Genomic DNA, 72089 nt, shown 5'->3' on the forward strand with positions numbered 1-72089 from the left:
ATTCGTATGAAACATTTTTTTTTTTTTTATCTTTAAAATTAATATTTTGATTGGACCGTGATGGTCGACATCACAGTTTTCTTGGGATGACATAGAGCATAGCTGAATTTTTTTTTAAATTTTGTCTTTCATACAAAATCAAATCAGAGAAATCTGTGTATTGTGAATTCGTGATACCACGATGCCGGCCGTGGCGGTTTTTTTCGTAAATTCAGTAGAAAATCCTCACTTCATCCGTGCGTACTCAAATGCCGAGTTTTTTAAATGTTTTGAATTAAACTTACATGGGCAATATTTTTTTTTCTTAATATTGGTTTTTTAATCAATTTAAAATCATAGATAATAAACTATTCAAAAGCACTATGAGTGAGTGTGGAGTTTCCCAATTGTTAAGAGGACCCCACACCCGCATGTGTTGTCTCCGCCTTACAAATGTACAACATAGCAAAAACTGTTTTGCGCGGGACAACATTTCTTGAGCCATATTTGCTGTAGAATTACCAAATTTTCACAACACGCAAAGAAGAACTTTATTTGTGCAACAACATGCTTTTTTTTTAATTACACTATTCAATCATTTTTTTTAAGCAAATGAATAAAACAAAAAAACAAAATTTTTAGAAGCAAATAACTTTTATTGTCTTTATGTTATCTAAAATATAGGCACGCTGTAGCATAGCTAATTTTCTACTCTTTAAGTTCAGAAATTTTGGAGCCACTACTACAAACACAGAAAGATAAAAATTGTCCCACGCAAAACAGTTTTTGCTATGTTGTACATTAATTGTAAGACGGAGATAACACATGCGGATTGCGGGCGTGGTGTCCTCTTAAGGGGATTCAATATCGTCATTTTCTGTTTTTGTCTAACACACGCGTGACATAGTAATTTAGACGTGTTTTTTGCCAAACATTAGTATAGATAGTAGTATAGTAGTAGATCTAAAGAAGTGATAATAAATCTGAAAACAGATTTGAATTTGTAATTAAGTCTACTTAAAAACGACTTTCCCACATTTTTGATATTATCCCCCAAATTCCTAAAAATGTCATATTAAAAAAGAGCATTTAAAAATTTTTGTATTTCAATTTTCGGAGAAGTTAAAATCATAAATGTGGGAAAGTCGATTTCAAGTAGACTTGACGACAAATTAAAATCTGTTTTTAGAATTCTTATCGCTTCATTAGATCAATTGGTATATTTGGCAAAAACACGTCTAAATTACTATAATATGTCACGCGTGTGTTAGACAAAAACAGAAAATGACGGTATCGAATCCCCTTAAGTAATAAGGTCAGCTACATTATGTGTAACTGTAGTTATAATTATATTTTCCTGACATTTTTATTCTTTGCCATTTCGGTAATCTAATCGGTATATATGATTGATGAGTGCAAACATTTAAATATGATATTTTTAGCACATTTGATCATAGTGAATGGTTATAAAAAATATTACAAATTTTTATATATATTTTGAAGTGATCCAAATTATATGTTACAAATATTTATTTAATATTAAAAAAATAGTGTTTTATCGAAAAGAATTGTTAACTTTTCAAATAAATCAATTTGTTTTCCTCTCATATTATTTTCTTGTTATGTTATAAATGAAAATACTTGTGTATTTTTACCTGGTAATTCATAACTATTTATTTTATTTTATTACAGCTGACAGAGGTACGTAATCAATTTTTTTTAAAAAATATATTTCCTCTATGGTCTTTATTCTTACAAAGTTGTCCATTATGATAAGTACAGGCTTAGATGTATTAAAATTTCATTGATGGAGTAACAGTTTTAACATTACTGAGTTAGTCGCCCTCCGATATTCAGCTATATAAATATGATAAAGAATATCAATAACAATAAACTAAAGAAAGGCCCATTTGGAATCCCGAAATATTATGTAGGGGTTTCTTTATGTCACACACTACGCACAAGTATTCAAGCAAAAACGCATGGCATAATTTCATGGCAAATAAAGATTTCTTATAGTTCATTATAGGTGTAGCACACAAGATAAAACTGTGGCATGAACTAGTAAAAACGTAGTATACACGAAAACATTTAGAGAAAATTGTGGGGAAAGGGTGCCATTGAACTTCTCATTTTTTAAATAATTTTTTGTAATTTATACGCAACCGAAAAACCACCTCCACAGAAAAGGTTAGAATTTAATGAAAAAACCACCACCTCTGAATGCAGCAGTTTCAGCTACGGTTTCGGTTAGATATACTATTGCTGACAATTGTAGAATAGAAACTATATCTTTATGATTTTTAATGCGACCATCGTCGTTTATCTTCTAATTTGTTATCAGTAATAATGGCAACATGGTATTATATGTACTGGTTATTGCAATTTTTTTTTTTTAATCACTAATAAACTAATATAAATCACCGTATATTAAATTGTTTATGTCCATGATATTATTACATCATCAACATAAATTTAAATAAAGTCATTGGTAGATTGTTGAAAAATGCTAGGCAATTAAATGTTTTGTAGAAGTTCATACTAGGTCACCCATATAATTTATTTCTTACATTTGGAATTATAAATTACTAATTTTATAATTTCTTACCCCATTTCTAGGGCTACATATCGGTACGTGAGTATAGTATATTTTTTTAGTTTGTTTAATTTTGAAATTAAATTTATATGATTTGTTTCTCATAACTTTTGTGATGATCACCATCCTCAAATCTTTACTAACTCTCATTGAGCACTATTGTAAGTATGAATCCATGCAGTTAAAGATTGTCACTTCAATATTGACTAAAACTATAACAATGTAACAATATAACCTTCTATAACAATATTTTAACTCTGGGTTCATAAATTATATTAAATTAATTTATGAGGAGATTTTAACATAGATTAGGCAAAATATACAAGATAGTTCAATTTTGGGCTCACACATAACGTCTTTAGCACATGGTTTACATCCTGTTTGCCGCTCTGGAATCTCGTACTCCTCAGCACTAACAATGCCGTGATCGTGACCACTCCAATGGTGTCATAGTTGGATACACAATCTAGTGCGGTAGACTTTTGCCTTTAATAAAAGGAGTAGTTAGGTTAGGTTTGGTTGTCAGGCATGTCGTCCGTTATCGGGATGCAAAGAATCTCTTCAACATCACAAGCGTACGGAATTCTTCTGAGAGCTTGAGTCATATCAATTCGCTCTTCTTCCCCCCTGGGACATTGTGAAATAATTTTTTTCTATGGTGTCTTCGGGATCGAAACAGTATCCACGAGTACCTTCGTCCGCCTGGATTATGTCGTGTTTATAGCTGCAGTTTGTTTCATATTTTTAATGTTTTTTACACATTTTGATTTTTTTATTACAAAAAAGTCCGTTCCCCATCTGTCATATTCCAATCGATTTACAATGAGACTATATCTATAATTTAACGGTAGGTCCATTAATAATTTCTCATTAAAAAAAATAATATTATTTTTTATTTTGCAGCTTCCATATTAACCAGTAAGTGTAATATATTAAAGTACAATTAATCATAAAACAAAGTAAAAACTTAAAATGAATCGTAATTTTCAACACTTCTTTAAAAGTTAGTATGTTAAATTATTCATTTTGCGATATTACGCTTAAGACTTCAATAACGCAATCCAAAACCCATTCATAAAAGATACTGTGCTTGACCGTTCTTAGCTGTTACGTTCGACGTTGCAGCGCCAGAGACCGTATACCCCCTCCATGCCGCATGCTTATTCGTATACGTCGTACACAGGGGCACTGGGCCGCGGTTCTCACTTTTGCCTGCGACATCGCTTATCGTAATATACTAAAAAGTGAAATACTTATATCCGATTCGTTCTGGCAAATTTGATGTTGGCATGTATTTTCGCTGCCGAGTCGTCATATATAATATCCACGAATTATTTGTTGTAATTGTAACTACAAATATTAAATGGATTCTAAAGTGTATCAACAGAAAGTACCATGATCCATATATAAACGACGCCCATTATACTTGTATAATTTTTCATCAGAATAAATGTCTACGATGTAATGACACTTCAATACATTTTGAACGATGGCTTCGAGGGGGTTATTAAGTATAATGCAAAAAAAAAAAATTGAATATGATTATAAAAAAAATCGAATATATTGAATAAACAAACATAATAAATTAAAACATGATAAACTTGCAAATCATATTAGTATATTACATACCGGTACATAAAAATATGTTACAAAAAACTACAACTGATATCTCAACCAAAACGCTTCGTCCAACTCCGTGTAAAAAATTGTTAAGTCAAAAAAAAGTAGTCTTGTGATATCATTATTAAATGCTAAGTTAATTACATTTAAAATTAATTTACTCTATCTAAATAATTTATTTACTTTACTAGAATTTATTTCGATGGATAAACATGTCCGTTCATAAATGGACTTAAAACGAATTTAACAAATAACAAATTTTACTAAATTTGTTTTATGAAAAGTCTTCATTATTAATTTATAAATAAAATAAATTCTCGCAAAGTAAATAAATTATTGAGATAGAATAAATCTATTTTAAATTTAATTTCCTTAATAGTTACTGACACAAATCATAATATAAATCATATTATATGATGCAGAATGTAGGTAGGTGACCTATGTTAAAACCATTGGAAATTGTCACAATATCATTTATTTTTACAGATTTATCAATGAGATTCCTTCAACATATAAGCGGTATGTATAATTATAAGAGGGTTTTAAGACTTAAAATGTATTATGAATACTTAAATAGTAACTATGTATTGTCCATATTATATATTCAATGCAGACAGAGCATGGTTGACCGTAAAATAAGAATATGGTGTTACAATTGTTGTTGTCCGTGGGACATTATGTATTGATTAGCAAATCCAAACTGTAATGTATTGTGTATTATAAATTAAACTTTAAGGTCTGTGGTGACCTTCTGTATCGTAAAACAACAAGATAAAGTTTACAGTTTCACGACTTGTTTGTTTTTACAAAGAAATAGTTATTTACTTGCAAGGATTCGTTATGGAGAACGTCTGCTGGGCTTACACAAGCGGGCCATTGCAGCTAAATAGGGTCGTACGCAACCAACACTATGCTCTGGTCCTGTTTACAATAAAAGGAGAATATGTCTCTGTGGGCTGTTCGTGACGTATTCAAGGGGGACTGCATGATGAGTCATGCTCGAACTATGGTATTTAAGTAAGTGCACATAGCATGATAGTGGGGTATCAGTGATCAGCACGTCAATCAATATGATGGTATGGTTGAGAGACAACCTTCCAAACACGGCACTGCCTGTCGTCGACCTAGGCTAAAGGTACCTCGGCCAGCTTGGTGTCCTCGCAACCCGCCGTTGGCTGGTGTTCAAGGCGTCGTTGTTGACGGCTGTCTATGATCTGTGAACACTCAACGGAGCGTCGGAGCCCTTGGTATGTCAATGGATAACCCGGCTGACGGATCTATTGTATGACGCTCTATTCGAGGTGCTCCGACGAGGAGCCGTGCAGTCAATTGACGTAAATCGATAGTTTTCGGCACAACTTATATGAGTGGCCAGTCGTTCGATTCGCAGTGTGGCTGAATCCTCTGGTCCTCTGGTTGACCGGTACTGGAGACTACTAGTGCTTAGATCTGTTTCGTCATGCTGCCTTAAGCTGGACTCTGAGCTGATTTGATAGTTTTCGGGTCTTCGAGTTGTTGCAATATGTTTAAAGGTTGGTGGAAGAATGATTGTAAGGGCTAAAAGTCCAAACATTTATACATATTTCGTAGTTGTTACTGCGGCCTGTGATTGGCTCGTTTTGCCACGTGGACGTCTTGTGCTGGTCACGTCTGTGATAACGGTTTTTGATAACCTGGGTTTGCTATGGATTTTCGGTGGTCTGACAAGAACCATTATAAAAATTTTTTGTCTCAATAATTAGGATTGATATTATTTAACTGAATTGAGAAACTTTTAAATCTTTTATTATTAATATTTAATAACTACATTTTTTTTCAGAGGATGCGGGTAAGTAAACATTTTTCTTTGTCTTATAATCTTTTTTCTACTAAAGTTTTCCATTATAATTGGAGATCCCTTGAAGTTTCGGATGAGCGAACAGCAATATCAATGTGCATAGCGTTTATTCGATATCACTCTTTTTTATGTGAGGTAGGGGTTAAAGGAATATTTTGAGAAATTTCTGAGAAAATGCCAGAGAGTAGTCCTGAAATTCATCCGGAAATGTCAGTTATTCCGTAGTTGTAAATGATCTAAATCACTAATATACAATTTCTCAAAATATAATTGAAAAATAAGATTACTTTTGGAAACAACAAAATATATTTAATTTGTATCGTGTCCGATTGAATCTAATTCAAGTTGCAAATTTAAATGTCATCTGTCATTGTAAGTATAGGATTTCAAACATTTTATTAAGCTTAACACTCATGTAAACTGTCTAATATAAAATGTTCTTTTGATCATTACTATAGTATAGTTATCTATTTTTTGACTGAATTTTCGTGAGAGCATTATTAATATTCCTGGAATATTCATTGTTCAAGTTATCATTTCTTGAGAAAATAATTCTAGTGACCAAGCATTTAGTGACTTCATTAATGACCTCATAGTTTTTCCTGCTCAAGTAAATGACGTAACATGAACATTGTCACCATGGGACATAATATATTAGTATTTTCGAGGCTAGAGTGTCATACTTTGGGAATAGAATATTTTAATACTTAATTCGGTTTTTTTTCATTCCTTAATTTATGATAATCGTTTTCTGTGTCAGTAAAAAGTAATAGTAACATTTATTGAAATTGTGAAATTTAAAAATAATTTATAGATAATAACAATTATTAATTTTTCCAGTTGCTGGTCGTAAGTATTACATTTTATTAAAAATTGTTTGTCATACAGTATTTCTTCTTGCAAAGTCTTTCACTATGAAAAGTATAGGCTGGTATCCATAACAATTTAAGGTAGGGCTAAAATTTGAAATATCAGAGTAATGGTTGAGATGAGGGAGGGGCTATGGCCCCCCAAAAATCTGTATTTTGAAAAGCTAATTTAACGCTTATGGAATTTTCTTAGGGATTTCCCTATAATAGTACACCCAAGTTCACGAATTAATCAAAATATTATTTTTTTTTTTTAATGTTCATATTATGTTTTAATGTTCAATTTAACTTTTAGTACTAAATTATCCGAATCACAAATCTGCTATTCATATAATATTACAGAAGAATAACAATGAGTTTTCTGAAACGAATTGAATTCGTATCTTATCAGTTATCAGTTTAAAATGTGTATCAAAATATTGTGTGATTTATAATTTTTTTGTTCATTTTTCATTCATTATGATAATATTTTGATTTCTCGATAAAATATATTGGTAAAATTAGTCAAAATTAGGATATTTATTTTTAATATTATATTTTCAATAGGTCCACGGAAAAGTACGTATTCAGTTTTAAGTTGTAAAATATGTTTACATATAGTGGTGTTTAATCTTAAAAAGTTTTCCATCGTGATAAGCTTAAACGGAAAACCGCGAACAATTTTAGGAGCTATTATTTTGAAAATGAACGATTCTTATCGTTTTTTTTTTTTTTATGGTTATTTACATGCTCAACTTTAATATTATATATATTATGAATAAAATGTTGCAGAATAATAAACTTCGGCAAAATAATATACACAATAAAAAATAAACAGCAATACATCCATGTACATAAATGCCTAAATCATTGCAATCATAAATGTTAAAAATATACTTATGCCTACCTAAAGATGCGCACTTCAAAAACAAATTTTTAAGTTACTAATTTTAATGAGTGGCACACAAAAATTTCAAGTTAATCTTGTTTAGTACTGGGATTAATGAATAAAATTATGTTGATGTTGAAAAATCGAGAAAGTGGATAATGTTTTGCCGTACATTACCTAAGTGTCGTTTGAGTCACTGAAACGGATGTGTTAAATTTGAATTCTATGATACAAAAACATTATATATGAAAAAAATTTCTAAGCGAAGAAGTTCTGTCACAATATAATAGTACTAGGTAGATATATTTCAAGATATTTTTGCGACTAAGGTAATTTCTTCACTATATTATAATAGTGATCGGTCCCATACTAATATGTTCAATTTATTTTCGTCGAAAAAATTTCATTTGAAAATGTCGTTGTGTGTATAATACATATTAATATACCTACTATCTATTCTAAATGTTTCAAGTGCTTACTCAAATACTTCTGAGTAATATAAATTAAATCGTCATTCTTGGTTATTTAATATGTAGTTTTGTCAAAATGCTAACTTTATATAACAATAAAAAAAATTGTAATTATATATTTTTTATAGTTTTTAGTTGTAGAATAAAATACTTATGTGGGTTCTTTTATTAAATTTTCAACCCTTTGATATACATTTGAACGTTTTATATATTATCAACAACTAACAAATTTATAAATTTTCAATTGAATACATTTTGTTAAATTTTGAACTATAAATACTTGTAAAAAAAATCCTTTTTTTTATATTATTCAATTTCTATTGTAAAAATAAATTAAGAGCCTTGTATTCTATTTTAAAGCTTTTTGAGTATATGAAATACATTGTATTGAAATTTATAAAAAGAGCAAAAAAATAAAAAATAAAAATTGAAAATGTCGAAGAAAAGCTCAGAAGGTGTCAAAGTCATATTATGAATATTTTATCAAGTAGAGACTATCATAAAATAAATGTATAAAGGAAATCTTAAGTATCTACGGTTATTCGTTTGTGAATCACAACCAAATAAGAAAATTCTTAAATGAGAAATCAATGAATACCCGATATTGTAAAAATTTGAACTTACAGCATCATCCACACCTTTTTTTAAAAATTATAAACGATGTTATATATACATGATTACTAACCAATTATACACACAGAGATATGCTAATCTACAGAATATTTAAATTACAAAGTGTCATATTATACTATAATGATGTACAATGCATATACTTATACCTACCAAAAAAGTCGGACATTGTCTACAATGTAGTTTATATTTACAGTAATTAATGGCCTATTCAATTCAGTAGAGCATGAAAGTATGTATAATTATTAAATACTGTATATAAAAATAAAAATTGATTATAAGTAATTTAATAATATAAAAAAGGTAGTATTGTAGTGTCTATATATTATTTTCAATAACAAACAGAGCATGAATGTACGTAAAGCAAAAATATAATGTTAGGAAGTAGAATATTTGATAATTATTTGGAATATATGATAATTAAATAAGAAAAAATAATTTGGTGCTTGGAGATAGCCTAGGCTTAAGTTATCGACAGATTATAGCAAGGATCCAGAAAATGATGTGCTGGAATCGGCTGTAGGTTTAATTCAACCACAGTGGGCTATATCAAAACAAGGAGTCGTGTGAAATTACGAAAAAACCTAAGAAACAGTTTTTCCAGCTCAAGTAATTTTGTCAAGAGAACAGGATATCCCAGTTAATATATTAACTAGCAAGTCGGAAATATAATGTAAAAAAAAATATCAGTAAAATTGTTCTAAAATTAGGAACTAATAAATATTTTATAATTTATTTATTTATATTTTTATTTTTTAATTAATTAATTAATTTATTTATTTATATTTTTCCTGGTCACCTAGGTAAATCTAAATCTAAACGCTTTAAATGTTCCACCCTCTTTCACAAATTTTATTTCTCGACTCTTTTCTCGCAGAACTCTTATTTAATCTCTCCCTTTGGCTCTATCAATTTACGTCCCACAACATCCGACCTACTTCAAGGTAGTTGCCTGATCCCAATTCTCTTCAACATTTAAATTTGTTTTATAGTCAAACGTTTGAACTCTCTTAATTCTAGATACCTTATATACGCAGATGATATTGTTATGTTTTCTTAGAACAAACAAATCGACTCTGCAATAACCTCTCCAAATGATGCACTGTGCTCGTTGTATAATGTTCTATCATCTTCATATTTTTTATTATCTCCTGAAAAATGTAAGTCCCTATTATTCTCTAGACCAGCGTTTCCCAAAGTATGTTCCGTGGAACCTTAGGGTTCCGTGGGACAATGTCAAGGGTTCCGTTAGATGTATGAGATTATTGAGAAAATTATGTTTATTTAATGTTTGTTGTTTAAAAAATGTTTGATTGAAAATTTTTTTTTAAACTAAGTTTAATAATGAAAAGTCATTAACTGTATCATTAAAATATTATTTGGACTTGAGAGTTTAAGGAATTGATTCTCCTTTTTTAATTTACAAAAATTGTGGTTGGGTTGGATTAGACATTAGGGTTCCGCGAAACACAAACAATTTTTTAAGGGTGCCGTGGTCGTAAAAGTTTGGGAACCGCTGCTCTAGACGACGCTATCTTCAATTTTTTTCTACCACAATCAATGATTGTTAAATTCCTTACGTCTCGAATTACACACATTTAGGTCTAAACATGGATTCTAAACTCCGATGGTGTCCTCACCTTCATGATATAACCATTTTCACCACCCGCTGGTCTAACTTTCTAAGATCCATCTCCAATTCATGGTGGGGATCTCACCCTTCTACTCTTTTACTTATTTATAAATCAGTCATACGCGCGAAGTTTGACCATCGTTGTTTCTTGTCATTCTATTCTGCCCTCTCACAATTTAATAAAATCAATAAACTACAAACTTCTTGTTTAAGGTCCATAACTTTAGTCTTAAGATCCACCCCGTCTTCTGCCATTGAGGTCGAAACGTCTTGTCAACCACTTCACATAAGAGTTAAATGGCTCACCAGTAAATTCTTACTAAAACACTTAACAAAAAAAGACTCCTACATTTTTAACTCCTTCCTTGAGGTTTACTATTCTTGGCGTTATGTCCAAAAGTCACTCCCTGTTCTCTCTCTTACAGCATATTCTCTTACAGTCACACGTAATTACATTATTCAAACAAAGAAGCTTTCACTATACCTAACCAATTTTCAAGCTTTACTGCTTTTCTCTATCACTCACATCAATAAAAAGTCCTAAATTTTTCACGAACCTCTCTAAATTCCTTACCACCCAACTTTGTGAACAACATCTATCTTGAATTTATCCATAATACTTTCCCGCTTTTCATTCTAATCTACACTGATGGCCGTTTGTCTCCACTATTGGCTGGCTACTCTTTTTACATCCCCGAGTTTCACATTTCTTTCTCCAATAACCTCCCACCCACTCATCTTCATCCATTGCAGAATGTTTTGCTATTATTAAGGCACTCAATATAATCTCAAAATCACTAATGAATAAATATCTTATCGCCACTGACTCACTTTCTTGTCCTCAAGCTCTCTCTCTACTGCTTTCAAATCCGAAATAACTCCCCTCATAATCACTATCAGACGCACTTTACATGGCTTAACTGAATCTGGCACTGATATTCAGTTTATACTCGTATGGGTACCAGCCTACGCTAGTATCGCTGATAACGAATCCGCCGACAAATAAGCCAAGCCCTTGTCACCTCTCTGATGTCCCCCAAAGGGCACAAATTCCATGGTCAGATTTTACCCCCATTCTTAGGTCCTGTACATCCAACTTGTGGCTTAAACACTGGGGATCACTTCCACCTCACTTCGCTACATGATATAAAAATATATCCCCCTCCATTCTATCACTACACTGGTTTCACAATCTTCATCTCTCCAGGAAAAGTATAACTTCGTTCTTCCGTCTTCGTTTTGGCTACACAATACTCCCTTCCTATCCTTTCCAATTATCGTTGAATGATTCTCCCCTCTGCACACTCCACTTATAGCCTATGGTTTGTGATATTAGAAACCTAATCTTCTACTGCTCCAGCCAATCAACTCACCGGGATCAACTTTTTAACTTTTATACTCTTTCAAAATAATGTCGATATTAAAAATATCTTTTCAACCCAACAAAAAAGAATTATATTGTACGTTTTATCCCTTTTCAATGACACAGGCTTTTTAATCTAATCAGATATTTTCTTTTCTTTCTTATTTATACCTTGTACTTCGTATCACTGAATTGTTAAGACTAATGGTAGGTAACACAAAGTTTAAATTAAAAAAAAAATTTTAATTAAACTTTAAATTATAGTAAATCATTGGGCATAAAATTTGTTAGGGACATCGCCGAACAGGATTATCTACACCATTTTTATTTAAATACAAATTAAATTTGCACTTATTTATACTAAGCGAGTTTGTTATATGTAATTTACGAATGAACGTAGGTATTCAATTAAAATTGTTTGCCTAATGAAAAATTTGTAGAATCTATAGTAAGTCATCACAATGTTGTATTTTTACAGATGCGCCACAACGATTGGCAGTAGCGTTGTATAGTATGTATATTAAATTGTAATATTTATCAAAATGTAAAACTGATAAAAAATAATTTAATAGTAACTATGTAGTATCCAAATATATTCAATAGCAGACACAGCATAGTTGACCTAAAAATAATAATATAATGTTAGAATGCTGTTATAACTGCTGTTGTTTGTTTTCGATATTTGATATAAAATATTTCAAGTGTTGTATTATCGAGTAAGAATTTCCTCATATATTTTCAAGATCAATTAAATGGTTAAGCCAAAACGAGTTATCCCAGAGGGCCAGATATATAAAATGCAGATGTCAGAGTGTCTTGTGCTAGACATGATATTATATTTTAATACAGTTTTTTTATTGTTTTTGTTTTTGAATGACATTTTCTGTCAAGGTAGATAGTATCGATAAGAATTATTAGAATAAGAAAATTTAAAAATATTTTAGGATTTAAAACAATTTTCATTTTATTTCAGGATTTTTAGGTACGTATTAGTATTAATTTGTAATTTTAATACGATTTGAAAGTTTGATTGGTTTGATTTTGTCATGAAGTATTTTGTGTACACGACCTCATTCCGTCTTATCAGTTGGGTCCAAATTTCAAAAATGTCAAACCATAAAATAAATTTGAATTTTTTACTTCATTATTTTAAGAAATGTATAAGACTAACACTTTGAATGGGTGTTTTAGAGAATTAGAGTTAATTTGGCAATCATAAATAATAAGATCTTTACATAAAAATATGTAATACAGGCTTATTAAAAAGTTGTTTAATATTTGCTACACATATAGTTCTAATTATTTCTGGATGTTTCGATAGTGTTTTGATTGAGCATTTTAAGTCAAATGTGTAAACTATAAAAGACACATACATTGATGTTTTAATCAATTTATGACAGCAAAATTATTAAAATATTATACATAGATATTATGACCTCTAGGAATTAAGATTCTCTACCCAAGATCCATTCCTCATTAAATGTGATTGAGTAGGTATTGGATGGGTTCAATAATATTATATTGATTACAACAAAATAACTCAATTTATTTTTTTTTTTGTGTATTCATAAGTAATTAATATTTATGTTTAAATACAATTTTCAACTTATCTGCAAGACAGTTAATTATGATACACAATAAATAAATGTAGAAAAAGCAGTCATTATTTTAATTTATTGTTAATACTTATGTAAATGTCTGTATTCTGTTTTTAAAAATTGTATTTTGAATCATATAACTATTTCAAGGATTATTAAAACTAAAATCTTCCAAGTATTCGTTATACTAATATTTAACTTTATTTGTTTCAAGGAGACTAATAATACCAAAGAAACAAGCTAATCAAATGTGATTTATACGTCTCACTTTTTATAATATATTAATGCAATACTTGTTAAAATTAGTAATCCAGTATTAACTCTTGTAAACACAGCGTAGAAACAAACTTAAATTACCATATCATAAGTCATGCTCTCATTCTGAATTTGTATATTCTTCATTCGTATAGTATATACATATTCAAATCTAAATTAGTGCTTACTAAAATAATTTTTAAAATGAAGTAAAATGACAATTATTGAAGATAATATACCCAATAAATAAGTTAGTCATTCAATATTTTATAATTTAAAAATGAACTAATTTAATAGTCACTACATTAATAAGAAAATTATAATTGTGGTATTTGTCAAAATTTCAAATATTAGTGTATACATAAAATGAAAATATTTAGACATCGTAAGAATGGTCAAGTGTATTCATGATATTAATGCTCATTCTATTTCGACACTCGAGCCCTGCTACGACAGAATTCATTTCATTTATTGAATATTTTTGAATATGATTCTCGTTTGTTGAGTAAAATCTAACTTGTGGTTCAATGCAATTTTGAATAATAACATTTTCAACTGGTTGAAGGTCACACTTATTTTCTTCATCCATAGGAGAAATAATTTTGGCCAGATGCTTTTCATTAAATTTTTTTGTGAATCATTGCATGAACACAAATTACTTAAATCTAATTCTGCTTCTTTTGATTTGTAATATCTGCGTTGTTATCTCGTATGGCTTCAAACTGAACAGAAATCTGTGCCATTTTAATCATGTTTGCTTGTTCATGAAGATTTGTTTCCACATTGTTTTCTTTATCATCAAAATAATTGTAAATCAATATGGAACAAGCACGAATATGTTTTGAAATATTCATTTTTATCAAATTATCCATACAGGAACGTCTGTATTACAGTTTGCTATTACCTGTTATTTATATTAATAATAGGAAAAATCCTAACCCACGAAAGTCGAGATCAAGAGCGTTAAAGTTAACCAGATTTCGAGACAAAGTCAGTCTTCAAATTTAAGTTTTGTACTTTTTTTTTAGTGCATTTTGATAAAATTATTCTGTGTTAAAAAAAATGTATCAGATACATTTATCAAAGCTTTAAAATTTGTAAATATTTCATAAGCACAACTAATACCCAACTACAATTTTTATATTATTCCAGAAAAATACGGTACGTAATCAGTTTTATTTTGTAAAAGACAATTGTCTTATAGCGTCATTATTCTTACGAGGTTTTCCATCAAACTTTTTAAATATTTTAATATAACCATTCAGGTTTTTCATTAAAAAGCTGTCTGTTTTTATAGATGCATATGAAATACTTATTGACGGTTCATATAGGAAATACCTGAACATATTCAAATAAAAAATATTTAAATAAATATTTCAGTAAACATATGTTTAGTGAATCTTTTATTTGTGAAATATGTTTATAATAGAAATATTTTATTCATAAATATTAGGGGATTATAAGACTTTTGAATCGTTTTAAAAATGCATTTAATTTGTATAAAATTATATTTAAAAAATGTCAGTTTACCGTATAATGATAACAATTTAATTAGCTTATTAAATAAAAAAAACAGTTATGTTATAATTGATAATAGTTGGATTATTCAAAAATATTTTATAATTAATTGATATACAAATTTTAATTTAATTCCAGAAAAGCTAAGTAAGTAATTAGCTTTGTTATATAGTGGTGTTTTATATGATGAGAAACGTAGGTTTGAATCCTTTAAAAGGTTATTATCAAACTCTTTAAAAGTTGCTTGTTTTTGGGGAATTTAAATATTATATTCAAAAATAAAGGAATTTATAGTCATTATTCTAGTATTATTAATTGTTGAAGTATGTTTTAATTTTAAAAAATTAGTGAAAAATAATTTGATTCCAACAAAAATGTAATTATAGTATTTTGAAAAATACCTATGATAAGCAGGGGGTTTCAAAAAACTTATTTAGAGCGCACCTATAGAATAAAAATATTATGAAAATCATACTGTGTATCTATTTTCTTCTAAAATAACATGTTTTTTAAATGTTAAAGTGGCTGAAAGTTTCTTTTTATTATGTGCCCTTTCACCAAATATTTCAACCAATACTTCCGGTAATTAAATATATTTTCGAAAAAATATTTAAATTTTTTCAGTTTGTGCCTGTGTTTGGAATAAATGTTATAAATTTGTTTTATTAATACCAATTATGAGTGAATTTCAAACAAAAAAAGAGGATATTTATTGGGTAATATACCCATAAACTAATACAACAGATCAAAAATACATTTTCAACATTCATATTGAAAGTTTTTTGGTCTTAAAATACAGTGACGCGTTCGGGAAACTCATGCAGTGTTTTGATCAGTAACTACACAAATTCACGCATCACTCGCAATGGTTATATTGAGTAACACATTAATCTGATTCATTAAAAATGGTTTGTTTTCAACAGCCTTAACAAATATTTTGAACTAACAATTGTATTTTTAAATTTAATTAGTAAAATCAGAACTTCAATATCTCTTAATATAATAACCTTGAATAGTGCGTATTTTAAGCTCAGCGAAATACATAAGATAAGCTTTTTAGGTTGTGAAAAACTAAAGAGACTTTATTGAAATGATTCACGTGATGAAAAATGTATAGAATGTATTTAATATTTAACCGGTAACGTAACGGTCTGATATGCCACCTACACACTGATGCATGGTCCAATATGCGACCTACAGACTGATTTACAGTCCAACACGTGACCTACGTCATAAATGTAAAATACTAATTATTTTAACTAACCTTTTTTTTATTCCACTTCTCAGTGTCGTCAATAACTGCAAAGTTTCATTCCGTATTGTTATGAAACGTCTTTTTCATATCGGTCAAAAAGTCATCAAAAATGGTTTTGGATTTTGACACGATCTCCACCACTAGTAAAAGAGACACCCATTCTTTGTAATATTATATTTAGATTTTATAATTCTCCATAAGCCTTCAATTTGTTGATTGTGTGCTCCTGTTTCCGGGCTAATAAAAAATTCTGGATGGTTAAGTTAACTGTTTGATGAATATATCCATGATGATTTAATGTTGAGTACGCTCTCCATTATAAATTGTCGTTTCAGTTTTTATTTCATTTTTAATAATTTGTAAAAGAATTTCCATTTTTCTACGATAAAAAACCGCCGTTTCCAACAAATACCAAATACCCATGGGCTTACCATACGATTCCCGTTTTTTATTTGTATTGTTAGCGAATATTAATTAAATAGTCTAATTAATATATGCTCGGGTCAGGACATAAGTATAGGTTAGTTAAATAAAACGCAAATTAAATGCACGGCTAATTGTGTATATTAGATGTATGTGAGATACGCGCACGTGTGCTAAAACCGAGCTCGGTGGTAGTATCGAAAAACTAAAAGTATTAAAATAACAATATTATATACACGAGGAACTGGGTACGATCGCCGGGGACACGGAGCATAAACGGTTCTCCGGTCACTACGAAAAATTACAGTGGACTGCTGGAAGGGCCGCCGCCGCGGTCCGTGCCTGTACCTTAGGCGCGAGGTGCAGTGTAACCAATCCAGGGCACACTGTACCTCGGCCCTTACAAACAATATGAGTACAATTTAAGGAAAGAAAATAAATTGTTGCTAACAGTATGTACTATTTCATTTTCGTCAGAATCTTCGTTGTTGGAACTATTTATTTCTCTTAAGGGCTGATGGCCCCCACATTGTAATCGATCACAGTTATGCTTCCTTTTACCTTGAAAAAGAGATTCGTCAGTTTGAACAGTACAACCATGCCCACCCATTTTCTCTCTTTTTGAAAAACAATTTACTGGTATATCTCAACATGCCAGTAAATACAAGTATTAATGGTTGTAAGTATTGGAGAACAAGAATAAAATAGAATAAAATCCCCATAACGACAATAAGTACGATAAGGATACATGTAGATCAACACAATCTTATCGGTAAGTCGAGTAACATTTGTAGGTCGCTACTTAACCTATCAAGTGACTGAAATATATCGGGGGCGAACGTCCTAACGTACGCTATCAGCATCACTCTAAAAAGAGACATAGCATACATTTACAGGCTCCCAACTAAAACTTCTACCAAAAATGACCCCGAACTGATCCTACGAGCCTACTCCTGGACATAAGCACCATATGCAAAAAAAAGGAATACTGACCTAGAAGATGTAAAATGCAGATATATACCAAAAATAAAAATTGAAAATTGTCACAATGTAGATTATTTTTTACAGATATACTAAATAAATTCCTTGATTTTATGTCAGGTATGTATGTTTGTAATATGTGTGTACTCGAAATTAATTTTGTTACAGAACAGTTTAATCAAGTAAGAATGTGATTTGTAGAGTCGTCTATATTATAATTCAATGTCAAAAAGAGCAAGGTTCTCGTAAAATAAGATTATGTTGTTAGAATGCAGTAAAAATTTTCGTTTTTTTTACTATATCATATTTAAGAACGAAAAAATAACTAGGGTAGGACGTTTTTGCTAGGCGTAAGATTAAGCTTGAGATTAAGACGGGAGATTATGAGAAGACCTCATAGTGAATTCAGCTAAAGTAAACGGTGTTGAAAGAACTGGTTATCCTCAAGGGACATAATCTATGAATTAATAAGTTTGAAGTGTTATAAGCCGGGTATGATATATTATTGATTTTTAAATTTGTTTTTTCTGTCTCGGTAAAAAGTATTGGTAAAATTTATCGAAATAGGAATACTTAAAAATATTTTATAATGAATCACAGTTTTTATTTTATTCCAGGTCAACAATGTACGTATACGCTTTTAAAAAAGATGTTTGTTTTATTAAAGTAACACTAATTCTTAGTTTTTCATTATGAGAAGCATAAACAGAAATAAATTGAGATTTTAGATTAGCTAATATATTGAGTATACATGTAGGTTTAGAGCTTCCATCACACACAACTAAAAAGGTGTCTGTTTTGGGGGATGCCTGAGAAATATCTAGTTCCATTGAAAAATCTTAGGAATCATAAATGTTCCTATGTCAGTGAATTTATCGTGAATCAACTGTTGAACTGTTATTGCTGATAATCGTTTTACGTATACAATGCATTTTTATAGTTAAAAGTCTTACCTTTTTAAAAATTTGTTTCTTTTCTTAATGCCGCCACATGTTAAGAAATTTATTGAACGATTCTAACAAAAATAATTGTATGTAAAAATATTCTATATTGACATACCTATCCTTAAAGGTTGACTTTATAGCTGAGTGTGCAAGTAGATTTAAGTCGATTAATTGATAGATTTGTTAAATTAATATGACATATAAACGCATAAAAAAACTCCTTTAATCAATTTTGAGCAGAGACGGATTCTTAACAAATAGTGGAATTTTGTATTGGCCTTTCTTTAAATTATTGACAGCAGATTATGAGAAAACCATATTGTGAATAGAGCTAAAGTACACATCGTTCAAAGAATATTTTATCATAGGGACATATTATACAAATCAGTTACTCCAAAGTGTCATGTGTGAGACATTATGTATTTTTATATACTTTGTATATTGTTTTTTTTTAAATTTTACATAAAGAATTATCAGTGTCAATAAAATAGTATATTTATGATTTCTCAAAATCTAGATATTTAAAAATATTTTATAACACAATTTGTATTTTATTCCAGATCAACCAAGTAAGTCAGCAGTTTTATTTTGGACAGTATGATTGTTTAATGGTAGTGTTTATTCTTAGAAAAATTTGCATTTTGAGAAGCATAAATTTCATTAACATCTTCAAAAACAGACTCTAATAAAATCCATTAAAATATTGAGTCTGTTTTTGGAGATGTTTATGAAATACCTTTGGAAAAATATTATGAAATTCAAGTGATTATTCAAAAGGCCAAGAGTTTTCTTAGACCTATAGTTACTTGGACCTTCTTTGCAAAGAATTAACTTACGTATACAACAATCTAATAGCTTTGAAATTCAAATTTAACACATCTTCTATAGTGACCCACCCTACACATACAGTACATTAGAGCTTACCCAAATGCCCACATTTTTAAATTATATTATTTTTATTTTCAACTTTTATGCATGAAAATATAAAACAAAGCTGCACATTAGAAGTTTGGCGGTTGAGTAGGGTCTTAATTTTTATCTCAGTATTCATGTTTTGGTAATTTTGAATTATATAATTTTAGGTAAATTTGATCTTCTGTGTATTATACATTTCCGAATCGGTCTTTAGTCGAGTTTATTTTGACTTCTGTGGAAAGTGGAGAAAGAATGCTGACCCTAGATTTAATATTTGTTTCATATTTTGATCAGTGGGTGATAAATTGAAGATTTGGTGGAGACACATTTGTAGAGCAGTGGTTTATATCAAAGAGAACAATAATTTATCGGAGGGTAGCTCACTTGGAAGATTTTTTAAATGATAGACAAAACAACCTGCCTTTATCATAGAAATGTCAAGGACATCTTTGCTTTGAGTTAAGTGAGTTTGGTAGTGTTGAGGAGCATTAGTTTTTGAGTCTTTTCTTGTGTCAATGTATCTGAATACGGTTCTACATTCCATGTGGTCGACTTACAATTCCATATTTGATGTTTGGCATGCTATAATAATATCATCACCAGAATTTAGGATATTACACAAGTCTGCCGTAAAGAAGTTTTTTAACGGACTAGGATGAGTACTTCGTAGTTATTTTAACTTGAATTGCCGTGTTTGTGACGGATGATGTAATGTGTGTACTGTATTTCCCTTATAAATACTATAACTAAGTGACAAACCAATAGTTAATAATAATAAATAAAATAAAATCCAGATTGTTATAGTAAAAAGGTATCAGTAGATTGTATTAAATATATAACAGCACATCACACTCATGAAAATGTTAATTATGCTTACAAATATCATAATTTGGGGAGTAGGCGCCCACTACTATATAAAACAAATGTATTATTATAATAATAATAAAAAACGGAGCCTAATCCGTGATAATATAGTAACAATAAATAATAATAATATTGATTATAACAATGTTTTGATAATACAAAAAATGATATAAAATATCGCGTATCACACAAGTGATACGTGTTACCGTTGGAGTGCTGCCAACTGAACCATAACCTCCAAATGGATAAAATGCCGTTGAGCTGCCACGATCCCGCAACCCACGTGCAAATGGTTGGCTCACAATAAAATATTCGACACCAAATTTGGAAATCAAAGGCCCGATGCACCCACCTCGCACCCGCGCGCAATATAAATAATAAGACGAAAGGATCGTGAATTAACCAGTGACCGGTGCACCACGAAACCAACGTGTTACGAATCTACACACCACCCGCGCAGATATAGACCATATATTATTGCACCCGTGTGCACAAAAAAAACAAAAAACGTGAAGTCTGTTGACCAAATATATTATGTACACGACTTGCTGTTGGCACCAGATTCGTATGATGTACTCCAACGACCGATTTCACAACAGTGATGTGCCACCGATGGCAAAAAACATATGAAGACCGGTGTCAGGGGTCGTGACCGCTCAAAAATGCAGACTGGCCCATAAGACCAAACGGTGAACAGATGCGACGGCGCAGGAGCGCTCGCTACCGGGTTACTTTAATTATATGTTTAACAATTTATTAACTGGCGCGCTCTGCTGATGTCTGGTCCTAACAAATGATGTATTGTTCTTAATGTTGCAGTGAATTGATTTTTGGTAAACTAGGACTGCTCGTCTTCCCGCTAGAGAACGACCGTTTACAAGAAATTTTTTAGTAGAGTAGGTGATGAAATCTGGAAGTTTGAAATTAACGGTTAAGTTTGGACAAGTGAGTTACGTTTAACAGAATGTGTTGACCTTTTTCATTTGAAGTAGATCAAGGAGTTCAAGGAGAGATGTGAATTCCATAAATCGCCGTTTCATCTTAAAATTGTCGTATGGGGATCGTGTGTTGATCACGTGCTTTCCATGAGGATAGATGTTTCAATTAGACATTAGTGTGTGCATTTTTACAGTTAAATGCTTTTTACCTCACATCGTCATTGATGTGATGGATAATGGATTAGTTAAATCAATATAACGCATAAATGCATCAATAAAAACATTTAATATCCGTTCTGAGCAGAGATGTACTCTAAATTAATCGTGGAATGTTGTATTGGCCTTGCATAAATTATTAACCGGTGATTATGAGAAAACCTCAAGCTTAAGTATTCAAAGTTAATAATGTCCAAAGAACATGTTATCGAAGATACATTATATATTAATTAGCAAGTCCGTAGTATCATATGTTGGACATTAGATATTTGGTATTTATTTTTATTTTTTTTATTGAGAACATTTATGTGTGTCGATAAAATATATTATTATGATTTTTAAGAGTTAAGGAATTCAAAATTATTATACAATTATTGTCTACAACTTATATTTAATTCTAGCATTTTCGGGTACGTATTCAGTTTTATTTTTGAAAATATCATTGTCACATGATAATGTTTAATCAAAAAACATTTTTGATGATAAGACGCAAAAATGATAAGTTTCTTATTAAATTCCCGTGACCAAGTCCAAGAAGCTCATCGAAAATAACCAGTTTGACCATTCTTTTTTAAAATAGCTTAGAGAAGCAACAATCGCTCCCAGCTAAAACTCTGTCTATTTTCAATTTTCATGGATGCATATAAAATACTTAAGGAGATTTCATAGAAAAGTCATATTTTTATTGACTGTGCAATGTCCGTGAATTTATATCGAATAAACTGTTGGACTCTCTTTTTTTCAGAAACTTATTACGATTACAATGATCTATACATACATATATATAGTTTAAAATCTTACTTATTTAAAAATTATCATACTTTTTTTATGACCATTATATAAAAAAAACGTATTTATTAATTCCAACAAAAATAATTGTTTATAAGAGTATTTATAAATTTATAAATTTACTCTATATTGACTTAAGAACTGGCGAAATCGGACTGTTGTATCTTAGATAGTATTGACCTTACATTGGCTTTCGGTAAAATTGTGTGATGGATTTGTTAAATAAGTATGACATATTAATGCATCAATTATCACATTAAATCTATTCTGAGTAGAGTGGGCTCTTAGGTAACAGTGGAATTTTGAATTGGCCTTGCATTCAATTTTCATAAGGCGATTTTGAGGAAGAATCTTTGTTAATCCAGCTTAAGTAAACATCGGCCAAAGAAAATTTTATCCCAGTAGACATCATATATTACCTATTAGATAAAAGAAAAAGTAGATAGTTTCATTTATTGAACATTATTTATTTTTGTTAATTAATTTTTTTATTATTTTGGATAACATTTATCTGTGTCGATAAATAAAGCATAATTATGATTTTTAAAAATCTCTAAGTTTATAAATATTTTACAATACAATTTGTTTTTTATTCCAGATATTTCAAGTAAGATATCAGTTTTATTTTGGAAAATATGATTGTCTTATGGCGGTGTCTATTCTTAGAAAAATGTTCAATTTTAAGAACCATATACATAATTCCATTTAAATGTGAGAGTCTTTTTTTGGAGATCCTAATGAAACACTACTAACAAGAAAGGCACGCTTTGTGATAATCGAAAATATTTGGAAATGCAATTTGAATGTTTTACTTCTGATGAATTATTTTTAGATCCTATAGAATATTTATCCTGACTTATATGGATTAAAGTTAATAGAATGTAAATAAACATAAATAAAATAGAAATGATCACAATGTCGCTTTTTACAGCAACGTTTGGTGAAATCCACAGATTTATGAACCGTATGTATAGTAAAATATCTATGGAATAAAACCTTAATTGATTATTAATACTTTAATAGTAACCATGTAAGGAGTGTCTATAACATAAAATATTGCACTAGGAGAGTAAGACAATTGAATAATTTCAAAAATATATTAATTTTTATAACATAAGCCAATTCCGCCGATAACTCAATCACTAATTGCTTCTTCTCAGAAACTACAAAACATGTGAACTTGAAATTAGGAATAGTGGATAATCTAATGATCCAGATAAGTTATAAAAATGGAAGAATTAGGTTTTAGATTATATAGTTATAGTAAAGGAATTAAAATTTGTCTTTTTGTTCATAAATGGCTGTCATTGGATACTCAAAAAAAAGAGATAAAATCTTGTATCACATTGGCTCGTCTATGAACATGAACATTTGATCTCACAGACATAATACCTACATCATTTTTCGAGGACAATCTGTTGGTTTTATTATTTCATGATAAACAACAAAATCATGTTTAGTTATTTTTTTCCGAAAAATTGATTTCATAAAAAATAAAATAGTTTATCATAGGTATTATCAAATACCTATTCTTTATAAATATAGTAATACTAAATAATAATTTGAAAGAATGTGAAATACAATAATGATATGGTATGATCAGAGATCATATTACAATCTAAAAAGTTATAGGCTACAGCACGTCATTGTGAAACGAAAAATATAACATTTTGTTCAGTATCGTATACGGATTTCTTACTCATTAATAGTCACTAGGCATCTATTATTATATTTTTTATTTTTCGTACAATTACAACTAAATTGAATAGGTTATATTTGATATAACGATAGTTTATGTAGATAGGGTATTAATTATGTTCTAATAATTAATTCTGTTACGATAATTTAGAAGAGTATTGTGTAATATTAGTTAAACAGATACAGAATCATAAGAATTTTGTTGGGTTCCCTCATTGATTAAAGTATTAAGGTATATAAGTATTTAAGACTGCAAGACCTTTATCAAATTACTATGATATATATTAGTTTTAAAAAAGCAATTATTTTTATTTTTAATGAAAAAAGTAACTAATTTTTAACTAAGTTAAATTACTTTTATTTTCCTTGTAAGAAATACAAGTTAAGGAAAAAAGAAAAGTAACTATTAACTTAAACTTGACTCGAAGTGTTAAAATACATATTTAATTTGCCAGCCTTGATATGCAAATCATGAAGTGAAAACAACTTCATTGTTTTTCAAGCTCAAGTAATTGTAGCAATAAGAGCAGCCAGAGCAGAGTATCGTAGTGAATATAATATATTAATTTATTGTAATGGCCAGTATTCCATGAGACGTAGTTTCATCATTCGGTGTTCATGTATCCAAGTATTTTTTTAAAATTATTTTTGATGGCACTTTTATACCTCGGAAAAAAGTATCGGTAAAATGTATTGAAATCATGGAATATATGAAAATTTAAAATTAATATCAATTTATTTTTTTTTCCAGATGACTTATGTACGTAATCAGTTTTGTTATGCAAAACATGTTTGTACTTTAGTGTTTTTTTTTATTCTTACAATTTTTTTCTTCATGACAAGTATAGGCAGAAAACCATTAAATTTTCAGTTGAAGAAAATATTTTTTAAATCAGGTTTAAAATCTACAATAACACACAACTGCCTATTTTGGGAGTAAGAAATCGAATATTTAGGGATATTTCTTAGGAAATACACGACAATAGTGTAAAATCCAAGATTTTATAGTAAATATTCACTTTTTAAATAATATAATCATATGTTTAGTGACACATCAAGTTATAAATGACCAGAATTACAAATATTTTATACCCTAAAATATTACATTAGGTACAATAGGAAAACTTGTATAATTCCGAAAATGTATTTAATTTATATAATAATTAAGCCAAATAGCACTCACTCAAACACTCATCTCAACATAAACATACTACATAAAGTACGAACTTGAAATTCGGAATACCTCTAATGATCTAGATGTGCAATAAAAATGAATTTTTCGAAATACACATTTTAATGATGTCGTCTAATAGAGATCTTAAAAATTACTGTGGAATTTTAAACTATTTTTGGCTTATTCATTTTTGTTTATAAATGGTTGCCATTAGGTACTATTCCAGTTGAGGTTAAATCATGATCGTCTCATCTATAAACTTAAACAGGTGTTATCATAGACATGTAAAACGATTTATAAAAGTATGGCTGTTTAAAAATATATTAATATAAATACTAATTTTACAGCTTATCTAGGCAAGTAATTCGTTTTATTTTGTAAAATATATTTGTTATAATATTGTATTGTGTATTCATATATAGTTTTTCATTATGAAACATAATTGGCAACATAAATGTTTTTGGGGAAGCGCAAAACTAAGCATCCAACATCCTTTAAGGAGTCTGATGGACTAGTAATTTCTTAAGAACTCCCAAGGTCCTACATCGGTCCTATCTAGAAAATAATAATATATTATTATGAGTTACGACAATATTGTTCATATTATGGGAGATTCATAGCTCTCCCGATTTGAATGGCATGTAAACTCTCCCGATGGTAAACTCTTCGGGTCTACTCCGGTACCAACTGATGAGACCATGTAAACTCTCTCCGGTCTTCGATACTTCAGTACGACAGTACTACTAAGCTATGCGAGCATGGGGCATTATTCGTATTACGCAGTTAGTAAGGTTGAAAAACTTGGTTAAGCCATTATAGTCAACATCGTTTTAAATATTTAAATTAAAATAGGTTGACGATGATAAAATATTTAAGTATTTAAATTACAAATACATATTAAAAATAATACAATTGATAATAAATATTTAAAATGATAATCACAATCTCTTCAGTGAAGCCAAATCATAGTTAAGCAATAACATATAAAACAACTCAGTAGATTTTACACATTTACCTCAGGTAAAAATAAAGTTGAAAAGGGAGAGTTCACACTTTTGTACAGGTATACATAATATTGACCAGGGAGAGATTAGTAGTTTTAATAATCGGAAGAATTTGCTATAGGATCTGGAGAGTTTACCACCGCTCCACATTATATTTAAATGTTGAATGAATTTTACAGTTTTAAATGATCCTAATCACAAATATTTCATATATTCTAAATCTGTGAAACATTAAATGTTGTGCCTGGATCGGCAGATTTGTTAAATGAACCTAAGTTGGCTGTATTCCCTCAACAAAATTTTTTTATTAAAAGTAAGCACTGATTGAGTGAAACTATTCACATAATATACGAATATAAATCCTCCAAAGTCAGTCCCACAATCAGTCGTCACTTGTCATACACACTCTTTTTTATTAATATGTATACAAAAAATGTGAAATACCTGTTTTCGCCGACTGGATCGAACGTTCACGTACCGTGGGTTATATCTCATGGTATTAACCAGTAAGATATCTAATATCTATGTTTTCTTGAGGTAGTCAGTTTTTAGATTTTATTTTGATAAGCATTTAAAGTTCAAATTTTGAACAAACTCATATTATTTAAAATTTACAAATAATTTCAAAATAACAAATTTTAAAAATTTTAAACTCTTAAAGCTAAAAACTGAAAATTTAATAAAAAGTTCCTAAAAGTCGATTATTCTGTCCAATAAATTTAAAAAAATATAATCACAGTTTTTCCTTTTTAGTTTCCTCAAATGTGGACGAAATTACATATTAATCAACCAAAATTAAAAATATTATTCGAGGGTTCTTGAAACTTTTATAGTATTTTATTATATTTTATACACACTACGACTATTCAAATGTAATTTATTTTGTCAAAAATGAATTTAATGTACTACAAATAAAATAGGTAGAAAAATAATATATATCATCATATTATAATCATATATTCATATGTACTAAATTACTAAGTAACAATATAGACTGACAAATCGTTTTCGCTCAGAATTGCAAATCGTGGATAATGATTTTGTATCATTGCATCTGAACTCACTGTCCATTACAGTGACCCATTTGTATAATATTTTACAGCAGAGTGATGTAAACTTACCACCTTTTTCAAAATTACTTTTGATGACATCATTCTGTTTGATAAAAATATGGGTGATATTTATGAAAGTTGGGAAATTCAATAATATTTCATAATTCTTATTTATTTACTATTTTTTATATTTTATTACAGATCATTTCTGTACGTAACCACTTTATTTGATAAAATGTTTGTCTCATAAGAAGTACTGTTTGTTCTACTAATTTTTCCATTATGAAATTCGAGATTGTTTATTTGAACATCATTTGGAGGGGTGGGCTATTATCCCATAAAACTTAAAAGCCAGTTATGTCAAATGTTTAATTAAACTTGTTGTGGTAAATGTTCCGAATCACAAAAAAGAATAGGCACCATAAAATATAACAGAATTATTCTAAAAATGGTTTTTAATTGTTTAATATTATTTAAATCAAATACAAGATGTTTGCTATCAGTTGGGCCGCACAATGATTGCATTTTAAATATATTCTTAACTACATTAATGATTTAATTTGTTTTTATTTTGAAGTCTTCCCCGAGATATATTTCAGAATCATTTCTTATTTCCGAGTACATTCCTTGGAGAATATTCCTGATAAAACAGCATTAAGTGAGAGTAACTTTTATTCAGTAATCTCTTAGATTTTTCTTGCTCAATAAATTGTATAAAATAAACTGAATATCCCAGGGTACATAATATTTGAATTGCCGATTATAGGATATCATGACGTAATGGGAATTCTACATCATTCAACATTTTTTTTTAATGACATTTTTCTGTCTTAGTAAGGCAGTAAGCAGTATTGTTAAAATTCATCAAAATTGGAATATTCAAAAAATATTTTATTTTTTATGCATAATACAATATTTATTTTATTATAGATCGACCAGGTACGTAATCAGTTTCGTTTTTAAATAATGTTGGTCTTATAAAGGTGCACAAGTTTATTCTTCTTTCAAAATGTTCTATTATGAGAAGCATAGATGGAAAGTCAATAAATTTCAGGTCAAGCTTTCAAATACAACTAAAAATCTGTTTGTTTTTGTATAGGCTAATTAGTCAAAAGACTCTTATTCATCATTCCATATTCTGAAACATTCCTGGGAAAATATTTATAGTTTCAGATCATTAAATAAATAAATATTTATATTAATATTCATTAAATGTAATGGTTACTCATTGACCTCATAGAATGTTACAGCTCAAGTAAATAGCACGTAAACACAGCTTATCTCAGGGCACTTAATATTTAAAATTCTAAGGAAAGAGTGTCATGTGTTGAGCATTGTTTATCATAGAATATTATATTTTATGACATTTTTCTGTATCAGTAAACAGTATTTATAAAATTTATCAAAATCACATTTCAAAAATATAATATAAAAATACTTAACTACTATATTTATTTTATTCCAGGAAGTGGAAGTAATTAGATTTTTTGTAAAAATTGTCTGTCTTCTATAGGTAGAGAAACATAATTTCAATGTTCCTGGGAACATTCTTTGGAGAACATTTCAAATAGTGCATTATTAAAATAATGATAGGACAAAAGATAGTTTTATATCTCAAGTATGAAGTAAATAACGTCAAAAGAATAGGTTCTCCCAAGTCCCAGGAACATTAGGCGTGTCCGGGTTATCATAATATTATGTTGGGCCTCATATATTTTTCTATTTTTTTGTTATTTTTTTTGATTATTTTTTAATTTATTCGGATAAAAATGTTCTGTAGGACCCAGTAAGTTTTGCCAAGATATTATCTATATTTTAATTTATGAATGTCCAAAATGTCTATATTTTCATTGTAAAAATATTATTATAATGTAATCACATTTTACTGAATAACTTTTTGTCTGGTTTAAAGCTAAAGGTTACCTTTATATACGTTTATAATCAATTTCTACGAGTTTGTGGTTGGCCAATCTAATGCACACAGTCAAATAATCTAATACTTATTTTAGTATAAGAAGAAAGTCCTATGAAAAATGTCTTATTATATAACGTTGATACACCCAAAACCAAGTTTTTAACAAACTTTCATATTTAAATTTTGAATATATTAAACTAATAGTTGTAAATGATCCAAATCCCAAGAATGGTACATCATAAAATATAACAAGAGAATATATTATGCTGATTTTTGAATCGTTCCAGAGATGAATGAAATTTGATTTGTTTTAATATAAAAGAAAAAAATCGTATTTATAAGCAATTTTCTTAAATGTCAGTTGACAATGTGAAAACGGAAATTTAAATAATTTCTTTATTTCATTAATATTTAAGCTGCCGTGTGAAAACGTTCGTTCTAAAAGTATTTTAATTCTTTTTTCCAAGTGATTTCATCTGGAGGTAGAGAAATGTATCTGGAATATTAATAGCGGTACATCATTATATAGAAGTAATGGTTACTCGGTAATCTCATAGATTTTTCCAGCTTAAGGAAATATAATTACAAAAATATGTTGTCCCTTAAGACTCAATATCAATATTTTGATGGAATAGAGTGTCAAGTGTTGAGTAGTATGAATTAATGAATATTCTTTTTGATGACATTTTTCTGCTTCGGTAAATAGTAATATTAAAATTGGATTATAAAAAATAATAATATAATTAATGCCTAAATAAAGGTTTTATTTTATTCCAGGTTCGTGTAAGTAATTACCTGTATTTTGTAAAAAGTTTTAGTCTTATTATTTATATTCCAAAAATGTTTCTAAGGAGCATATTATGAGGAAATGCATAAGAATGTTATATAGCCCCTAATAACTTAAAATCTGCTTTTTATTATTGAAAATAATGAAACACCCAGTGATATTTCATAGAAAATTCCGGAACATATTCATAAGTCTAGGAATTGATGTTATATATTTAAGTTTATTTGAATTATTGTAATATGTTTCACTAAACTTGTAGAGGTAAATGCTCCTAATCAAAAAAATAATAGGTTCCATAAAATATTGCAGAATGATTTGAAAAAATGTTTTTTAATTGTAAAATATTATTCAAATCAAAAACGATGCATGCACTGTCTGTATAATGATTTAATTTTGATAATTTTATTAACTACAATAATTATTTAAACTGCTTGGATTCTGAAGTCTTGGCCGAGACATGGAGATATATTACAGAATTATTTCTTATTTCCGGATACATTCCTTGGAGAATATTCCTAGTAGTACAGCATTAAAAGAGAGTAACCTTATAGATTATTCTTCCTCTATTAAATGGTACAACAAGAAATGGTTACAACAGAAGACATAATATTTTAATTTCCAATTATAGGGTGTCACGGGTTGGGCATTCTATATTATTGAATATTCTTCTTAATGACATTTTTCGGTCTTGGTAATGCGGTAAAAAATCTTGATAAAATTCATCAAAATTGGGAAATTCAAAAATATTTTATAATTAATAAATGAATACGATTTTTCTTTTATTACAGATCGAAAACGTACGTAATCAGTTTTATCTTTTAAATTATGTTAGTCTTATAGTGGTGTATATTCTTCTTTCTAAGTTTTCCATTATGAAAATCTTAGATGGAAATCAAATAAATGTATTTTCGAGAAAATTTTAACACCAATGTGGAGTTATGGAATCTAAGATCAAGCACACAACTAACAAACTGTTTATTTATGTATAGGCTGATTAGCCAAAAGACTTTTATTGAGAATTATTTAGGAATTTTAGTGTAGCAAAATATTAGAAAATAAAACAAAACTGGTGTGATATCCTACTTGTTGGCTAGCTACTTCCAAGGACCTTATTTCAGTCCGAGAGGATGTATCTGCAACATTTGACGTATCAACGAATGTGAAGTTATCCAAAAATGCGTTCACTGTGACTTATTATTTAAAGAACTAGACTGAAAACTTCTAATGCCACGACGGGTTTCAAACGACAATTATGTTTTTATCTGAGCGTGTGATCACTTAACGCAACTCGGACATCAACAACAGCCGCGTTGAAAAATTATGGCGACAACCCCTAGAACTTGATACTACGAACAACGAACGACAAGTAAACGATACTACGTCGTTGTTTAACGCGTATGAATTAACACGTTTTATGAATACGGAATCAGTAGCATGCACAGAGAACAAAGAACGGAATTAATGCAAAGCCGCAGTGTTTGGTCACGTTAATGACAATTAAAAACAAATAAAACAGCGATAAACATGCGATACAAAGAAGCACATCTTAAGTCTTGCGATGTGACGGTGAAAGCACCTATACGCACATAAGTAAATTAGAGACTAACTTGAATTATTAACCCAACTACAATTTTTATTTTGTTCCAGCTGATGGAAGTAATTCAATTTTTTTTTTGTAAAAATAGTTTAAGTTTAGAAATATTTCTGGGATATTCCAAGTTCCTAGGAACATTTCTTGGAGAATATTCCTAGTAGTGCGTTATTAGGATAATGATTTGATATAACATAATTAAATAAGAATAACTTCATAGTTTTCGTTTCAAGTATATGACGTAAATATAAGTTTTTCCGTTGACATTCGGAGATTCTGGCTTATAAAAAATTGTGTTGGCCCTCATATATTTTTAAATTTTTTTCTGGTTTTTATATTTTTTTGTATACAAATGTTTTGTAGAATATAGTAAGTATTGCTAAGATTTATCAAAATCGTCAAATTTTTTTTTAATTTACGATGGCTGGAAATTTCTATATTTTCATTGTAAATCTAATTATAGTATAATCACCTTGTGTTGAATAACATTTTGAATGGTTTGCTTAAAAAATGTATCATTTTATAAGTTTGTAATCAAATTCAACGAGTTTTTGGTAGGCCAATCGAATGCACACCGCCAAAAAATCCAAAACTTATTTTTTTCAGAATATTTAAGGGAATATCCGGTTCAATATTACTGTAACACAGTGATTCCTTCAATGGATAACATGAAATTTTTTGAAAGTCTAATAACATAAAATACGTATCTTAATTTACTAAAAATTAAAATTAAATTGTTAAATAAATATTTTAATTAGATTCTAATTATATTGTTATGGACTTATGGTTTTGTTGACTCCCATCATGGATGTATTGTACGCTTCAGCTGATAATTGTTTACTATCTTACAATCCTAATAAAATGTTTAACTTGGATGAATAAATATCATAAATGTAATTAAGGATTTTTTCATTCAAAATTATTTTAAAAAAAAAATATTTTTATGATGGGGAAGATCAAAACTTAATTTTTTTCCTATTTTAACCAAATAATTATAATATTATAATATTTTTTATGTACTTGTCTATGCTTATATTCATATTTATAATAATTCTAAATAATATATGTTTACATTAAGCAGTATTTAAATATGAAACAACATACATTTTGAATAAATGTTATGAACTCATGTGTTGATGAAGAGTACACATATTTTATAATTTTCAAATTCCACGAGAGCCAATGACTGTATTAAGTTTTACAACGACGTACATCATTTATTTTTTTTTTTTTGAAAGTTAATTTCTACTGTAAGTTCTTTGAGACTAGTAAATTTATTTCAAAGTCGCTGATATTTTTTTTTTATACATATTTAAAAATAACATCCAATTTTTTTGCAATTATTATATAGGGTGATCCAACAAGTATGCTCACCCTCTTTTTTTCTTTAATATTGAAGTTTTTAAAAATCTGGTTTTTGGAATCTTTAAATATACTCAAAGACCAAATTTTCATAAACTTGAGATTCTTTGTACCACTAAAGGAATGTCCCGTAGGGATATAATTTTTTTTTTCAAATGGTAACCATACTTTTTTTACTGTAAATTAGCGAATATTTTTTTTTGTGAATTTTGATAATATATTGAAATCAAAATTCGAACGAGTAGTTTTCTAGTAATTACACATTTTGTGCTAAGGATAATATAATTTATAATAGGGAAGAAGGATATGCTTATACAGTATACGTTGTTATATATATAGTCTATACACATAATATAAAATATTATGATATTTTATATTTATTTAGTCAAACACTTAGGTAAATACCAAGTAAAATCCTTCTTGATGTATTTAGTTATTTTTCTTATTTCATGTGTAAAAGTGGTAAAACTGTATAATCATATCCCCATTATAGACTATTTTCTTTAGTACAAATTGTTCAATAACTAGGAAACTACTCGTTCGAATTTTGATTTCGATACATCAAAATTCTCAAAAAAATTATCTTCTAAATAATTTAAACAAAAAAAGTGGCGTTCTCATTTGAAAAACAAACTTTCGTATCGCCACAGGACACTCCTTAAGTGGTACAAAAAATCTCAAGAATATGAAAATATGGTCTGAGTATATTCAAAGATTCCAAAAATCAGATTATGAAAAACTTCATTATTAAAGAAAAAAATTGGGGTGAGCATACTTGTTGGCTCACCCTGTATTACTTTCAAAATATCTATGCTATAATGACAGTTAGACAAAAAATCTTCTGCTTTATTGGATACCATATCCACCTTAAATAACATAACTAAATATTTGAAATATTTCATATTTAAACTGGATAGGTTAACATGTTGCAGAATTTAGTCTTTAAAGTTAATGATGATGTTATTTATCTATATTCCTTATGTACCTAGAAATTAGCATCAAATAAAGAATTTTTCAAATAAAAAAAATTAGTAAAATAGAATTGGGCCCAGAATCATATTTTGCTGATTTTTTTTTCTAAACCCAATCCTTAATACGCACATTTTAACCGATCTGTAATTCAAGCTACCTAGTAGGACCATTATTTGAAGAGTTATCTAAAACTGGATAACTCGGGTCTGACTTGAAAAAAACTTCATATTTGTTATTTAATAGTGATATAAATACCATATTTTGGTTATTAACAATCGACAACAATTTATTAATCCCAAACTCTTGTGATATTGAAGAGATTCTTTAAGGCCTCCTGACAGACGACATGACTGACAAATATGATGCTAGGCTACGTCGTCTACTACATTCTAAAGTTAATTACACTGAATTCTGAAAGATGGTTAGATTATTGCATAAAGAACGTAGTGACTACACCCTACTATTGCTCAACTGCGAACGTTAGAGGTGTCACCGTCTATACTTTCTTAACCCATCTATGACATAAAGGGAGGGATGACAATAGTGTCATCGTTGGTACCAAATAGTACGAGATTCCAGAGAGCCAAACTCCGGTCACGCCAAGCAGTCAGGAGGTGAAGCTCCAGTCATTCTGTAAGGTTGTAAGTCACGAGTCAGTCAAGTCTACCTACTTATAGCTAATGCACTGTGTGAAATATTCGTATTATTTTTCATGCCGAAATAAATATGGCGGTGCCACGGAAGCAATGTAAAAGCAGTGCCAAAAGCGTCGTCGGTTCAAAACATAAAAAAAATAAGTTAACTTCAGTGTAGTTTTGTCTTATTGTTTCTGTAACCCGATGAAAACAATGTGCTAAGATGTAATGGGTGTAGATGATAAAAATTAGTCTTCAATTTATGTTTACCATTTAACTTATCAGTGGTGCATTTAATAGTGAATGCCGTTTTGTATGGCAGATATTGTTTGTCTCGTCGTCGAAAGTAAATAAAAAATCAAAAAAATGGAAAAATATAGTTACTAAAATATTAACGAAATATGTAAAAAAAACTGGGTTTATTTTTAGTCAAAATTATCTAAATTGTACACATTTTTTATCAGATTAAACCCAACCTAACCAAACAGATGGGAGTCACGCTTATTCATTATTTCAATTTATGTTGATTATGTACTAACTACTAATAATTATATTATATGATGGAATTTAAGGGGATCGGTGGCGGTGACGACTGTCTTTGTCTAACACACGCGCAACATAAGAATTCAGAGGTGTTTTTTGGCAAACGTACCGATTGATAAAGTGAAGCGATAGGAATTCTGAAAACACATTTGAATTTGTCGTCAAGTCTACTTGAGATCGGTCAGTCTACATTTTTGATTTTAGATTCTCAGTGAAACGATGAATGTTTTTTTTATTTTATTTTTATCGTTTCACTCATAATCTAAAATCAAAAATGTAGACTGACCGATCTCAAGTAGACTTGACGACAAATTCAAATGTGTTTTCAGATTCCTATCGCTTCACTTTATCAATCGGTACGTTTGCCAAAAAACACCTCTGAATTCTTATGTTGCGCGTGTGTTAGACAAAGACAGTCGTCACCGCACTCACCGATCTCCTTAATATATAAAGTTATTCATTTTATTAGGTTATTACAGAAATTAAAAAATAAAGGAATTCAATATCTAGTTCATGGTACTATTTTGTCATTATGGCTGATAATAAATTAGAAGGTATACAATGATATGAATTAAAAATTAAGAAAATAAAATTTCTATTCTACAATTGATTTGACTGCAACAATACCTAACCGAAACTTCTGCAACGGTGGTGGTTTTTTTGTTTTGTTCTAACCTTTTCAGTTGTGGTGGTTTTTTCGGTTGCATGAAGATTCAACTAATTACTTAAAAAATGTGAAGTTCTCTGGTCCCAACCTTAAATATTTTCAGTGAGGGTTTTCATTTATACTACGTTTGTATTATTGTTCGTGTCACAGTTTTATCTTGTATGCTACACCCATAATGAATACAAGAACATTAATTTGGGGTGCCACAGAAACTAAGAATATTTGGCATTAAATTATGCCATTTGTTTTTGCTTGAATGCTTGTGCGTAGTATTTGGACATACCTACCGAAACCCCAACTTATTATTTCGGGATTCCAAATGATTCATTCTTTAGTAGTTTGTTATTGATATTCTGTACCATATTACGATGCTTTCAACTAGGTGGTACCCTTTTTTTTTTGTGATGAACCACAGCTAGGTGGTACCTACTCTATTGCTTCCGGAGTTTTCCTTAAATTGTATTAGGAGTTTGTAAACGGTGCAAACCATTTGCGCCCATCACACATTTTTTATAACCCACTTGCGCCCGAAATCATAACCCATTTGCGCCCGAAATATTTTTCGTGAAAATGTGTTAAACCCGTGCAACGTTGCCAAACTGTATTCTGGAATACCAAGCAATACTACTTATTACCATATATGAGACATATATGAGACATACCTTATATGACATGTGAAAAAATCAACATTATTAATTTTTATTTAATTTTTTTTTAACATTTTTGAAATATAAATATGAACTTATTATTATATTACCTTAAGGTTTAACTTATGATAAAATATTTTTTATTATTATATATGACGTGTGAGAAAAATCAACAGTATTAATTTTTATAATAATTGCATGTACTCAACCTTATATTATATTTTCCGAAATTTTTTTTTTTTTTTAATTTGAAATATTTATTTTATTTATATAATTTTATGTGAGATGAATTATTACTACAGTAAATAATAATAAAATAAATAATAACTGCACAATTAGTAGATTATAATATAATCTACTAGGTAATCTAAATAATTTAAGTTATTTATCAAGATAAATATAGTCTATAATAATATGAATCACAACGGCAACGTTGCATACGAAATGGGCGCATATGGGCTATAAATCGGCAGGTAGTACCTTATCTTTCGGGCGCATCTGTCCATATCCCTCGGGGCGCAAATGTACTACTCTGGGGCGCAAATAGGCTGTAGCCTTTGTAAAGACATTCCTTCATCCTCCAACCACCAATAGGTTAGGTTAGTTAATTATCGGTTCAAATTAGTCTCTGTAGTTTAGACATTGTTAGTGTTTATTTTTAATCTGTGCTCCTTGATATTGTTTTCCTGAATATTCCAAAACTAGTACTGGTTCTAAAGTTTCTTCTTAAACTATGTGAGTTTATTAGGCGAAAATTATAAATAGGTGTCCTTAACTTATTTATAGTAATTTAAAAATTTCAAATAACTTTATTGTAATAGTTTGGTATTTATAAATTATTTTTAATTATTTCTACTATAAATCATATTGCTAAATTCAAAATTATCAAATATAAGTTTTGAACATTGTACAACTATGAGATATATCTAAAATAAGCCTATTACTCATGAAGTTATAAACCATTACTTATACCAAAAAAATTTGTTTCTTATTCTATAACTGGATATTGGATTGATGGCTACCTCAGTGATGTTAAAAATGCTACTCTGGGACCATATTTTAATAGACATCTGGTAATTATCATAATGGAAAACTTTGTAAGAGTAAATACCATTGAGGAAATATTAAAAATAAAATAAAATTGATTATAAGCACCAGTTTTAGTTTTAATAAAATAAAATTAACAGTTTTAAATTATAAAATACATGGCAATAAAAATATTCAAAATATTATCAAAGATTCATTTCACCGACAAAATAAGTCTAATGTAAACAGATACATTTTTATTTTAAATTTATATCATCGTTCAGATCATCGATGGTTATATTCAATGTTATAACCAAGTATGATTAAATAATATTTCGAGCGTTATTTTTTTAATTTGAGCTACGAGTACATAAAGATTGAACATTACATACATGCATAATTATCATTCATACGGATTGAATTAGGTTGTTTATAATAGGTTAGATTCATATGTTCTGGATTACCTTTGTCCGCCACTCGCTCAGGTACACGACTATATTTCCCATTTCGCCTATCCTGGGTTAAGTTAGGGTAGTTTTATTTAGGTTAGACTGAGAAAATTAATTATTAAGAAAAAAAAGACAGGTTACTTCATCTTCCCCGTGACAGATGAAGTCATAGTCATAAGATAAAGTCATATTATGACAATCACAACCTGTCTTTTTTTTCATCATCGGAGGAAAGACAATCGAAATGATCTTTGAAAGTCTAATGATTCTTAACTACATGACCTAGGACGCTTTTTGCCTTAATTTTCTCCTTGTCGATTAAAATGTAAGCGTATGCCTTTGCTCGAAGAATGATAAACTCAGTAATGGGTTGTCCTTTTTTCTCATCGAAAAACAACCCTGGAATCTTCTTCCTCGCACTGGTGAAACATGAATGGTCTTCGGGAAGGTCTGATGTGTCCATCCGGTCCAGCAAGTTTGGATTAACAACCAAGTCTTCATAAAAGTCGTCTATCAGTGTGTAGTATACTAACGAATCTGAGAAACCAAAATATATGAATACAATATTAATAATAAAAATAATAATAATTCAAAATATACCTGTATCTGTGTACATTAATATGATATTGTCACCATAATACGCCATCATTGCATTATAGCGGTACTCGTCTATTATAGTTTTACTAATATCCAGTACTGTGAAACCTAAATAAATAATTAAAAATTAAAAATGCTAAGATATGAAACTTTTTTTTTAAAAGTAAAATTAATACCTGTGTATATTGACGTGTTAAATATGATAATTTTGTTTTCCAATGAGACAGTCACTAGATTTTTGCTGTATGTCGTACAATGTTTAAATGTTTGCTTGTTGATGAGTTTTTATAATCTTTTTGGACATAAAACTAGCTCCATCTTAAAACGTTACCATAAAGATTTCATGGTTTTACCAAAAGCGGCATTGTTTAAGAGTTTGAAGAAATCTTTTTCGAATTCATTCTCCGCCTTCTTCTTCATTACGGTGTTTAATTTAATGTATTTTGCAAGCCAATCCGATTGTTTGAATTCTAAAACTCTGTGTACTTTTTCTACAATCAATCCATTTGCTATGGCTTGCTGCAGGTTGCAATAATTGATTGAGTAATTTTTTTTTTTGAATGAAGTGTAGCCATAAGTTTTTTCACTTTTGAACCAGGAGAAAATTTGTTCTCGGGTAAAAATGGAAGATCGTTATGTAAGTTATGCAGTTCATTAGGGTATGCTATGTCTACTTCATATACTCTGCCTATATCTGACGTTGGTGTGAATGCATCTAATTCGTTTAACTTAGGCTCAACCCATATAAGTCTCCGCGTGGCATGTACTGCGACATTGCCCATCCGTACAAGTTGTTGCAAGGTTAGGTTAGACACTACCCATGATTTAGGCTTTGATGGGTTATAATCTTGGGTTTTTTCATTATTAGCTTTAGCGTACTTCAAACTAGCTTGTGTGAAGCCTCCGTGGATTGAGTTTTTGAAAAATAAGTGGGTGTCATAATCAGAGAGCAAGTCTAGTTTGACCTTGGTATATTTTAACATACAGTCAAAACTAAAACCTAGATCTGTATAGTAGAAAACAGGGTCTAAATTGTGTGTATAAATGCACATGTCTCTGAAATTTTCAAATACGTCCGCCAACAGTATCACGTCAATTTTTAGATATAAATCGCTATATTCTCCCAGGGTTTTGCATTTTAAATGGTTCTATACTGTGACTGTATGTTCGTATTCTGTATCGTCTATATGTTCTTCCGCTATAAAAATCTTCTTTCCGAGGTAAAATTGTTTCTTCTAATTTTTCCCAACTACCGGTCAACGCGTAAAGGTACATACTCTTACGTGTTACGAGATCCATATCTCTGGGTACGAATGCTTTTGCGGTTTCTCTGAACTTCTCGAACTCTGGTGTTAATAAATTTTCTGCGAGTGTTGATAACTTTGATGTAATAAATCGACAAAAGTCTATGGATCGAATTGACAAGTTGTTCGTAACGTGTTTTGAAAATTAAATGTATTTTTCCTCGCTGTTCGGAATCACAGAGATTGATTTAGTGTCATTTTCGATTTCAGTCACGATAAAATGTGCACCTTAATTAGACAAATTGTGGAGAAAGCATGGTACAAAGTTACATTTTTGGAGTTTCATATTGCAATTATTACATAAAGTTTGTCCAGATTTATCTGATGGATGGCAGTGATCTGGATCCTTTTGGTTTTTGTCGGAAAAAATACATTTACAAAAATTGCATGTCATTTTTATTGCATGTGCTATTTGCTCTTCTTTTGTCATAATGATGGGTTTATTTTTATTAAGTAAATCTTGAACTCTTCCCGTGATATCTGTCACTTCATTAACGAAACGCTTGGCTACATTCTGATGTGACTCGCTTCCGTAATAAATAATAGGTGATGTTGGTATCTCATATTTCTCAAGCAAATCAATCCGTATGTTTTCTGTAGCTTCTACGAAATATCCAAAGCTCATTGGTTCGTGTTTTTGAATAGCTTTTGTATTTGCACCTTTGCATTCTGTACACTTAACAAGGAGTGACTCGAAATCGGCATATATCGCGAACGGATGCTTTGAATGTTACTCCACCCATCGAACTCTAACAATGTACCGGCATCAGGCATCTGAGGTAAAATTGGTTTATGTGTTCCATATATCCGGGTGTGTTGATCAAGTGCTGTTTGTCCTCTAAATGTAATTTTCCTAGTTTGATTATCGAACGATGTGAACAGCGTCTGCATAAAGTTACATGACCGTTATGTGATGTTTTTGTATTCTAACAAGATGAGAAAAATTAGAAATGTAGGTATGGTGGCTTTTATCTTCGTCGGTAATTAGCAAGAGATCGAAATGACCTTTTTTTCTTCATCCACAACCTTAAGTGGATAAACAATATGTTTCTTATTCTTTTCTTTTTTTAATCCATAAACGTTGACTGATATTTTAGGATTATTTTTTTCAAATGTTTTTATTTCCCTCACAGGTGTTGGGAATGTTATATCAGAAAAATTATATTTGTCCTCGAGCGATGTATAATTTTCAGCCACTTGATTTTTGGCATTACCCGAAACGTGTCTTGCCAGAATTGCCCACTTGAAGCACTGTTGGTCTGAGTTTTGGGGATTGATAATTGCTTTTTTATTTTTCATGTCATCTGGAAGTGCAATATAAGACGAACCACCCATAGGCGTATAATTATATACTCCTAACAGTAAACCATCTATTGGTTGTAACGTAAATCCATGCCCGGATTAATAATAAATAAATAATAATCAATTTCAAATATTCAATATTATGTTCGTTGATAGTGTGATCTAAAGGTTGTTTCTTATTAGGTGATGATCTTATTTTCGTGCAATTCTCTCCTTGTGTTTCCTTCAGAACTGATATAACCAAATGAATAGAATGAATAGATAAATGTATGTCATTAAAATAATCGTCCGTGTATATTCAAGACACTTATAGATTATCTCTATACTTTTTATTATTGATCCATCCGATTCTAATATCTAATGATGCCAATAAATTTGCACAAATATAAAATAATCCTTAATGTTTTATTATAAACATTATTCATTTTAAGAAAAGGTTTTTAAATTCTTAATTTTTAAATAAAACGTTTGTTTGTTATAAACAGTTTTTGTTAGTATAATTCAATTATTATATAATTATAAATTCAATTGTTCCAAACAATTGAAATAATTGAAAAGTTTATAGAAAATACAACACTTTTATTAATAATTACTATTTATTTAAGTAAGTTAATAATCATTATTTTTTCACTATTGACAAAATCAGCAAAATATTAATTAAGATGTGGTGCGATTTTTACTTTGTTAATTATAATAGCAAATAATTCAATGGCATTTGATGTGCATGTGTTATGTGTTATGTATACATTGTTTATAGTTGTCTGTGTACCGTTCCTTATAGGAGTGAGGTGGGTAGTCTGTGGTGTCATGTGGCCCAGATTTTTATATTTGCTGGTATAATTTAATTTTTTTTAAGCACTGAAGCACTGTATATTTTTTATAGAAACGAACTCCATACGATTACTCGAACATGCGATTATTTATTTTGTAACACGTCTTGGCCGCCAGGACTAAAATATGGCTGAACAGTGATAATTTTATTGACATTTGTTTAATTTAGTCAAATAATATAATGTATTTAAAGTTTTACTTTTAAATTAACCACCATTATATATGCAATATTCTTGGTAAAAATGCGTAATACATTTGAAGACAAAATAATTTAAACTATTCTTTCTTAGAATCTTCTTCTTGCTTGTGCTGAGTGTGGACCTATGTAAGGGATGAAACATGAAAGGCTTTGGCGTAGTACATGACTTACCTAAATCTTAGAAGTGGAGACGTAGGGTGCTAGACATTGTCTTACTGAGCCTGATTTTAGAATATTGTTTATCCTTTTTTAGCTATTAAAGTGACGTACTGACGTAGTCATAGATTTAGACCTTACTTGATTAAGAACGGAGGTTATTCATATACAAAATTAACAATTTTAAAAATACATCTAATATTTATTATGTGTATTTCATTGACTAAGATTTAATAATTTTAAATCAATTAGTATCTGTTGGTTTGATTTTATAACGACTTACAGGACATAAACTACCAAAATCTTTAGTAATCGTCTAGTTAGAATAAACTGTCAACAACAGCGAACTGAGACTGGACAAAATGACTATGACAAAATAGATAGATCATTATTCGATACTCTTTATTCCCTTTTTACTTCACCTATATCGTAGTTGTCCACTTCTCATTGGTTGTATTTATATACATTATACACACATAGATAACATAGAAATAAATCAACTAATTAGAAGTGGAGAACTATGACATGGGCTAGTGGTGAAGGAAATGCGCATACTGAAGAAACTGTAATAACTTTGATGATACCTATCTATTTTTTAGTGATCCTTACTTTTCATCTAGTTGATAAGTGTCAACAACAGTGGTTTGAGACTGGCAATTGAAGCTTTACGCAGTTACCCAGTATTTTAAATCTACACATGGAAGCTATATTACCCGATATAAAAAGATTGAAAATAGACCTAAATAGGTATAGTCTTCCAAATTCAACAATACTTTCCATGAAAAAAACAGCAGTATATATACGAAATAAATGAAAGACAACAAGATTATAATAACTAAAAAAAACTAAAGACAAAATACCCAACTTCCTTGGACCTTCACATACCAAATTATAATATCAAACTCAACACCCTATCTAAATACCAAACCTCTTTCAATACATTCAAACCCTAATTAAAAGCATACTTAAAAACTAGAAAGACTTCCATGAAGTACACACAGATGGATCAAAAATTCAATAAGAAGTAGTTTGATTTTCCATATTTCCGAATAAAAAACAACTACACAAATTATAAATCAATTGTTCCATACCCACAGCCGAAGCTATAACTATATCCTATTAAATATTATCATGACCTTAGAAACTAGAAATTAAACTATAACCCTCATACGTCACAACCTTGACACCACACTCGGACTCAATCACAAACAAAACCTAGACTTAATTAATTTTCTCAAGCAAACTAAATTATAATCATGTATAAAAAAACGATGAATTTATAATTTATATCATGTAGCATTTTTAATTAAAACTTTTAAATGCATTCATAAAAAAAATATGTATGTTTGTAAACATATACTATATATTATATATATGTAAGTAGTCGTGGGGATGGGTGGCGGGTGTGTGTATGTGGGTGGTCTGTGTTGGGTTTGTATGATGTATACCTAAATGTACCGTATGCTCTAATAGGGCGTCTATTTGTATGTGTTTATATTATTTTATGAAAGCAGTGTATAGTGTATGGATGTGTATGATTTATGTATGTAATAATGTAATATGTATGTATATAAAAAAAAATTAATCAAAAAAAAAATTTAATTTGAAATTATAATTTATGAATTTTAATAAAAAAAAATAATGGAATAAGACATTATTAAACAAACATAACTAATAACCTACTGAGGAAATCTGTAACAAAAAATTATATTAACACAGGCTAATAGACCAAAGTTCCGACGCATAATCTTAATAATCGTAGTAATAAATCGTAAAATAAAGTTGAAGACCTATTTTATCTTATACAATGAATTAAAAAGTTAAGAAAATAGTTAAGAAATATGTTAATATTATTATTCACTTCACGCAGTGTCGTTAATCAATTTTTGCATCAACTTATTGAAATCTTGTTTTATATTCAACATAATTGGGTGTTCCTTCATTTGTATTATTGTTACTAAACCAGTAATAAGTAAAATTATTATCTGTAAAGAAAAATACAATTTTTTAATTTTATATATCATTATAAGATAATACTCGTATTGAAATGAAATATATTTTTTTTTAAATACAAAAAATTACTAAGTTACTGATATGCATACTAAGTATACTAACTGATATAACAAGGTTTAAATTTATATTGAAAATTCCATAAGCCGTGATTTCACTTGATTCAAAAACTGATATTTGATTCATAAAAAATTTAATCTAAAACAGAAGTAAACACAATTATAGTATTATAATAACGTAAATGGTGTTGTGACTTGTGTTATAGTTTTAATGACAATCTTTATTAAAACGTATATGTGGAATTAACACTTAACACTCATATTAAGGAAGTATAATTCGATTTAAGGCATATATGATATAATTACACATATTATTAATTAATTTACTTGGATTTTTAGATTTGGTGATAAATTAGAAATCCTTATCAATCGTAAATAAGATATCATCTTCCGTTTCTGCAAATACAAATATAAAACAATTACAATGTCATAGGTATATCCATTTATTGAATTCGTCATGTTGTGTGATATAATTTGAACTAGGTATTTTATTTTAGTTTGAAATAAATAATAATACTTTAGATTTAAGCTTCATCAAAAATCTCAAATATTAAACAATAACGTAATATACAACAAAATTGCGTTATGTGAGAATCATGAATGTTTTTGACACACTTTTGGAATTAATTTTTACTTAGTAATATGACAAAAAAAATTAAACACAACAATCCAACACTTTTAATAATAATTTGAGGGGTATTCTGCCGTGCTAAGCGAATAAGCAGTATCTCCATCTATGCAAAATGTTGGAAAATTGACTAAACAGATTTAGACACATTACTGATCCATGCACCAAGTATAATTAACATACAATCTTAAAATAAACGTTTATATACTAATTGTATATCATAGAATTGATTTTATGAGTTTTTAAATATTTTCATTTATTCCTTGACCATCAACATGGACTTACTTCTTATTTGATAAGTACCTATACTAGCAGAAGCAAATTTACAGTATATCCATTTCTAGGGAGAAAACTCACAACCATTATAGTTTTTCCATCAATAGCTGCTCATTTAACCTATTAAATCGTTGCCCATCATAAACAACAAGTTAATTTAATTTATACTTTTACTATTAACAATCCACAAAAATTCAACGATATTGTAGTAACAAAATTATGATAATTCAGTGATGCGTTTGTATTTTGTAACTACAACAACAACAATTTACTAATCTGTGATAAGTGATAACATAGCCTAAAAATATAATATTTGTTAATTATTCGCGATAGAAAGCAAATATAGGGGCGCTGTAGTCACTTTTACTAACGGGGCCACTGTGTATGCTGATAACTGATAATAATCAATTTCAAATTGCAATTATTGAATTATTAAATATTATTTATTAATTTGATTTGTTTTATATGACTAATTTTATTTATTTTGTTATTTCGATTACAATAACTAAAAAAAATGTTTACTTCGGTTGTTGAGCTAACAGACATTTTAAGTTTTATTGGTGACTTTAAGCGACCATTGATTGAGGGTACTCAAGTAATGAATTGTAACCACATTGTTGAGTTTGGATGTGTGGAAAATAATAACAAAACATTAAAAATCGTTGCTATGTGTCTTAAAACTAGTGATCTTAGTGGAAAACCTCATGAGGTAAGTTTAAATATTAATTTCAGTATACAATAGCCATTACTAATTTACAAAATATTACTGTACCTATTTAGTTAGAAGTCATTAAATCTATTAATAATGGAAGTGTAAAATTGTCAGCAAAATGTTCTTGCAAAGCAGGTAGTGGAAAATGCAAACACATAGTTGGCCTGATGCTCAAACTTCAAAAGTAAGCTTTAATTATATGTACATTTATGCACATAAATATAAATAAGTTGATCATATCAATTATCAATAAGTCAACACCAAGTTTTTAATCTACATCTTTCATTCAATTTTTAAATTAAAATATTTTATATTCCTAGAACATCAATAGAAGAACTTGATGAGCGAAGTTGTACAGATCTTCCTCAACAATGGGGAAAACTCGGTCAAGCCGCTAGTAAATATTTACATAAGCCAGTTCCTGTTCTAGAGTTTTGTCATGTATTTCCAACAACAACAGTATATGACAAATCATTGCCTAATGACATATCAGAGGATTTGCAGCAGGAAATTCGTTCATACTTTTTACAAAGTTATTAATTATTTTAGGGGTGGGCTTAACCTTTTTTTGAATCTTTTTTTTTTTTAACTCTTAGATTTATGTTTTTCTAAAACCGTATAATATTTTTATTAATTCATGATATTTTTATTATATGTTACCATTTGAAAATCAAAAGTTGATAGTGGTTTCACCAATAAATATAAGGGTAAACAATTTAAATATTATACGGTTTTAGAAAAACAAATCTAAGTGTTAAAAAAAAAAAGATTCAATCAAAGTTAATACTTTTCGAAGTTCTGTTTGGGTTAAATAAATCAAAATATACATAAATTTAATTTAGTTAGGTAATAATAATGTTTACAAAATATTTTTCTTGTATGTTTAGGAATTCCGAATTCAGCATTTGCTTTGAATCATGTTGGACGTATAGAATCGCTATCTGAAATATGTTTACCGAAAATATCGGCTACTGAATTGAAACTAATAGAAAGATTTATTACTTCATATAACTCTTGTATGAAAAAATCATTGTTTTCTTCACATATTTGTATGTGTGATGCAAGTAGTATCAGTTTTTACTATTCAAATGTTGATGTTACCAAAGCTCAAGCTACAGAAATTTAATTTGAAACAAAAGAACAAAGTGGTCCATATTGGAAAAAAATAAGGCAAATTAGAATTACTGGAACTTCAGCATACAGTTTTTTCACTAAGTCTAAAAGTAAGACAGCAAAAAAAGATTGGGAATCTAAAATAAAATCTGTTTTATTTTCAAATTTTTCTGGGAATGCTGCAACCCGTTATGGTCGATTAAATGAAAATAATGCTATTTCTGCCTTTGAAAAAAAATATGAAATTTCTATCATTAAACTAGGATTTCTTATAAACATAAATTGCCCTTGGTTAGGAATAAGCCCTGATGGTTTTATTGAAAAATTAAATGACTATTTTCTTATTGAAATAAAATGTCCAATTTCTGGTAAGAAATTTAGTGGATCAGACTTAATCATAAAACTTAAATATATAAAAATCAGTAATGAATGCAGGTTAACATTGAATAAGAATCATTCATACTATGGTCAAATTCAATTAGGACTTCTTTTATGTAACTTGAAAATGGCCTATTTAGTTATATATGCTTCAGTTGACGATTCAATAATAGTTATAGATGTTCATTTTGACCCTGTATTTTGTAAACAAATGTTTATTCACTTGACTGATGTGTACTTTAAGCAAGTATTACCTTATCTTAATCAAAATGTATAATAATAAAATACAGTGTTATGTTTTAATTAATAAATTGTATTTGTCTAAAATAATTGTACAATTGTTTAATTACTAATCATCATTTCTTCCTATATTAAAACCACTTTCACTGATAATTGGTCTAGAAATGTTAACGACCCCACAGATAACAGTAGTAATTTTATCAATAATAGGCAAAAACGACCAAGGTACTTTTTGTTGTAGGATTTTAAAAATTTTTATTCTTTGGATTGCTCTTTCTATGTGCACTCGAGCTCTGGCTATTTCTGCATTTTCAATACCATCTTTTGTACTCAGCTGTTTTTTTTTACCTAAAAATGGTGGTCTAAATAACTTTACACCACTATCAGCACATTCCTGTTCAATTAAGAAACCTTTATCGACCATGATAGCATCTCCTTCTGTGCATTTGTCCAAAATTCCACTGTCGACAAAAATAAATTTATCACTCGCTCTTCCACCATACACTGAGCTTAAAAAAGTAATCAAACCATCTGGAGAAATTCCAACCATCATTTTAATTGTATTATTGCCTTTGTAGTGTGAATAAGTTCTTATTCTACAATTTAAACATTTTGGCTTTTCAATTGTTGTTTCAAAGCAATCAAGTATCACTCTTGTTTCTTTATAATTTGTAAAACAGGATGGTAAATTCTTTTCTATTTTACTTTTAGAAGGCCATACAATCATTGATTTAAAAATCAGAAATAAAAGATTGATCGTTTCTATAAAATAATTTTTGCAAGATGTATCACTTATTCCAAATAACACTGAAAGACTTTTATAGGACATATTTAACTTCAACTTACACAAAGTTAAACATATTCGCATTTCTATGTCTAAAGAAAATTGTATAGTGTACTGCAGTTTAGCCATTAAAATATTTGATATTTTAGCAATATCCTTTAAATAGCCTATTTTTGAAAGGCCCGTAAAGGAATTAATATCTGAATCTGACTTTATTAAGTCCATAAGAGTAATATTTATGACTAAAAATTCTGCTGGGTCAACTTGAATGCCAATATCTTTTGAAGTGGTATCAATTGCAGTCACAGATGACTCAGTATTTTGTTCCACAGCTGTATCTTCATCAAGTGGCAAATGTTCACACAGACACTCTTCTCCAGGTACTTCTTTATGTTCACTAGTTTAAAATATTAATAATTAAGAAACACTCCACAAGTATATTTAGTTTCTGTTTTTATACATGGATTACATTTTTGAGATAAAAAAAGTTTAGGTTAATTGTGCTTTTAATTTTACAATACAACTACAGCAATGCATACAGCAATTTTATATGCATTATTATTTATTAAGACTTGAAAGTGGAATGATCACGCTAAAAAACCACACTATATATTAATTATTAACTTATGAGGTGGTTCTTAAATTATAAGTACTGATTATTCAAAGTTTAAAATGGTGAATTTACCTGGAGAAATAAATTTTTCGTCGAACTGTTGATGGTGTATTATTTCTTTCAGGTGAAATGTTTGAATCCAAATTATTTTCTTTTCCACTAAAAATGTATGTTAAACATTATTGCACTTATTTTAAGATCAAAATTATTAATAATTTACCCTTTAAACATGAGATCTCGACGAGTAGATCTTTCTGCTCTTTGGACCCGTTTCATTTTTAATGGACTTGGAGTTGGTCGTTCAAAAAGTCGTTTGGGTAAGTTTTGGGAGGGAATCGCACACAGTTTTAATTTTACCCTTCGACGTGGTGAATTAGCTGTAGGTAACACAACAAATTATATTATAATTTATATGATTCTATGGAATTATTAAAATAATACCCGTTACATTCTTGGCCAAGCCCCTGGTAGGTATTGTATATAATTTGAGTATTAGTTTTAGTAGGTACATAATTATAATAATAATTACTTGTTTTAAATTGTAAAAAATCATCTTTAATGAAATGTTTACTGCATACATTAATATTATTTGTAGAATTAATAATATTCATTTTTAAAGCATGCTCCCATTTCTTTTTTAGGATAATATTTTTAGGAAAAGTGTGGAAAGACACATCATCTTGGTATTGTCTGTGGAATGAAAATAAAATAAATATTTCAGACATGTTTACACAGAGAATATAATTTGTAAATTTAGTAGAAATAAGAAAATATCTTACATTGTTTTGCATTGTGGAACATGACAGTGTTTATGTTTTTTTCGAGTTTTTGGTATTGTGGCATAATACGAGTGATCCATATAATTATTATGAAATAGCAGCTACTAACTACTAAATGTAAAAGTGTAATAAAAATTAAAAACAATTCGTGGTTAATAAATTGTGAGCAAATCTCAATATATTTTGTATTCATATTTCATGGACCAGTTTTCACGTCAGCCCCGTTACAACGTTTCATGCCGCCGCCACCAGATGTCAGCCGCTTCGCTTTCTATCGCGAATAGTATTCTATCAAATTGATAACTAACATATCAGCTGTGTGTTATAACTTATAAGTTTTGACCACGATTGATATATCTTTAATATATATCTAAAACCGTGATTGTAACTACAGAATATTATAATACACCAACTACCAAGTATCAAATAGTAAATACGGAGATACTGTGTTTTTAGTTACGATTTAAAATGTTTTGAAAATAAGAGAAATAGCAGTAACTCCACGTCACTTACTGCTTATTTTCTACTTATTGGGATTTACTGTATTTTTGCTTCTAGCTTCACAAAAATTGTGGACTTGCTGCTTATTTTCTTAATTTCAAATGCTCATTTACAATGTTAAAAATTGGATTTACTGCTTTTTTACTGAGAAAAATGGTACAAAACCACATTGTTAACCCCCAGGTATCAAATTTTGACCAAAATTGGAGATACTGCTTTTTCGTTTAGCACGGCAGTATTTTAATGGTATGAAACACCATTATAACATTTTTATTTAAATATTATAATTTACACAAAAGAAAATATTATGAAAAATACATAGTTCTATCCTAGACGCATATTATACCGGCCAACACGTGTAAGTATAATTAAAGTCTACAATTTTTAAATAGGTCATACAATTTAGATATTCTGTATAAAATATATTACCTTATCATGTACTCGTGAAGCACCAATGATAATAGATAAAATGAATACCATATTTTGCAGCCAGAAAATATATGGTAGACTATTTACTGCGAAATCGTAAATTTTGAATTCATTATCCGTTACATAGTTCATGGGAAAAAGAATATGAAAAAAAAAACAGGCCACCATGTTAATATAATTGAATACAAAGAATCCTAATAGCATTTGCCCATAACCCTTACTGAATATTCTTAATAGGTCAGATAGTTCAGCGTGTAACAACCGTAAGTTATCTAGTGTCATTCCTGTTACGGGTTGTGTTAAATCATTAGGAACAGCTGGAAATCCGGGTAGAAGATATTCCCAAGAATCATTCAACGTTTGAAATCTATACTCCAATTGTTGAAGGAAAAAGGTTGTGGAAAAAATTACTGTTACGTCCTGGATGAACTCAACCCGAATAAAGCATTGACAGATAATAAATATGGTTTTCGGCGGTATTATGTACACAGACAGGAGTATAATAACAATATGATAAATTAACGTAAATATGAAAATTATGTTCCAATAAAATTTGTTTTGCGAAAGCTGACGTATCAATAAAAATCTTGGAAGTGATGTTAGTTTTTGATCGTACTCGATGATGCCATTCATCAACCTATACAAAAAACATAACGAAGAAAAAACGGATTAGGTATTTAATTATCAATACAAACGGGTAATCAAAGGGACAACGGTGTAAATAAGCGAATGGATAATATAATATAACACTTCCATTAAAAAATGAATTACTTATACTGCGAATGTCTGATAATGATGTAATGAAATTTAACTCCCAAAGGTTAGGTTTATTTTTCCATCCTGATTACAATTTTATAAATTATAAATTAATAATTCAAATAATTAGAAATGTGCGTATAGGTTGTAAAAATGCATGTGAATCCCTTGCCAATTAAACTCAAATTTTTTTTATGATTTCTTCTTGTGTGTGTTGGCTTGTCGTACTATAAGATTTATCATTGCATTTTTAACTTTTTACGAGTTTGAATGAGACCTATTTTTCGTAGTCTATGATGTAGTACACTCGAATACAACGTACCTATACAGTATACACTGTATAGTGTATACTTTACAAGTACTGAAGTATAGTAAGCTGCGAGCGGATCCAGGGCCGTTATTTCAGCTTTTGAAAGAGTGGAGCAACTGATTAAATTTGCCGACTTTGTAATGCTTAAATAAGTATGCTTACCTATATATTTAATATTTATGGACGATGGACAATCAATAAAATAATTTTTCGGAACAAAATATGTATGGGATCAAAATCAGTGATAAATAATGATGTCATGAACTCATGAATCATGATGGTAAACAAAGAACATAATGTGTTTCAATTTACCTAGTTAAATAATAAACTTAAAGACGGTATAACATTAATTCGTTTACTTATATGTTATATCCGATAAGTTACCTATCAATAAATGTAATAGAATAATAATATAAATCTAATAAAAATAAACAAATATTTATAATTTAATTATTTGTGTATTGAATACTTTACCATACTTAAATTAACTTATAGATCTTAAATATTAATACATTAAACAATTTTAACCATATGCATATATATATACATATTGTTGTATATATCTATGATTTTAACTTATTTAATTTAAATATTTACTAGTAATACTGATTAGTGATTAGATGTCATCGTGGTAGTCGGCAATCGGTGTTCCATGTTATCAACACTAACAATTTGTTGTAAATCCATGTATATCTATTTTTAGATTTTCTCTAAATATTACGCAGAAGACGTGTTTCGATTAATAACGATTGTCATGAACTGTCAGTGTTTTCCAAACCGTGAATTTATCTAAAAGAGAATAATATCTGATTTCTGAGTACAATTTGTACAAAATAGTTAGCACAAATGTACAGAATTGCAGACTTTTAAAAAAAATGTAGAGTGGGACATTTTCCATAGTCTGCCACCCCCCTCCACAAATGAGTAAATCCTTACGTATTTTACATTTTTAAAAATAATTTTTCCTACTGTGTTAGTAATTGTAATGATTGGTGTTGTATACGTAAAATCTTACTGTATCACCCGCGTTTCCGATATTCTTGATGCAATAATGACGGACCAAAATTTCCATAAATATATTTTGCGAATAAAAATATCATTTATGTGTATATAATACGTGAGTATTATTAACATAATCATTCGTGTGAATTCAAGACATTTGTATGTAGTGTCTGTGCTTTGTATTAATAATCCATCCGGTTCTAACATGTAAGACATGTTAATGATACCAATACATTTGCACAAGTATAAAATCTTCTTTAAAGTTATTTTATAAACATTCAACATTTTAAGAAAAAGTTTTCTAAATACTAAATATTGATAGGAAATATTTAACATGTTTATAGTTTTATACCAATGTTTACACATAATGCTATTATAAATTCAAGAACTCCAAACAATTTAAATAATTTAATAAATAAATAATTACTACTATTTGATGTGAAATTATTATTTATTTTATTATGTCAATAAAAGTTTGTTATTCTGTGACATTCAACAAAATACTTAGTTGTGCTAAATTATTGGAATATATAAAATATAGAAGCGATTTGCTATATATCCTCTTTTATAACTCTATAACCAATGTATATTAACTGAAGCCCACTGTTTGTAATGTATTGTATGTAATAAGTTACATCGATTCCTTAGAGAAAGTTATTCCTTATTTAACTCGGTATAAACCTCATTTTTGGGGAATTTCAAAATGTACAGAATAATCCAAAATGTACTTTTTAGTATTTTCATTAAATTAATGGTAATACCTAAAATGTACGTTTTGGAAAAGTGAAAGGAAACAGTTCCTTTTACGAACAACTATTAAAATGTATTTTTATTTAAGGAAAACTAGATAATTTTGAATAAGCCCAGCTTCAAAAACAAGTCGATTTTAAGTAATTATAATAACAATTTTAAAGTATACGATTTTTTTTTATAAGCATTTAAAGTTTAAATTCGTCAAAATTTCGAAAATATGCAAATTATTTAATTTATAAAAATTTATAAAAACGTTAAATTTTTATCATAAATATTTTAAGTTTAAATTTAGACGATAAAAAAACGAATTTGATTATTATGTTCAAATTTAAAACATCATTCGTGTGTGTTATTGAAACTTTCGAAGTATTCTATTATATTGCATACTTTATAGTATTTTCAAATGTTATTTGTTGGTCAAAAATTAATTCTACCTGCTGTATTACTATAACATCTGACACTAAAATTAATGACATTTATAGCAATAATACCTTAAAGTATACTTACCTACCTAGTTACATAGGCTAAGGCTCAGCATTGTTTTTCGTACACAATGGTATTATATCATTTTTATGATTACACATCTTTTACAGTGACGCTTCTTGCCTCTTAATACCTAGTGTACATGCATGCAGCAGAGCGGTATCCACTTGCCCTTCTTATTTATATCGATATAAATATAATATAATGTGATAATCACTTTATAATAATATATTAAAGTCCCAAAAATGATATGTGGTCGTCTACAATTCTTCATATACGTATAAATTATGGCTGGTTTTATATTTTACTTAAAACAATCCAATTAGTACCTATATTTTCGGTTTCCAACTTATTGAGTCGATTATATAGTATATTTTTCGTTTACCTCCGGGATTTTATTATTATTCTCAATTAGAATATTATTTTTTTTTCCGTTCCGGTATTGGGATTTGGAACTCAATTAGTATACATCGGTTTGGAATAAATTTCACAATTCTAGTCACTGATTTTTCAAGGCATTAAGCTAGAAAAAACTGTGTAACTGTGAAATAGTGTAACCGCGTACCTACTAAGTACCTAATTGTTCTTACCAGACAAATTGTTTATCTTATTTAATGCATTTTTAATTCAAGTTAGATCGATATCAGCAATAGCGTTATACTATTTAAGTATAATGAATGCATATTGTACTAATCCGATTTGAAAATGCGTTTATACCTTTGTATTTAACTATCGAGTTAAGGCTGTTGAAAGCGTGTCGTTTTTCAGGAGTTTAATATAGGCAATATTATATACATTGGGAATTGCTGTGCGAGTGTGTGCTAAGTAACTGATCATTAGTCTGAGCAAGTTCCCCGAATAATAATAAGTCTATTTAGGTACGCTGGCATTGCTCGCTGGCATCGAAAGTTTCGGGAAAACAATTAGGGGTTCACATGCACATGTCATTGCATTCGGTGAAATAAAATATTTTGTTCCAACGAGGTAACTAGTTTGTATCAATCTAGATTCTAGACGTACTTATCGTTGTGTTTTTTAGGTTATTGTGGAGGTCGATTTTGGAATAACTGTCTAACTTTCTAAAAAAGATACTAAAGTAAATATAAAAATTAAAAAAAAAATTAAGAAACCAAAAGAAGATTTAGGAACAATTTTTAAAAAAAATATCAAAAATGTATTTCCACAATAATCTAGAAAAAAGGTTGATTAAGAACATTAGTATAAATAAGATTAATCAGGCGTTTGTTGTCCCCGTCTTACACACGTACGAGGTACGACATAGAACATTTTCGTTCACTAATTTCAATAGTGTGCTGTTAGTTTTGATATTAGTGTGAATTCACCTATTTTCAAAGTTGTAGGTTAGAACATTATCTATGCTTAGGCATCAGCGGATTTTTGGACATTTTAATTGTCAATCAAGGTATGAGCATTTTTGATTTGTGTTGTTTCACATACTCGTATCTTACTTGAAAATAAGAATATCGAAAATCCGCCGACGCTCAAGCATAGATGATGTTCATACTTAAGAGTTTGATAATACTTAAATTCACTCCAATATCAAAACTAACGGCACACTATTCAAATTAGTGAACGAAAATCTGATACGTCGTAAGTTGGTAAGACGGAGACAACAAACCCGTGGGTAACATCCTCTTAAGAGGACGCTTCACCCGCATGTGTTGTCTCCGTCTTACAAGAGCGTAACATATCAAATTTTACGTTCAGCAGATCACGTTTAGCTCAGTAGTGTACGGTTTTTATGAGGTTTGAACACTTTAAATTAGTTTTTTCAACACTACTAATGCAAAATAAATTACTTTAATCTCAATAATACTATAATATAATACTAATAGTAATTATATATTAATAATATTATAGGCTGACAGACTTTTTTCGCAATGAATTGTTTTTAATATACAATGATTTTGTATCATTTAATTCAAGTTTAAATTAACACCGTCCATTACAGTGAGCCACTTGTAAAATACCATACAGCAGAGCGACATCCACTTGCCCGCTCTTTTATTTATACAACAGAATTGGTTTTTTATTCCAAAAATAAATTTTGTTTTCAAAATCAATCACCCACCGACATAGTCGAATAGCTTACCGACCAAATATTTGCATACCTATTAATAGGGCAGAGGACTTGTATCATTTGCCAGATTTGTTACATGGTCTGCCTATTTGTTTTGTACCATCACAAAAGTAGCAGAGTAAGAAACAAATATGTTCCATGCTCAAACAAAGCTAATTTTGAAATTTTATTTTGCATATAAATGCATATTTGGAGTTTTTTTGGTTTTATAACATATTTCTTCAATACTACGCATTTAGATACATAATTTAAATAATTTATCTGTTTTTGTCAATATTTTTACCGTCGTCGTTTTTATTTCATTTAAGTATTTAATGTATAACATAAATAATGTTGAATTTAAAATTATTGTAAATGTTGATCATGTTAATATATGGTTGTTGGCTGTTCCCACACGCATTTTGTTCCTAGAAAAACGTTTCAAGGATTGTTGTTTATATTTATTCTCTGGTTAATAATTTTATTTTTAGATAGATGTTTATGTAACACATTATTGTTCACTGAATGAAATATCGATATGGGCCATGGGGACGTCTGTTGCAGACATGAAAATTTAAATAAAATATATTCGTACAAATAGTCTTATTTTTTATTAAAAAAATATTCATTTTTAATGCATTATTAAAGCATAATAATTATTTTTAATGCATGTTTTGTACATTTTAGTGAATATTGGGTGATTTTTTTTAGAGCTACAAGTCCTCTGCCCTAGTAATTGCCAAATATCATGTGAATTTCATAAAAAAAGAAATTTTATGTAATACTCTCAATGTTTTTGCAGGGTTTGAAACCGAAACATTTTTCCGATTTCGATTTCAGTGTTGGATGTATATAATATATTATACGTATTTATTTTTTCAGATATTGATTTTGGTTTCGATATGGATTTCGATATTTAACAATTATAACCACTATTTAAAATAGGTATCCAATATCGGTTTCAAGTTATGATATAGATTTCTCCAGGAGTTCCAGCTAGAATATAGTAAACATAATTTATCAACTGGATAATAATTGTAAAAGAAAATATTCATTCAACAATAATAGGAGGATAGGAAAGGTGGGCATTGACTAGTTAGTTTATTTTCTAATAAACTTTTTAACCTAACTAGTTTAATTGGTAGTTGAAATAACTTAGATTTTCACAGTTGATTTAAAAATTATCTTAAGTTCTAAAAGTTAAAGTAGTGATAGTGATAGATCAAATATACCTACATTGTGATTTTTTTTTCATAATAGTGATCTGACTGAATCCCGCCTGTCTATCCCTGCTCCCAAGTCACTTCTCATTCCTCAGTTTCAACTTCCAAGTCGACTGGAACGACGGCACTTACCTTATAATACTACAAAGGTTGAAGTGTAAGCATTGACTAGTTACAAGGTTCTTTTTTTAAAACTTTTTACATAAATATACACATTTTCTTATTAAATTAAATCTATGTATGATATATCAATAATATTACATTCATTATATTTATTTCTCCCTTGGTATTGTTTAAAGTTTATAATTTCCAGAGTTGTACGTTCGTACAACTCCGCACTTCGTTATTTTTTTAAGTCATCACGATAAATGGGGGAATTGAAAATAATATGTAGACAAATATGTTGAAATGCATAAATGTTAGTTGTGTATGTATGTATAATAGTTGTTGTAGTGTACATGTAAAATAAAAATAATGCCTGAAACTTACTGTGAAATTGTCCTAATTTTGTATACTTTTTTCCGTAAGAAGTTACTTTACGTAAGAAGTTGTGGATGGGGCTTAAGCTCGTAAAAATTGAATTTGACTTTTGGGTAGAAATTTATTTTTGATAAAGAGAAATCTAGTTTTAAATTTTAAGATCTTAGATATAAAAAGAAAAATATTTTGTTTGTTTTTCCTGCCGTTATTGAAAACTATTTTGAATTTTTTACTTTTGACCCACCAGAATACCAACTGGATTCACTTTCCTACCAGAAAATATACTGTTGAAGTAAATTAAAGCACTTTTACTGACCCAAAAGGTGATAACAGACATAAAAAAAATAAAAAAATAAAAAAAAACACACATCATTATTGTAAAATCAATACATTCATCGCTCCGCTTAGAATCTAAGAATCTAAAATGTTATAATTCAATAATAATAAGGAATATTAAAAATGTTTGAATAATTCACATTGAAAGGTTTCAAGAGGCGCGTGTGGCCGGCAGACCACGTGTTAGAGATCATTGGTTTAAATGTTTAAAGCTGTTGAAAGCGGACTATTTAATTGATTTTTTTCTTTCTTAACTTGTATATTTCAACTAATATTGAATATAAAACTCAAAATGACCAACGAAGGTATATATTGTCATCGCCATAGTCAATTTTATAAATATGCTCCGATGACTTCAACCGAATACATAAATCTTCTATCGAATAATCGTAGTTCATTTGAAATAGAAAATCTTAAGAAAATATTGGTGGTTCAATGCAATAACTTAACAGGTATTAGAAAACGTGTATTTTTTTGTAATTTAAAAAATACTGAAAAAATATTATTAATTTTATTTTCAGCTCAATAAGATGTCAAAATGCCAACCAGTTATACTTTTTTTTTAGTTATAAATAATTTTTATGTATATGATTAATTTGTAAACAACATCTGATGTATTTAATTTTTGGAATTCAGAATAATATTTTTGTATATTTAACATTTTTAATGCATATTTTGCAATTTTTTCGTGCATATTTGCATTCGAAAACACGGACCTATGATTTACATAATATTGTAATGCATTGTCACTGGTGCAATCGTATTACAGAAGTATATTCCAGCTGCACGTGTGATCGATACAATAGCACTGTCACTTGTACACTTTGTCAATTAAATTCAATGTGTCACGCACTAACGCCGTTGTTAGAACATCATATTGCAGTGATGTACAGCTGTTAAGAAGGTCAAACTGACTATTGGCTGGCCGCTACTCGGTTAGTTCTTGTTAAACGTTCGTAACGCATGCGACCATTTGCAGATGACGAGTAAGTAAATTTATTTCTACTATCTATAGTTATTCTAATAATTTAATAATTCTTATAACGAAAATCTTTACATTTTTTACATATGAAGAGTTGTCTTGATAAGAACTATATCCAACTAATTTGTAGCACTCGGAACAATGTGTTTAGAAAATAAAAATATTTACATGATCTAGTTGATCTACTATTGAAAATATATTTTACCTAATTAATAATATATACACATAAAAAAAATTAAATATAATATGACCAGTTGTATATTGTATTTACAATAATTTCATTAATTATTTGTAAATCATTTAATAAATTAAAAAATATTTTATATGGGAATACATACACGACTTTTTATTTTTACTATCTACAATATTGTTGAGCCAAGCAAGAAACCATACATTTTGAGTTCAATGTCAAATTAATAAAACCGCGAGTAGCAAGTACAGTATTATAAATTAGTCTTATTTAAAGCCAATTTATTAAATAAAACAACCGTAAAAGACCTGACATGGTATCATCTTTCATATTAAGCACTGCAATTAACCAAGAATTTTAACAATTTTTATAAATAATATATTAAATATATTTAACAATTATATATACTAATAATAACAGTTTTAAAATGTTGTCGGAGCAATATTGTCTTATTATAAATGGCTTATAAGAAAAAAATATTTTGGAGAATATTTTTTTAGGTACATGAGTAGGTACATCTACCTATTTAAAACAAACTATGTAATTTCAGAATGGAAGATCGACTATCCGGCACCGACCATACCTGGCTCAAGTATTTTCCAAATGCTATAAAAGCTGTGTTGACGTGTCAGAGTCAGTAAGTATTACATACAAATTTAAATCGTTTTTTTATGAGGATAAAACGCATACATTAATACCTACATGCCATATTATAGTGTATTAAATTCAATTGACTATTTGTTCTTTTAAGTTATTACAGTAATACTTGCGGTATAGCAAGTGTCGATTTTATCTTTTCGTGGTGTGAGTAGGTCACTGTAATCGTTAAATTAAATTTTAATGCAATGATTAACCATTTTATACAAAAAAAATTCTGAACGCAATCGGTCTCACAGCATATGTTATTGAAAATATTTTATTTTCATTTTACTATTAGTATAATATGGGTACCCGGTACCTACCGAATTTGAATTGATTTTTGCAGACAATTTCGCAGTCATTATATTATTATTGGTCGAGGAAATACGATTTACCTTAAAACGGTGAATATTTGTGTGATATAAAAATAAGGAAATAGCTTAAAATTAAAAATACACATTTACATATTTGGAAAATGTTGATCCATATATTCATAGAAAAAAATGAAAAAAATGTTTAAATTTTAAATACCTATATAATTAGTAATGTAAAAATAACAAAAAAATGTATGATAGGTAGTCTATTGTTGAGTCGCATACAAAATCACTAAACATTTACAGAATCAATTAAAAGCTAAATAATGGTTTCTTAAATATGATTTAGTGGCCTTTGATTGGTCCATTAAATATTATTGAATTATTAAATCAATCAATTTTTCATGCAAGCTGGCATAAATATTTTGAAATGTCATTGTACATTGAAAATTATAAATTAAGTTATGAAGTGGATTGTTTTCATGTTTGCGTACGATTAATATATTTTTAATTCAACAAAATAATTAAAATCGTTTTAGATGAAACTGTTATAATAATAATATTATTATTTTTTAACCCAATTTAGTCCGAATTTACACTTCAATTTCTCATAAAAAGTGTACTTACATATTATACTTTTTTTTTAAATTAAATATTTTCATTTTTGATCTACAAATTGTTTTCAAAATTATTGTCATTTTGATGAATCGTGTAAAAAATTGAATTTCAAACGCTTATAAAAATGTATACTTTCGATATTTTTTAATCGAGGTTAACGAATTAAGGGTATATTTAGGATGTAACACTGTATCCTTATATGAGTATTATTAATTAATACCTATACTTATTAACAATGATTAATAACATTTTCAAGCTCTTTAATGCAAAAACATTATTTATTTTAAATAGAAAAAAATGTAAAATTTCTATATAGCACAAAAAGAGTCAACATAGTATTTTGAAAATTACGTTATAAATTTATAATATATCCAGTAAATATTAATATGAATATTTGGGGGGGGGGGGATTTCAAGTCTACTAGATAGTATTCATTTTCGAGTTTCAACCAAAATCAATATCGATTTAGTCAGAAATAGGAACCCGTTTTTCCTGAAAATGTTGAAAAGGACTACTGTACAGAGAATTTTTACTTTTAAAAAGAGACTACCTAAAAGTGGTAAATCAAAGCATTTTTACTGTTCTAAATAGTGAAGAAAAAAAATTGTTAAAAAACTTCATTGTAAGATTAATACTTTCCTTGTTGCATTCAGAAATCTAAAACTAATTAACTGGTAAAGTATAAGTGATTCCCAAAATAATGTTTTTTAATAATATGAAGTCATTACAAAAATACATTTTAAAATTGTTTTGAACCTAGTGAACAATTCACAGAACTCTTAGTTTAAGTTGCTAAAAATTCAATATAAGTTTTCTCGAAAGTTTTTCTTAAAAAAATCTAAAAATATTAAAATTGTAAATGCATACATTTTTTATACACATTTGAAGTTCAAAATTTGATGGAATTTTATATTTTAACGAAAAATTACAACTGTTCATTAATGGTTTTAGTTATTTTGTTGTACTTACTAACTCCAAAAAATCGTAGAGACTTGAAACTTATTGCTTTTGTTTAAAATATAATTTGAAAATGTAGGTCGGGCACGATGCAAAAGACTCGATGGCAGCCAGTTGCCCACCCCTGCTATAGACTATGAAATGTTAAAAATATTTAAGCTACTTTTAATTTATATGCCACAAACCTTTATATAGGTACACCGTTCTATTCTACATTGAAATTGACGAATAAGTTAACAACCCTAATATATTTCAAATTTGTATATAGTATTTTAATAATTATTTAGTTTATTAAAATAAATGATATATTATATAGGTCATCATCTAGGAACCTACGTGATGACGTGATGTTTTTGGCAATTCTTAGTTCTACCAAACCATATATCCCTAATCACAAGGTGATTTTTATTTATCATGAACCACTTATTATTTTAAAAAGTACTATTTAAAGTATTTTTTAATGTATTTATATTGTTTCAAGTCATTACAAAACAACATGATTTTAAATAAAAAATAATTGAAATAATTTGATACTTTTTATCCTTATATAATATATTATATATATTTTTAAGTTTTTCACTTTTTTGAATGACAACATACAATTTAAATTTAATCTTCGAAAGCAGAATATATTTCTTAGTATTTCGGTACAAAAAAAAAAAATCAAATTACGATAAATTATGTAATATACTAATGTAAGCTCATATTAACTTAAGTTAACACTTATATCTCATAACTCATAAGCTACTCTTTGTAAATTCGATTTCTACTAATCGAATTACTTAAAAAATTTATCAGCTTTCAAATATTAAATTAAAATTGTATGTTGTCATTTAAAAAAAGTTAAAGTCAATACATTTTTGTTTTGTTTTATAACACGTTGTTTTGTAATGACTTGAAACCATGATACCATGTACAAAAAATAATTTTTCAACCTAACCTAACGTTAATACATTTTGAAATAATGAGTGGTTCATGATAAAAGAATCAAATTGTTTGCCTACTTATTGTTATTTGTTATATTTTGTGGTTACCTTTGGGCATTGATTTTATGATTTTGAATGTTTGAATGTGATATTTTGGACTATAAATTCAGAATTTACGTTACAAATTTGATTGAGTAGATATTTTTTTGGGGGGGAAGGGATTCACCTATAGAAATATCACTATCAATAGTTAACTTTGAATCTGAAAATGATTTATTTCTTAAATAGTATTAATATAAACATTATTTAATTTATAATAGGAATATTATGAAGACAACTCAAGATATTGCATATGTCATCTGTTACTTTAAACCTGACATCACACAATACCAGCAAATGCTGATATTATGTTGGGTGAAGACCAAGAATATGTTTTTCTATGAGATTGCATCGATGACTTCAATTTTTTTATGGCTGATAAAATACAGTTGGTGGTTGGCGAGATTTGCGATAGAAAAATGTAATATTGCATTAAATACTTATGATCAAAAATCGAATTGGGCTGATTCAGAAGTCGATGGTCCTAAAAGATGTGAAGTTAAATGTGAGGTACTATACGACCCGGGACACGAATCAACTTGCATGGACGTAGTTTTTATACATGGACTTAGGGGTGACAAACTTAAGACTTGGAAACAAGGTGTGTGGAAACAAGTGGATCAGAAACCTGAGCCTGTGGTCGTCAGAAATTCCGGTTTATCGAAAATAAATCAATTTGAAAGATTGGCTATCGGAAACGAGATCAAAGAGTTTACTAATTGTTGGCCCAGAGATTGGTTGCCACTGGATTGTCCATATGTCCGAGTTATAACCATTAGCTACAGTACCGACCCTTATTTATGGAGACCTATATGGTTAAGCAAACCAGTTAGGTAAGTCATTTTTAATACAATAACATATACAAAAAAAATGCTTCCTTCTTTAACCTTGATAATACCTGGTTTCTGGAAGAAAATGGGAGTAGTTAGTTTTACCGTTCAAAAGTAAAAATAAATTCACAGTATTTTTAAAAATAATCCGAAATATTAAAACTCTAAGACAAAATTAGTTTTCAGCAAAATTTTTCAATTTTCTGTCAATTCAACAAGTATGGGTATAACTGTATAAGTATTTTATAAAATGTTGATTTTCTAGACTATTATTACTTACCATAGTTTTTAAAATAATTTGCTTATTTGTGTACTATTTATGGTCATAATGATATTTTTGTCTATTTTTTAGGTATACCTAACTATAATTTATTATTTTTCTGAATACTTACGATTAACTAAATATAATAATATGTTATCTTAATATTTATGTTTCTTTTTGTATCCCATTTAAAAAATGTTATTTATTTTTACACCAATTTGAATGAATATTAATTGCCTAGTGGTCACTTTTTTTAAACTTTAATAGAAGCATATACTCCATATAATAATAATAATAATAATAATAATTTATTAACGGAAATAAATTCCAATTACAAAAATATTGTAGTGACAGTTTGTGTTAAGTGTACATAATATTGGTTGCAACTTAAAAGTAATGTGAATACAAATAACATAAAACAGAACAAAATAGAGAAAATATAACAAAACAAAAAAGAAAGAAAGTATAATTATATGTATTATGTATACAAATATTAAATATGAAATAACGATTTAAACTTAAAGATATTATGTAAAAGCAACATAATATGAATAAATAATTATATTGTGAGTATAGTGGTTATAAATTTAGGTAGAAGAAATATCCAATTATATATTAGGTGCTAGTTGATCCCGCACTCCGTTGTCCTTTAAAAATGATAACTCCATATTATGAGACTAGCTTGTGATAATGTGAGCAGTATATTAACATATTTTCATTAATTTTCCGATTAAATCGACTGTGAATAATAATCTTACGTTTAAATTTTATAATAGGAGATTCACTCTAATATCAAAACTAACAGCACACTATTGAAACTTGTGAACGAAAATGCAATGATATGTCGTAGGTATCTACGTGCATAAGACAACACGTGAGGGTGTGACGTCATCTTAATGTTTAATAACAATGTTAATTTAACACGGCACCTTGTGTAGGCTATTCGGGTGCATAAGTGCACGACTATCGTCTAATTTCCTGGTTGTTAAAATTCAAATTATAGCAAATTTAGCCTGCAATATTATGTAGGTATAGTATGTATGATATAATTATATATTTAAACACATTGTACATATCTAATCGTATCGTGTATAAATGCAAATCATAAATTTAATATGGCTTTGGATAGGTACCTACTTTTTATTTTGTAAATCGTAGTGATAATATTAATATTACACTATTTTTTTTACGATCATCATTTTGAAACACTAAACAGTGAAAACTATATGGGAAAAAAAAATCTTAAGGACAGTGGAGAAGGGCAGCATAATATGACATTTGGTGATAACACACCCCCGCCAACAGGTAGCATCAATTTAAGAAGCCAGAGTTCGAATTTTCTTTAAAATAACTGTGTAAATAATATGCACAAGTCAGTGTGATGTTTTGTTGCTTTTTCCAGATAGAGTGACATTATAGTTTCCACATTTTTAATAAATACAGATCAGGAGCCAGAATAATTTATAATATAATATTCATAATATAATATTTACATTATTTACAAACGATATTAGCATGTTGCATGATTAATGTACTTATCCCCATTGTTAATACTTAACAATCAGATGAGTGAACACTAACGAGTACTTATTGGGGTATTTACAATTTACATAGATATAGGTAGTCAATTACACTAGTTGTGAGTGTGGTCCACGTTCATACAAACATTATAATATTTATTATTTATTGTGTAGGCCATAAGGCATATGCGTTGTGTTAAGGGGAGAGGGATTGTTATTAAAATTTGTATCTAAAATAGTGGTGGTCAAATGATTTTGTCATGGTTAGGGATATGGCTGATTTTTTAACATGCACTATTTAATTATTAAACATAATTAACTCATATGGTTACCTATCCCTCATCAGTGGGGCTGTGAATTTAATGCACTAAAAAACCTTAAAAAATGCATTAAAAAATGTCAAAAAAATGCACTTAAAATGCCAAAAATGATGTTATAAAATTCATTTTAAATGGTTTTTACCTAGCTGATACCTACATGATAGAATGTTGTCTTATGTTCAAATTAATAATTAACTACAATCACGATCCATGAGACACGAACAGTTTGTTTAACTAATTGTGATAATAATAAATTAGAGGTGTATGATTACCATATTCCGTCAAAAAATACATAGGTATATAGGTACCTATATTATAAAAATCTAAAAATAGCATTTATAGTCACTTGTATTTTCTATAACTTTACCTGTGTATATCAATGCGGATGGCCACTTCACACGGACCCGCTGTTGGAAATATTGTAAATTTTATTTTTTTTTAATTAATTAAATTAATTAAATTTTCTTCTTCTAATATTTTTTTAAATCCAAATTAAACATCACTTGTACTTAAAGTAAAAAAATGACTTTACAGATCATACAAATGCTATATTAAAAAATAAAAATATACTATAACTAGAGAGGGAACGACCCGATGAAAATTGATTTGTTCTAGACATCTTCACTGGACATCTAGTTATAGTGTTTCCACAGAGACCTCAGGGCTAACACCAATAATATCGAGTGGGTATAATATATTAATATTTTGAACTGGTAATGACACCAACAATCGAATTAATTGACTAAAATGACGAGCCTGATTAGTTGTATGAATATTTGAATTTGTGTATATTCTTTGATGGAAATCCCCGATTTCTTTCCCCCTTCTATTTTTTTTTTTGAAACGTAAAGCTGAGAACGCAACATTTACTAGTAAAGTAGTAAATTGTCAGTGTTTCTGATGCACTGGTAGGTGACAGTTAATTTTGTGGAAACTCTCTTTCTTTCATCCAACATCCACTGAGTTTCCCTTCTAATTTTTTTCCAACTCAAGCACTGAATATTAGGTGTATTACCTTTACCTACATTATATACACCAGTATATAGGTATTAGATTAATAATTATAGTTATTCAAATAGTTGTATTTTATACAGAACAACCATGAAAGATAGAGGATTGGAGATGATATCACTTCTAAGAAATGTACATGTCGGACAGCATCCCATTACATGGGTCGGTCATTCTAAAGGGGGATTGTTCATAAAACAAATATTAGTTCACGGTATTAATTTTATTTGTTCAGCATTAGTTGGGTGAATCTTTGATTATTGTTTTTCAATATTATTGTTACAGCCAATGAAAACCAGCAAACTCACAAAATCATAACAAATACCAGAGGAATATTATTTTATAGTGTTCCACATAACGGATCTCCTTTGGCCAATATAAAACTACCACTGTTTCAACGATCAATTGAATTACAAGAGTTAGTAAACGGTATAGTACCTACATGATTGTACTAACTTTGGAGGAATGATTAATAATGGTTTTAATTTTTGCTACAGATACACAAGATATACAAAAGCTTCAGAAAACATTTCATGAAATGATGAACGTTAATAGACAAATACAAGTGAAGAGTTTTATTGAAACCAAATTGACACTCATGAAACTTATTTATTTAAGAATTGTTTCTATACAGTCTGCAGGTACATCTTTTTTTTATTTTTTTTTATTTTTAAATGCGATCTACGATCTATACCACATGGCACAATAAGTAGATGTGAATGAGATTAGTTATATATACAGATAATTAAAAAAAATACATCATATTCTTAATAATATTTGTACATAATGCTTGAAAAATTTTGAGGAAAGCAGCCACCCATTAGTAACACTTTAATTTGCCTTAAATTTTTTAAATTTATTTATTTTTTTTATATTTTCAGTTTTTCAATTAAAATTAATATTAATATTAGGTAACAACAGGTACATCTGCATAGTTTAAATGTTGTATAATATGATTGGTTTATTCGTCTATAGAATTAATAGTTATATGTAGCTATAAAGGTAATTATACACAGAGTGATTTACCAAGCATGCTCACTCCCTTCTTTTTCTTCAACAATGCAGTTATTCAAAATCTAATTTTAATTTTATAGGTATACTTTAAGACTACCATATTTTCAAATTATTGACATTTTTTGTACTACTTAAAGAGGGTCCAGTAGAGAAAAACTTCTGTTTTTCAAACAAGAACACGTTCTATTCAACTATAAATTATACAGTAGATAATTTTTCTGAAATTTATGACATATCAAAATCAAAATTTGTACAAGTAGTTTTTGAGTTGTTTAACTTTGTGCTCTAAGGATAAAAGGTCCACATAATAATGAGTTTATAAGATATTTGGGCCATGGTGATTTGAAAATTGCAGCTATAAATATTAATTTATCAATATTAATAATTTGTAAAAATGGTATAATAAGAACAACATCCAATTTCACATCTATTTTATAATTATGCTGAACCAGTTTTAAGAACTATTATCCTTAATACAAACATTTTAGTAACTAGAGTTAGGATGTTGATGTCCTAAAAAACAACAAAAAAATTACCTTAAAAATAATCTAAAAAACTAATTAACTAAGTGAAAAAAATGTATTCATCAATAATAATTTTTATTAGAGATATGGGTGTGATAATGGGTATAATAGTAATTTAAAATATGAATTATAAATTATAATATTAATAAACTATAGTATACATTAACATTTTAAGCATTATATCAAATTATTAAAAAAAATTAAACTTGGATTTAACAATTGCTCTAATCTAAAATTTGAGAATTATGCCCAGCATTGTACAAACACTACAAAAAATGACCTAAAAGATGAAAAAATGAGTTAAAAATGTTGAAAAATGGAAAATATTGAAAAACAAAAAAATGCAAAATAAAATTAGAATATTCTGCACCAAGGGAACATATAACAAATTTTTAGCTAGGATAGCATTGTATAGGAACAAAAGGAAAAAATGCAAAAGTAATCAGCATCCTAACTAGTAATAACTAATAAACTACTCAATCAAATTTTGAATGTGGAACATCAACATTTTCAAAAATATTATTCACCAATTAATTTACATTAAAAAAGAGGGTTCTCATTTGAAAAACAGAAGTTTGTATCACCACAGAACATTTCTTTTAGTAGTACAAAAAAATTCCAAAAATCAGAATAAAATCATTCTTACAGGAAATGCTGGGGGTGAGCATGATAAGTGAATTACCCTGTATTTAAAAATTGTAATTACCTAGGTACTAAAATTATTTATTTATTACTCAACCATAGAATAGAAAATCTTACAATATACCTAGTGTCTTCACAACTCAAATATTTATAAGTTTTTACTCTTTAGGTATACATTCCATTTTTATTTAACTAATATATTGTAATGGACATTGTATACTCATAGCAGGTGTATAATGGTTAAGGGATACAGCCTCCCTCCACATAAAAATTCACCACATTACACTTATGATTATACTATTATACTTTTATTATAGATACTGCCTATTGGGTAGTCGAATAAAACAACATAAAAATAAATATGATTTTACTAAGGGTCCCAAGATGATCAATATTAGCCACATATGTCATAAACTCCGCGCCACAAAAGAAGGTACCCGTTTCACGCATGCAGGCCGACAGCAGTGAGCGTTACTAGGTTCCATTTTCTCCACTTTGCCCCTTAAATGCGTGAATTCATGCACAATTTGGTCAAGACAAGGGTTACTTCTCTCGTGGCGTAGAGTATATATGGTTTTTTCACAGCACTTACTCATGGAAATAATTATACAAGGTAATTTAATGTGATACATTTTTTTTAGTAATTTATTATATTTTTTGTGATTTTAAAAATAAAAATTTTTTTGAACTTGTATCACAATGTTAAAAGAAATTATTCATTTTTGTAAATAGCAGCTTATATTTGAAAAACTCTAATCTAAACATTTGAATTTTGGTCTGAAAATGTAATATTGTAAAATAAGTAGGCCTTATTTTTTTTTTTATAAGCATTTTAACTTAGTTCCCTCATTTAACTGTAGTGTTCTATTCCCCTAAAATTAAAATTCAAGCTTAAAAATAATCAACGATTGGTTCAATAATCAGGATTTCGCGACAGTCCATTTACCTATTGATGGTTCAGATTTACAAATAATAGTTAGTGTATAGACAACAACAAAATTGCCTCAAAAAATTAATGTAGTCCATTTAATGGAACACTGAATATTTTTATTTACAGAATACAATAAGTTATGTACTGAACAAATTATAAAAACATAATATTTGTTTTAAGATAGAATCAAAATCATTCTATAATATAGGACCTATGAGGCGTGCCTAGAAGTTTCCAAAAGCCCTTCCCCCTAACCCCTAACTGGGCATACCATTGATTATGGTACATATTATTGTATAATCAAATATTCACTTTTATTTTTTTATTTTATTAAGATCCAGGATTTGGAGATTTATATGGTGTTCCATTGGATCATCGAAATATTTGTAAACCAAAAAATCGGTAAGAACTACAACAAACTTAGTTATTAAAATGTATAATATAAAGTATAAAACACATAAGCATTGATTATAAAATTTATAATCAATGATATAAGTAATTTAAGATTGTTTTAATCATCTACCGTTTTTGTAAATACTTAACAAATACTCTTAAAGTAATACATATTGCAGGAATTGTTTTCTTTATCAAGAGCTGGTTAATATGATACAATCATTAAAGCAATCAACAATCGAAGAAGCGGTATAAAGGTTGTTATAAATAGTGTATATTACACATACAAAAAGTAAACAAGAGATCATTATATGTCACAAATACCAATATATCAGAATATAAATAAATAATAAATTATTATTAACAATGTTTTTAATATAAAATAAAACCGTTAGTTCAAAATAATACGTTAATATTTTATGGACAGTTACAAACAATACAATATAATTACAAATTATTTATAATAATTGGAATTTTGGCTAATCACTATTCCAATTAACTACTGTATGCAGCAACTGTTTTTATCACAGCAAATGTTTTTTGATAAACAAATGACAATCTGTAAAAACAACGAGACTTAATCATTATATTAATTAAAAACATTTATTTGATTATGTTCTGTTCACACAATTTATGAAAGTACTTTATAGAAAGAAAAATAAATATATATATTTTAAAGACTGCCACTAACCATTAATTTCTGTTTTAACCCATAGACGCAATTAGGGGGACTTGTCCTCCAGTTTTTTAATTATATTTTAGTTTAAAATATAAATCATGGAGATCTGTAATGCTGATACAATTCTAGCCCCCCAGAAAAATGTCCCTTATTCCGCCTATGTTTTAAGCAACTGTTTAAGCTACTTTATGTAAAACGACTAATGACTATACAAAAACTATTGGGTGTTAGTTATATATAAATGAATTTTAACTAAGTACAAATAAATTATAATTACAAACAATATTTTATACTTACTTAGAGTCGGCTTTGCAGATAGACATATGGTTTAATGGCAATTCGTAAAGCTCACCCACCGATGGATCTAAATAAAAAATGTTTTACATTGTGTATAAAATAACACTAAACAATGTTTAATTTAGATGTGAATGTATTATTTGGTAAATACATATTTATATACATATTATGCTCCATTAAATGACAATGTTTATGAACAACACTTATTTTGATTTGTGACTTGTGAGTGATATTATACAATTACATAACACAGATATGATTAAATAACTATATTAACTATATTAACTATATACCTATATTTAATTCATAAAATTCAAAAAATGCTATTCATTTTTTATTTTGTATTAATGATTGTGTAATAAATAGGATTTAACTAATTGCAAATTTGTTTGTGATACATAGGAAGATGGCAGATTACTTTACAGTTAAGTTACAAAAACGTTATATCCTAAAAGTAATTTAATACCAAACATTTTTAGTCCACATTTTTGCATTAATCATTTATTTTAATAATTTTCAAGCAATTT

At 28.5% G+C, this 72089-nt stretch overlaps 6 protein-coding genes and 1 pseudogene across 7 annotated transcripts in view; 2 read left to right on the forward strand and 5 right to left on the reverse strand.

Annotated features, from left to right (window-relative positions):
* Window positions 1-38951: 38951 nt before the first annotated feature.
* Window positions 38952-39455, reverse strand: LOC111035502 (annotated as a pseudogene).
* A 758-nt stretch (window positions 39456-40213) lies between these two features.
* On the reverse strand, window positions 40214-41319 carry LOC111035494. Its single transcript, XM_022317137.1, has 2 exons — window positions 41022-41319; window positions 40214-40389 (listed from the first exon to the last, which is right to left on the reverse strand). Exons 1-2 carry the CDS (start codon window positions 41317-41319, stop codon window positions 40214-40216), a joined length of 474 nt encoding a protein of 157 aa, XP_022172829.1.
* Window positions 41320-44334: 3015 nt separating this feature from the next.
* LOC111035498 lies at window positions 44335-51627 on the reverse strand. The gene is made up of 4 exons (XM_022317142.1): window positions 50995-51627; window positions 44869-44937; window positions 44588-44680; window positions 44335-44457 (listed from the first exon to the last, which is right to left on the reverse strand). The coding sequence occupies exons 1-4, from the start codon at window positions 51625-51627 to the stop codon at window positions 44335-44337; spliced, it is 918 nt and encodes a 305-aa protein (XP_022172834.1).
* LOC111035501 lies at window positions 45927-46754 on the forward strand. The gene is made up of 3 exons (XM_022317145.1): window positions 45927-46154; window positions 46226-46341; window positions 46478-46754. The coding sequence occupies exons 1-3, from the start codon at window positions 45960-45962 to the stop codon at window positions 46695-46697; spliced, it is 531 nt and encodes a 176-aa protein (XP_022172837.1). The 5' UTR covers window positions 45927-45959; the 3' UTR covers window positions 46698-46754.
* On the reverse strand, window positions 47311-50305 carry LOC111035500. The gene is made up of 5 exons (XM_022317144.1): window positions 50065-50305; window positions 49815-49975; window positions 49506-49662; window positions 49358-49444; window positions 47311-49069 (listed from the first exon to the last, which is right to left on the reverse strand). The coding sequence occupies exons 1-5, from the start codon at window positions 50142-50144 to the stop codon at window positions 47998-48000; spliced, it is 1557 nt and encodes a 518-aa protein (XP_022172836.1). The 5' UTR covers window positions 50145-50305; the 3' UTR covers window positions 47311-47997.
* A 7678-nt stretch (window positions 51628-59305) lies between the features above and the next one.
* On the forward strand, window positions 59306-70913 carry LOC111035497 (protein SERAC1). 2 transcript variants are annotated; one of them, XM_022317140.1, is made up of 8 exons: window positions 59306-59403; window positions 60140-60226; window positions 63364-63975; window positions 67169-67296; window positions 67368-67511; window positions 67580-67723; window positions 70529-70595; window positions 70766-70913. In XM_022317140.1, the coding sequence occupies exons 1-8, from the start codon at window positions 59381-59383 to the stop codon at window positions 70839-70841; spliced, it is 1281 nt and encodes a 426-aa protein (XP_022172832.1). In that variant the 5' UTR covers window positions 59306-59380; the 3' UTR covers window positions 70842-70913. The 2 variants fall into 2 exon arrangements, with proteins under 2 accessions (XP_022172832.1, XP_022172833.1); XM_022317141.1 differs by lacking the exon at window positions 59306-59403 and adding an exon at window positions 59750-59834.
* Window positions 70839-72089, reverse strand: part of LOC111035496 (protein SERAC1) — a 6781-nt gene continuing 5530 nt past the window's right edge. The window contains exons 13-14 of the mRNA XM_022317139.1: window positions 71563-71629; window positions 70839-71145 (exon numbers count right to left, since the gene is read on the reverse strand). Of these exons, the coding sequence (XP_022172831.1) occupies window positions 71082-71145; window positions 71563-71629 (131 nt within the window). The 3' untranslated portion in view covers window positions 70839-71081. The remainder of the gene's footprint in view (window positions 71146-71562; window positions 71630-72089) is intronic.

This window comes from Myzus persicae, unplaced genomic scaffold (genome assembly GCF_001856785.1).
Source record: "Myzus persicae strain clone G006 unplaced genomic scaffold, MPER_G0061.0, whole genome shotgun sequence".
In the NCBI taxonomy this organism is placed as follows: Eukaryota; Metazoa; Arthropoda; class Insecta; order Hemiptera; family Aphididae; genus Myzus; species Myzus persicae.

Bases quoted from the DNA above. Each gene is read 5' to 3' on its own strand.
- LOC111035494 (XM_022317137.1), bottom strand. From the start codon at position 41,319: ATGGGTGGTTCGTCTTATATTGCACTTCCAGATGACATGAAAAATAAA. The intron at 40,390-41,021 runs ATCCACTTAAGG...AGCAAATAGCAC, and splicing joins GAATAAGAAACATATTGTTT to ATGCAATAAAAATGACATGC.
- LOC111035501 (XM_022317145.1), top strand. From the start codon at position 45,960: ATGTTTACTTCGGTTGTTGAGCTAACAGACATTTTAAGTTTTATTGGT. The intron at 46,155-46,225 runs GTAAGTTTAAAT...GTACCTATTTAG, and splicing joins TTAGTGGAAAACCTCATGAG to TTAGAAGTCATTAAATCTAT. The intron at 46,342-46,477 runs GTAAGCTTTAAT...TTATATTCCTAG, and splicing joins CTGATGCTCAAACTTCAAAA to AACATCAATAGAAGAACTTG.
- LOC111035500 (XM_022317144.1), bottom strand. From the start codon at position 50,144: ATGGATCACTCGTATTATGCCACAATACCAAAAACTCGAAAAAAACAT. The intron at 49,445-49,505 runs GTAAATTATTAA...ATACATTTTTAG, and splicing joins CGAGATCTCATGTTTAAAGG to TGGAAAAGAAAATAATTTGG. The intron at 49,070-49,357 runs GTAAATTCACCA...ATTTTAAACTAG, and splicing joins CGAAAAATTTATTTCTCCAG to TGAACATAAAGAAGTACCTG.
- LOC111035498 (XM_022317142.1), bottom strand. From the start codon at position 51,627: ATGAATGGCATCATCGAGTACGATCAAAAACTAACATCACTTCCAAGA. The intron at 44,938-50,994 runs GTAATATATTTT...TTGTATTTGCAG, and splicing joins CTTCACGAGTACATGATAAG to AAACGGAAGATGATATCTTA. The intron at 44,458-44,587 runs GTTAGTATACTT...TTTTCTTTACAG, and splicing joins ATTTAAACCTTGTTATATCA to ATAATAATTTTACTTATTAC.
- LOC111035497 (XM_022317140.1), top strand. From the start codon at position 59,381: ATGCGACCATTTGCAGATGACGA. The intron at 60,227-63,363 runs GTAAGTATTACA...AATTTATAATAG, and splicing joins GTGTTGACGTGTCAGAGTCA to GAATATTATGAAGACAACTC. The intron at 67,512-67,579 runs GTATAGTACCTA...TTTTTGCTACAG, and splicing joins ATTACAAGAGTTAGTAAACG to ATACACAAGATATACAAAAG.